General features: G+C 38.7%; 4 protein-coding genes across 4 annotated transcripts; 2 read left to right on the top strand and 2 right to left on the bottom strand.

The window, feature by feature from the left end:
* The first annotated feature begins 27453 nt into the window (after nt 1–27453).
* Nucleotides 27454–29375, top strand: LOC122661874 (putative pentatricopeptide repeat-containing protein At5g43820). The gene has a single exon (XM_043857381.1). The coding sequence runs from the start codon at nt 27513–27515 to the stop codon at nt 29205–29207; it is 1695 nt and encodes a 564-aa protein (XP_043713316.1). The 5' UTR covers nt 27454–27512; the 3' UTR covers nt 29208–29375.
* LOC122661876 lies at nt 27490–41553 on the top strand. Its single transcript, XM_043857384.1, has 6 exons — nt 27490–27568; nt 29989–30217; nt 30984–31068; nt 33909–33963; nt 40633–40771; nt 41231–41553. The coding sequence occupies exons 2-6, from the start codon at nt 30014–30016 to the stop codon at nt 41333–41335; spliced, it is 588 nt and encodes a 195-aa protein (XP_043713319.1). The 5' UTR covers nt 27490–27568; nt 29989–30013; the 3' UTR covers nt 41336–41553.
* LOC122661875 (protein EXORDIUM-like 5) lies at nt 39287–47245 on the bottom strand. Its single transcript, XM_043857383.1, has 2 exons — nt 46124–47245; nt 39287–39302 (listed from the first exon to the last, which is right to left on the bottom strand). Exon 1 carries the CDS (start codon nt 47230–47232, stop codon nt 46177–46179), a length of 1056 nt encoding a protein of 351 aa, XP_043713318.1. The 5' UTR covers nt 47233–47245; the 3' UTR covers nt 39287–39302; nt 46124–46176.
* Nucleotides 47246–52303: 5058 nt separating this feature from the next.
* On the bottom strand, nt 52304–53002 carry LOC122662851 (secreted RxLR effector protein 161-like). Its single transcript, XM_043858558.1, has one exon. The coding sequence runs from the start codon at nt 53000–53002 to the stop codon at nt 52304–52306; it is 699 nt and encodes a 232-aa protein (XP_043714493.1).
* Between the last annotated feature and the right edge of the window lie 19087 nt (nt 53003–72089).

The raw sequence follows: 72089 nt of genomic DNA, 5'->3' as shown, positions 1-72089 counted from the left end.
ACTCTCACATTACCAAATTCGTGGGAAAGAGGAGAAGAAGAGAAAGAAGGAAGGAGAAGGTAGAGGTGCAACTTGCAACCCCTCTAGTGACCTAGTTCACTAAGGTTTATCCATTTTCTCCCTTGTCTCTCAATTCTTTCATTAATTGATCTTAGATTGGGGATTTTCTTTGGGGTATTGATTGGGAAACCTAATCCACACTCGTGGATAATCTAATTGGCAATCTAAATAGAGTTCTAGACTCCATTTCAGACTCTCTACCTCAATGTGCGTAAAACCCCAACATCCATTTGGGGATTTTTTTTAATTATCAAAACTTGGGTTTTTAAGCTAGGAACCATGACTTGATCCCTCACCCATGTATTGGAGGTGTTAATTGGGTGCAATAGGGTCAAATGAGTGAGAATGGTGAGCGTCGAAGTATATTGGAGCTTGGGCAAGCCTGGACTCAAGCCCTTGCTGAAATACAACATTTATGGGCTTGAGCGGCTGATCCAAGCAACAGATCAACATCAGCGCTCTATCAGCAGGCTGAATCTGCTATGCTCGGCTGCAATAGCCGCTTGTCCACTAACCCCTCACTCCCCATCTACCGCTTGGTGCAAACCAACAGCTATGGGAAGGGTATTTTAGGGAGGTTATGTATGGGTTATGTACAACTAATTACACATCTATAGTTTGACATTTAGGTCAAATACAAACCTCCTATGAGGACATACATATACGCACGGGTCACGAAGTGCGAGATTAAATCGCCAAGTCTCAAAGACTAGGTGAGTGGGTTAGATTGACTTAATTTGAGAAGTGTTTCTATGCATGTGAAACCTTGTGTGATGCATCTCATGCATTTCTAGTTGATGTATGCCCAACCCTTACTATGTATGCTTAGTTAATGTCATTCACTATGGTTGCTTTAGTATAATACTGTCTTAACTCTCATTATGCTTTACCAAAAAAAAAAACTCTCATTATGCTTGTGTTAGATTAATGTTGTCATAACTCTCATTATGCTTGTTCAACATGTATGATTGTTTAGATTTTGATAAGTATACTTTGAATTGCTTATGCTATGATGGATGTGAATGATGTTTGGGAAATGGGATCTGGTAGTCGAGGGTAATGTCGGGCTCGTGATTGCCATACTTTAGCTAGTTACATTGCATTCTAGGCTAGGCTTGGAAACGGGTTGCGGTGTGACCAAGGGATAATTCCGATACCGTATTCACCGTACGAATTGTTTTAAATTGATAATTGCTGCGTTAGAAATACTTGCTTGCATTAGACTTGAAAACGGATTGCAGTGTGGCCGATGGAGGATTCCGGTGCCGTATTCGTCGTACTCTTAGTATGTATATGTATATGTTAGAGGAGACGAGAGGATGGTGTGGCTGATGGATGATTCTGGTACCATGATCTCGATCTCAATATATATGTACACATGTGACTCATGTCATATAGATTTATGCTGGTTAATTAGGATGCCAGTATTACGACCCTTTGCTAACAGGGGAATAAGTGTTGGACAACCCATAATGGTAGGCTTGATAAGATTTTCCAAGATACCATTTTCACGGTACGATGTGATTATTGCCGGAGGCAGACCGAGTTCGGGTGACCAATGGAAATTTCAGGACCGAACACCAGGATGGGATTGTTGGGACTTGCTGGGTGACCCATGACGCATTTGGGGACTGGCAGGCCCCATTCGCAACTAGGGTTTGATATCGCTATGTGACAGATGGTGATTTTGGCACCAGGGATACTACCTAATGTGCTGTAGTAGTACTTTACCCCCAGACTTAGAATTTGTTGCTTAGGTAGAAAATTGAAATGAACTCATTCATGCATTCATGCGTATTGCACTCATGGACTATATGTGTATGCTTGCATGTTCTAATTCTCTCACTGGGCTTAGTGAAGCTCATACCATGTGATGCCATTTTTTTTAGATTGTGATGCAGGTGGGCGTCGATGGACATCGATGATGTTTTCGATGCAGTTGAGTATGGTGATGACTGGTGGACTCCAAAGTCCGAGGGACATGGAGCTGACTGTGGCTGTGATGATTGTGGTTATGGAGCACAGTGATTGAGGACGGGGTCCACATGACACTTTTGATTTATATTTTAGTTTTGTTGTACTTGGTGAGTATGGCCTCAACTTTTACTTTAAAGTACTCTCTTTTGATGTAAATATTTGTAGATATTTAGTATATATGTCATGATGAGAATAATGGTTGTTTTTAACGGATAATCTACACATGATTACTTATATGAATTACAATTTAGCTTCCACTCTCTGATTTATACTGTTATATTCTATCTTCTGCTGCTCTAATTTATGATTAAGTGATTGTGGACTGTGAGGGCTAGCTATTGCTTCTGTGATCCTGGTGGTTGATAGGGTGTATGTGTACATCTTAGTCACACTACCTTAGTAATAGGGAGTGGGGTGTAACAAAAGTTGTTAAAAAAAAATCGCAAACCTTACTCTCTTTTTTCCCCTTTTAGGATGTAAGTGTACATCCTAGTCACATTTCTTTTTTCAATGAAGCTAAATCTTGTCATTTCACATAAACAATGACAACTCTCAACTTATTTAAAAAATCCATTTTTACCATTAACTTTAATGACTTTTGGGAATCAAACAAGGGGCAATCAAAAGAATGTTACAACTTCTCATTTCGCTACATTGGTGAAGATAAGATGCACCCATAAATAAATTGGTAAAATGTCCAAAGTTTTGGTCGTAAAGAAACGTAGAATGATCCTTAGAAATCATTGGAAAAGGTGAGCCCCTGGGCCTCTTATGACCAGGGTTTCTAGATGGGTATGTCTGAAGAGATTCTCCAGATGGGCACATAGTTTTATGTGGCATGTTGGTTGGAGCTAGAGATGTAAATAGATCGAATACAGATCGGATATTAATCGGATGTGATCGGATCCGGATATTTCATTACCGAATACAAATATCCCTAAACGGATATGGATGCGAACCGAATTCAGATTTTCGATAATCCGTTTACATCCTTGATTTGTGTAACCCATACCTTCCTCCCCCAGCAAATACGATTCACTCTAAATCCATGTCTGTTAGTTGTCATAGTCTCATGATTCTCATTTCCTCATTCTTTAGAATTTGTTGAATCGTCAAAAACCCTCAAGATCATTAATTATTTAATTTTTTTTACTTGGATATTTATTCGGATCGAACAATTTTTTTTCCAGATTATTCAAATTTTTTATGGATATCTCTAAACGGATACTGATGCCCCTAAACGAATACAAATGCGAACCGAATTCGGATTTACGAATATCCATTTACATCCCTAATTGGAGCTTGTACAAATGTATATTACAAGATTTCTTGTTCACATGTTGAGTTTGACCTCAATCATAGTTGTCTATATGTCAATTTTTAGGCAGAGCTGTCCAAGTGACAAAACAAAGTACTGAAAAACTCACATGTTACTTGGGATAGGAAAAAAAATAATGAAAATTACAAGATTAAATTTTGGGGTGAGTGGTCGCGGTACGTACGTGTGAAATAGGTTTGCGAGACGTTCTTCTCTAGTGATCATTGATTTCACAAAGTAAAATCTGAGTCGTTGAATATCTTCCCCCAGTTCAACCGAAAACCGGCTGTCATCTTGACAGCAGGTCATTATTTGAAATCCCTATCAACGGCTATCACGCTGAATCCCGCGGACGTCTCTGCTTTTCCGGAATCTTTAGGAGAGTGGGACGTCTCTTCTTTATCTCTCTATTTTTGCGATCTCCATTTCTCTTACTCACAAACCAACACTCGCCTCTATGACCTTGTTTACCTCCTCCGCCTTTGATTTCATCGATTATTTCTCTTTTTTCTCTTGCTCTTTAGTTCTGAATTTGTTTCCGGGTTCCTCTGTCTGTCATTTTCTCATGTTCTCTTATCAAAGAAGAAGAAATCCTTTCAGAGTTTGATAGAATTGAGGAACAAACACATTTTGATTCGACTCACTTCATTTTTTCTCAGTAGGGACTGGTTGGAGCGGTGCTTGGACACCCAACTCACGACTCTACTACCCAAATAAGTAAGTCTGTCTCCTTAATTCTTGATGCTCTGTATTCCTATATAACTCATGACTCTACTAACCAAATAAGTAAGTCTGTCTTATTTTTTTCATATGCCATGCTATTCTTTCTAGGTTTTTCATAGTGTATGGATGTTTGTTCTCATCCCATGTGCTTACTAATGTAATGAAATTCAGAGCCTATTGATATATGATCTTAGAGCTCTACATTGATTTCACTTTTTGGGTTTTTACCCTCTCATTACATAAGCAATTGAAGAAACTGGTATTTCCCTTTCCCCCCCCCCCCCCCCAAAAAAAAAAAAAAAAACTGAAATAAATCCTATTTATAAATGATCTTACTCTTCCCTAAATTGGGTTTGGTTGTAAAGAGAATCCGAGAGAACATGTAAAAGTAGAACTGTAGGCAAGGAGAATGTGTAACAGTAGAAATTCCGTGATATGTAAGAAAATAATATATTTACCTTGATGTTTAGTTGTGGTAAGAAAGTGCAAGAAAATGAGTGAAATTCCCATCTATTTTTATAAACAATCAACTGATTAGTCAGATTTGGCCACATCTTTGTTTGGGAGAATGAGAAGGTGGGTGGAAAAAGCATTACTATCACATTCTCACACAATCAAATAGCAAGAAAGTGTGGGAGAGTGATAAAAACTTAAAAGGTTAACTTTTCACACACTCTTCACACTATCTGGATAACCAAGCACAGCCAAGTTACCTTAGCAATGTGGGGGGATGGAGGGGGAAAGAGAATATTAAACTATTTCTTCTTAGCTCTTGCATTTTTTGCTACCTGGATTCTGTTACAAGACATACTATTTTAACCACCACTGCTGAAGGTCAATTCCTTTTCATGGGTTCTCTTGTTTTATGTCACCTTTGCTTTACACACCAACCGTCTATTGTCAATAATATTCTTTCCACCAAGCTGAACTCCTTATTAATGCTCTGGATACAATAATGTCTTTAAATCTCCTTGTTCACCCTCTCCACCCTATGGTTATGAACTGCTTTTCCAATAGAATTCTAGGTAAATACTAGCAACAAAAAAAAAAGCAGAATATACTTATGTGGTTAGGGATTGATTCATTGCTTACTTGCCGATAAAATGTGAAACAGTTGCTTCAGAAACCACATATAACCTATACCAGAAATTGTTTCAACACCTTAAAAGGAAAATGCTGATAATGTATTATGTTTATCAATTGAATGACTCACGTCACAACTATCTGGAAAGGAGAAACATTGTGCCAAGCATAACTCTCTGTATTAGATTCATGAAACCTCACAAAAATTACGAACTGTAAAGTAAATCCTACAATTAGAGATGGAGCATCTTGACAGAACAGAATTCAACCAAGTGGTGCAATATTGGAAAGCCAAACACTTTAGAAAATTAAGAGAAACCATCTATTCATAAAGATGGGTTAATTGCTATCTGATTTGAGATGATAATTTCTTCTTTCATTAAAAATTAGTCTTGTCCACTCCTTTTTAATTAGTTATTATTTAGAAAAAGATAAAATACCCAGAACCAGGGTTCATTGGTCATCCCATACTTATCTTGAAAAGAACAAGAAGGATAGAAGTAAAGTTGGAGATGAACCCATCTGATTCTGATGCTGATAAAAAAAGAGCATACCCAATGCACGTGGCTCCTGTCGCTGTGGGGTCTGGGGAGGGTCATAATGTACGCAGTATTACCTCAATTCACGGAGAGGCTGTTCCTTGACTCCAACCCGCAACCACTAGGTCGCAATGGAGTAACTTTACCATTGCGCTAATGAACCCATCTGATGCTGATGCTGATGCTGGTACTGATCATATGCAAAAACGTGTCAGTCCAATTGTTACATGAGAATTGTTAGCAATTAGAAACAAAAAAAGATTTCATATTTTATGGCCTTTTTCTTTCCTTTTTTTTTTTTTTTTTATCTCCCGTCATGAAAAAAGAATGATCTTGTGCTAGATCACTATGATCATTTACCCACACTCATGGTAGCATTATTCGTGAACCATAAAAATGGTTTCTGGTTTGGCAGCATAGAAATTACAATCTATGCTGCTAGGCATATGATGTGTATCTTATACATCTTTATTTAGATTAACTGATGATTGAAATCTGTTAACTGGGACCAGGAAAAAAGTCAATCTAAGCTTGGAAGACCCTTTCCATTCCGTAGGTTACCAATGATGTGTTTGATGTTTGAGGCTTATTCCTTATAAATAATGCCTCTGACAGTATTTGGTGTTGACTTCAAATGTTTAGTTTTTACCCTAATGTGATCACTCTTGCCTTGTAGGGAAGTTTATGATTTATTAATTGTTGGGGCTTTTCCTATTGTTGTAACCAATCTATTTGATCTAACAAGGTTGTAAGTGCGTTATATATGATTTTCCTTTACATTAGTGTGACTATATGTACTATTGAATCCTTGAGTCATCTTTAATTTGTAGGATAGTGTAATATAACTCCTTTTTTTTTTTTTTTTTGAGAAAATGGAAAATAATTGGTTAGATGACCAGTCACTCTTAACGGGTCAACTTCCCTTACAGGGTAGTAATATGCATGTTTCAGATGCATGTGCTGCATTTATTGGTTCCGAAAACAATGCAAGGGAGCATAATACAACTAAAGAGACTGATGCAATTAATGATGGGAGGGAGAATGATAGCACATCCAACGAAGAAGAAAATGATGTGCATGAGGATAGTAGCAGCCCTGAAGATGAAGAAAATAATTCTTATCAAAGTGATGAGAATGAGGATAGCAATACATCTTCTAGCTTTAATGTTGAGGAGGTTACCGAGAAGCAAGCCATCAATTTGTGCTTGGAAGGCGATGACAACATCTCATAATTTAGATTTTCCACTCGTGAATTGGAACCATCTGTTGGCATGGAATTCAAGACCGAGGATGATGCATATAACCATTATAACAACTATGCAAAGGAGATGGGTTTTTCAGTCCGAAAATATAGGGTAGAGCGCTCAAGAGTTGATAAATGTACCCTTGCTAGATCATTTGTTTGTGCAAACCAAGGTGAAAAATGGTGTAATGACAAACGGCGAAGGGGAATGAATTACATGCCTCGTGCATCAAAGAAAACCAATTGTGGAGCTGTAATGAGAATCAAGTCTAGGAACGGGAAATGGACGGTAGATCTTTGGGAAAAGGAGCATAACCATCCAATGGTAGATCCAAATGATTTTTTTAGACTTCAGTCAAACCAGAAAGCTAATAGTGGTACAATTCAACTGATGGAACGACTGCAAAAGTGTGGGATTAGGCAATCCCAAATAATGATAATTTTAAAAGATTTTATTGGTGGAGAACAACATGTTGGTTTAACTGAAGATAGTTACAGGAATTTGATTAGGTCTAAGCGTAGGAAGTCTATAGGGATTGACTGTCAACAAACAATCAATTATTTACACAATAAGTAAGCTTCAGAGGCAGGGTTCTTTTATGCAATCTATGTTAATGAGGAGCAATAATTCACTGGGATTTTTTGGATAGATAGTCGTGCACGAGAACAATATAAGAAGTTTGGTGATATAATTGTGTTTAACACAACTTACAAAAAAAAATAAGTACAAGTTTCCATTTGCCCCTTTTACTGGTGTTAATCATCATATGCATTGTATATTGTTTAGTTGTGGCTTGATAGGCGATAAAACGATGGAATCATTTATGTGGCTTTTTCAGACATAGCTTCAAGCAATACACAATATCCATCCAAAGACAATTTTGACCGATGAGGACCCAGGAATAATGAGAGCTATTCAGCATGTATTTCCATATACTGTACATCGATTTTGTGGATGGTATTTAGAGAAGCACAAGATCAATCACATAAGGCCATTATACAAAAGATATCCAGATTTGAAAACAATATATAAAAGTTGCATTAATGATTCAAAAATACCATCTAAGTTTGAGGAGAGATGGGCTAGTATGATACAGAGGTATAATTTGAGGAGCATAAATGGTTGAGTAGGCAATACAAAATACGAAAGCATTGGGTGCCATGCTACTATGCTGACACTTCTTTTGCCAGTATGAGCACTACACAAAGAGGGGAGTCAATGAACAAATACTTTAAAGGTTTCTTCACACCATCCACCCCAATTAATGAATTTGTAACATAATATGAAGAGGCTATTAAGAAAAGACGTGAAAAAAAAGCGAAGGCAGATGTTGATTGCATCACTTCAACACCTTCTTGTCGTATAACCCACAAAGTTGAGGAGCAAGCCACAAATGTTTATACAACAAACGTGTTCAAAGTTTTCACGGAAGAGTGGTATCCATGCTTTGAAGGTCAGGCAGTGTGATTGAAAATTCCCAGTTAAGAGGTACAAGGTGTTTTCGAGAGACGAGGATCGAGAGATTAACGTGACCTATGTGCTTGACAACTAAGAGGTTGAAATTACTACCTATAGTAGTAAGTTGTTCGAGCAGAAAGGTTTACTTTGCAGGCACATATTTAAAGTGTACGTGATAACAGATAGATCCCAAATTCCCCAACACTATGTTCTGCCTAGATGGTCTAAAGCTGCCCTATATGATAGCAGTGATAGTGGACATGCTGAGGGCTCATTTGAAGAACAACCCCAACAGCCTGTGTGGAAACTTCATGACATTGCTAACCGGATAGCCATTGAAGGATCTCTTTCCCAAGAGAGGTTTGATGTTGCACTTAAAGCTTTGAGTGGACTTCTAGAGGAGGTGTTGAAATTGGAATCAGTTCTTAGCACTTTTACTACCAATTTGGGATTACAAAGGGGCATTGGCATTCCTTTGAACCAAGACTGTCCTCGTGTCATGGCTCCAAAGTGCTCTTCAATGAAAGGGAGACCTAGTAAATCCCATATTACGTCAGCCATAGAGAATATCACCAACAGAAGGGCTTATTATTGCTCAGGTTGCAATGGTATAAGACACAACGTGGCGTCATATCCTATGGTGAGGGTCTTTATCTTTATTCTTTCCATGTTATTATTAATTAATTATAGTAGTTTTTCAATTTATTTTTTATCACTAACATTGAAAAAAATATTTCTCACAATCTGTTAGGTTAATGCACGTAAGGTAGATGCAAATATCCAGCTACTCGATCAATCGATGCAAATAGATTTGAACAGTAATACTTTATTTTCGTATAACAATTTTTTTATAATTGTATTAATACGTCATATCTTAATAGCCTAACAAGCCATTGATTTTTGTGCAGATTCTCCCAGTAATGAATGGTACCACTCGAGTCCACCTGCATCGATCACAAAGGTATTTTATGTATGCACCTCCACAGGTTGTTGATTCAGCTATATTTGCTGATATGTGTAGTTTTTAGATAAGTTTGGGAGGTACTTTCTCGACTTACTTTCTCCTACTTGTTCCTTAATGAAGAGGGATATTCTTCTCATACAGTGTTCCCAACATTCATTTGGTGCATCTCTGTTTCAATTTTGTTTCTAGCTTTCTGCATTACAAAAATTCCTTTTAGTGTCACATGGGTTTCAAGTATAAAAATTTTAGATGCTGCTTCCTTGTTTCCTCAACATTCATTACTGCCTTGTGGTCATGATATGAGGGTGCATGACTTGAGTGATATGCTATGCTGCATTAGATGTTAGAATTTGCATGTTTATGGTTTCAACTTTTGTTTCTTTACAGGCAGCATGTGATGATACAACTGAGAAAATGGAAAGGATTTTTGTTCTCCAGTTGTTAGGTTCTGCTATTGTCAATAATAGCAAGGAGGTTCAGATTATTTTCATTTGTAAGAATTTCAATTATTTTTTATTTGGTGGAACAGATTACTTACTTAAAAAAAATTTATTTGGTTACTGTAAAACTTCTGTTTTATTCTGATTTAGATACTTAGTGCTGCTTACTTATTTTAGCAGCTTAAAGATATGGTATGGTGGTGTAGATTCTTATGAAAAAACATGTTTTGCTTTTGTATGATGATATGTACATTGAATAGCTTGGTTTTTTAGCATCGTTTCTGACTCCTCTGGGAGGTAGGTGTGCATACCACCGACAACACTGTAAAAACTGAAACAAACAAAAAGAATGGACACAAAGAAGGTGGAATTGAATTCACTAGAAGATGGATTTAGTTTACCTTGTTAGACATCCACATACTCAACTTGTGGCTTGCTGAAATTGAAAACAAGATGGAGAAGAAAGGGGGAAGAGGGGACCACCCAGCCCTATGGGAGGCTTCACCACCATAGGGCTTGACTTCACCACCTAAGGTTGCTGTTGATTCACCACATTCTTAACCTTTGCTCCACAGGAGAGGTTGTTTCCAAGTTTTGAACCGGCAACCAAAAGGTTGTAGAAGCACAGTCTTCTCTTGTGTTTAAAAAATTACAAGCATGTAGTACAAAAATAGTAAGTTGCTGTAAACTAGCAACTCCCTATAAGTTCTAGTTGCTGTAACACAAACAAGAAAGAGACAAACACAAAAGAAAAACTACTAAGTTGCTAATGACTTAGCAACTATATATATTACATAAATAAAAACTATAACAAAGAAATGAAAGCAAAATGTACTTATCCCCCTTTACATTTTCCATTACTTTCACTTGATCACCTAGTGTTAATACTAAAAAAATCTTAACATTATCCAAAGCAGAGAGAGCTAATCTGTCACAGATAAAAAAGGAATATCTCCACTGGCATCAGCAACAACAACTCCAAATACTATAGCTAAGGCAAGCAAAACTAAAAAGAAAGGAAAGATATACCATTACAAGGTTAAATGAATATTCAGATTTATATTACATTTAGATAATTTTACATAACTTATATGAGGTTGAAGTTTGTTCAGTAGAGCCTGTCTACTGTCTACAGTAGGGGCATTCGATGGGGACTTTTGCCTTAAAAATTGGTACCAGTTGAAGAAGGTCAAGGGAGTTCTAATATAGGCATGGTGTGTGGTTGTCTAAAACCACTTGAGCTCAAACATGCCTTCACATTAGATTAGCCATGAACCTAGCCAAATCACTTATAGATTGAGTAACTGACTAGACTAAGCTGACCCATGTGCCTCACTGCCACCAAGCATGTTGGTGAATTGTGCTTGTTAGCTGGTCAAAAAGGGCTTTGGACTTCCTCGCTACAACCAAGCATGTTAGGGAATTGTGCTTGTTAATGTAGAGCTTTGTTTGCCTTTCTGTTTTGTCAAGTGCAACGGAAGCTTTGGGAGATTGACTTGTTTCCAATAGAAATCAGCTATCAAAGCTAACCATGTAGTGGACAAAACATTCCAAAACCAAGAAAAACAAAACAAAGGCACAAATCACCCTGCCAACCCTCTCCCCTCCCTCCAATCCAAAAAAAAAAAAATAATAATCTGTATATGTTCCCATCATTATTATAGATAACAACAGTAACAACAACTACAACAATAACAAAGATAACACAGTAAATAAATTAAACTAAATGGATCATTCAAACTTCAAATTCTTTGATCTTCCCAATTTACATCCGGACAACTTCAACATTAGGTCTAAATTAAGATTAAATCAAATACATGATAAATGTACTAAGGAAAAGCAAAATTAAAAACTCTAAATAAACTAAATAACTATCCCTATATTCATAGCCATTCACATGCTACATTTTTTCTATTTTGACTGCCCGTAGCCCATTGAATTCAACATTCTCCTCTTTCATCTTTATTTTTCGTTCACCCTCACTGTCGAAATTATCATTGTCATCAACTATTAAAATTGAATTTCTTTGAGAATCACCGACTCTACCCAAACTGTCATTGTCATCAACTAAGATTGGGTTTTGAGGAGAGTCACCGACTCTACTTAAAATAAAATCTGCTGCATTCGATGGAGCATTCGAAGGAGAAGCATCCTGCCACCTCTTGTAATCAGCCAAGAGTTGCTTGAGACTTTTTTTCTTCTTCTTCCCCCCTGTTGTTGGACAACGAATACCATTCACTCCTGCCATTCTTCGATCAATCAAATCTACAAATGCAATATATTTTACAAAATTAAATTCATTCTTGGAGTAAAATAAAAACTGAAATAACACAATTTACCTATCAAACGATCTAGTAATGATTTATAAAATGAAACAAAGATAAACTGTCAAATAAAAACTAAAATAACACAATTTACCTATCAAACGATCTAGTAACGATTTGTAAAACAAAACAAAGTAACAATTTATAAACTGAAACAAAGATAAACTATCAAATAAAAACTGAAATAACACAATTTACCTATCAAACGATCTAGTAACGATTTGTAAAATGAAACGAAGATAAGCTATCAAACAACCTAGTAAAGATTTATAAAATGGAACAAAGATTCTGTCCTATAATGAAAGAGATTTGTAGTGGTGGTGGGAACCATGATCCCCTCTCACTCGCTAGAATCCAGATAATGCCACGTTTTGTTGTACTTATGCTCTTTCTATGACTTCCTTTTTCCCACTCCTTATCTCCATCTCCTCATAGAGTCTCGATCCTCTCCAACCACATGTAACAAGATTTATTTCTGTGAATTTGATAGAAAACGTGGCATAAGAAGGTAGTTGGAGAGGATCTAAACTCCTCTTCTCTCTTCTCTCTCTTCTCTCTCTATACTCCCATGATAGAAAATGTGGTATAAGAAGAAGGTACTTGGAGAGAAATCCTCTTCAATGTCGTTGGATAAGATCCTCTCTCTCTATACTCCCATTCCAATTACAGAATACAAACAACAACCATAACCTTATCCCAACTAAATGGGGTCGGCTACATAGATCTGATAGATGTTATGACAGTAATGGAAGTAAGAGAAATAAAAGGAGTAAAAGGGAATTAGAAGAAAATAAGTAAGGATGTACGTCGAAGCAGTAGTCAAAGCAGCATACTGGGAACAATCCTCTATAAGGGGTCAGCTACACGGGTCTTTGTCCTCCAAACAACTCTATTTGCGGTCATAGTAGGATCGAGCCCTACCATAAGCATATCCTTTCTTACCACTTCTCCAATAGTCATTTTAGGTCTACCCCTACCTCTTTTAGCTCCGTCAAGCTAGATCTGGTCACTCTTCCTTACTGATGCATCCATAGGTCTCCGTTGGACATAGTCATACCACCACAATCGGCTCTCACAGAGCTTGTCCTGTATTGATGCAACTCCCAAATCGGTTCTAATACAATCATTCCTTATTCTATCTCTTCTGGTCTTGCCGCACATCCACCTCAACATCCTCATCTCCGCTACACTTATCTTGTCTATATTACTCTTCTTTACTGCCCAACATTTCGCCCCATAAATCATAGCTGGTCTTATTACTATCTTATAGAATTTCCCCTTAAGCTTAATGGGCATTCGTTTGTCACATAACACTCCCGATGCCCCTCTCCACTTCATCCACCCTACTTTAATTCTATGGGACACATCATCCTCTATATCCCCCCTCTTTGTTAATGATTGACCCCAGATATAAAAAGCATTCACTTTGTGATATCTCCTGCTCCTCAAGTTTCACCACTTCATCACCTCTCCTGTTTTGACTAAAGTTACACATCATATATTCTATCTTTGTTCTGCTTAACTTAAAACCTCTTGATTCCAAGCTTGATCTCCAAACCACCAGTTTTGCATTATTAATCCCTTCCACTGTCTCCTCGATTAAAACAATATCATCAGCAAATAGCATACACCAAGGAACCTCATCTTGGATGTGTCTGGTTAAATCATCAATGATGAGTACAAACAAATAAGGGCTTAGAGCTAATCCTTGGTGTAACCCAATTGTAATTGGGAATTCACTACTTTGATCCTCTGCAGTTCGGACACTCGTCACCACGCCCTCATACATGTCCTTAATTATACCCACATAATTACTTGAGCTCCTTCTTTTGCTTAGGACATGCCAAATGAGCTCTCTAGGGACTCTATCATAGGCCTTTTCTAGGTCGATAAAGATCATATGGAGGTTCCTTTTGTGAGCTCTAAAAATTTTCGTAAGTCTCCTAAGAAGGTAAATAGCTTCTGTCGTGGATCTCCCTGGCATAAAACCAAATTGGTTCTTTGATATATCAGTTTCTCTTCTTAAGTATGCTTCAATGATTTTTTCCCATAGCTTCATGGTATGACTCATTAGTTTTATGCCTCTATAGTTATTGCAGTTCTAGATATCACATTTATTCTTATAAATCGGAACTACAGTGCTTCTCCTCCAATCATTTGATATTTTCTTTGTACTCAAAATCTTGTTAAACAGCTTGGTTATCCAAGATACCCCCCGTACTCCTAAGCTCTTCCACAGCTCAATTGGAATCTCATCCGGTCTCGGGGTTTTACCTACCTTCATCTTTCGTAGGGCCTCTTTAACTTCTACTTCGTCAACTCGTTGTAGATGACCATAATGTGGGTTGGCTTCAAGACTATTCCTCTCCACATTCGAATCCATTCTATCTGTCAAGGTAGTTCCATTTAATAGGTTATAAAAATATTCACCCCATCTCTTAAAAATGTCTTCATCTTGTATTAGCACTCTACCATCCTCACTCTTAATACATCTAACATGGTCTAGATCTCTATTTTTCCTGTCTCTTATTTTAGCTATCTGATAAATTGCATTTTCCCCTTCTTTTGTATTAAGTTTTTCATAAAAGTCATCATATTTCTTCGCTCTTGCTTTTCCCACAATCTTTCGAGCTTCTTTTCTAGTCGCATAATATCTCACTTTATCCTTTGCTTTGTTAGTCTTTTGCCAGATCTTAAAATGATCTTTCTTATTCTTAATGGCTGCTTAGACCTCATCATCCCACCACCAAGTCTCTCTAGGGGCTAGGTGCATACCCTTTGAAATTCCTAGTACTTCTTTAGCTACATTCTTAATACAATTCATCATCTCAATCCACATCTCGTTGGTATCTCCCTCGAAGTCCCACTTTCCTTGTAGAGCTACTTTATTGGTAAAAGACTCTAAGAGAACTCCTTGTAGTCGCCCCCATCTTATCCTAGGGTAAACCTGTTTCACCTTCTTACGTTGCCTCGTACCAAAGTACATATCTAAGACCACCAGTCTATGTTGAGCAGTTAGGTTCTCTCCAGGTATAACCTTACAATCCTTACATAGAAGTCTGTCAGACCTTTTAATTAGGAAGAAATCTATTTTTGGCTTGAATGTTGTCCACTTTTGTAGGTAACTAAAATGTTCTTCTCTCTTTTTAAAAAAAGGTATTTGTAATGCACATATCAAATGCTATCGCAAAATCTAACACTGAGATCCCCTCTTCATTCCTCTCCCCAACTCCATAACCTCCATGAACTTCTTCATATCCTCTACGATCTTTGTCCACTTGTCCGTTAAGGTCACCTCCGATAATAATTCTCTCCCTAGCCAATACCTTGCACTAAGCCATCCATGTGTTCCCAGAATTGTATTTTAACACTCTCATTCAATCCTGCCTAGGGCGCGTCGGCACTAACTATGTTGATAACCTCGTTGTCTAGAACCAGTTTGATAGATAGGATCCTCTCTCCAAATCTTCTAACATCCACTACTTCGTTCTTAAGGTCTTTGTCCACAACTATGCCTACTCCACCTCTCCTTCTTTCGTTTCCCAAGTACCACAGTTTGAAGTCATCTAATGCCTTGGCTTTGTGGCCCTTCCATTTCGTTTCTTGAATGCATGCAACATTAATCCTTCTTCTTCGCATAACATCTATTAGCTCCATACTCTTACCTGTCAAAGATCCGATGTTCCAGGATGCAAATCTAATCCTATGCTTACGACCAAGATTTATTAAATGGCACGATGCAAGAAAAGATAATGGATACTCAAAAATAAATATTAGAAAAAAATATTTTAGGATCCATGCAAAAGTGATTGGTTGGATATAATATGGTCCTGACTGCCTACCTAACTCACCAATATAGGAGAAATACTATATAATAAACAGATGCAGTACAAAAGGTAAGGTTAATAGGGTAACGTACCAAGAAGTTACTTAAACATTATACAGGTAGTTTCGACAAGTACAACGTGAAAAATTAGAACAAAGTAAGCTAAACAAGTCTGTTAAACAAGATTCAAGTCAAGCCAGGATAGACCAGAACTACTACACAATATGTCACACTATACAAAGGGGTAAAAAAATGCAATAAAACAATAAGCAATAAGAGATAATGCAAAGTAATGGTACAGTAAATACTAAGACAATAGTAAGAATAACTCAACCCAAAGAGGTACAGTTGTGTAAACAAACAATATGCAAACAGAGATAATACAGCAAGTAGAGGCAACAATACAATACATCAAGAAGAGGTGCACAAAATACAGCACTATACAAGGCAATTTAGCTAGCCCTGAGACAATAACTACTAAGACAATGGTAAAAGCAATCCACTCCAAAGGGGTACAATAATGTAAAAGAACAATATGCGAACACAAGGGTTAATTTTCTTGCCTAGCACCAAATTTGCCAACAAAGTGTTGCAAGGCAAGAGGGTCCAGTGTACCATCGAGAGGTACCAAAGCAGTGCGCAGGGTCGGTGAGTTAACGGTCGTCATCTGGGATTAGGGAGACACAGGTGATGGTGGAGGGACCAATCACTCCTATTCAACCTAATTGAGGTTAGAGAGAGAATTGGGGGGGGGGGGGGGTTAGAGAGAGAGAGAGAGCCTATGAGTGAAAGAAGTTGATGGGACTGAGTTCAGGGGATATATTCTTTGCCGATGGTGAGGTGAGAGAAGGGCGATGGGGTGAAATCTGCTCACCCTTCTCACAGATTGGGATGGTCGGATGGTAAGTGCTAGGTTTGGGTTTGGGTTCTATAACAGGAGTTCAAGGGTTTGGGATCATGGAGCGAATAGCAGCAAGTGCAAGTGGGTTCGAGCTAAGTGCAGAGGTGTTGGTTTAGGTTCTGGCGGTTAGAGAGAGGGAGACGATGGGTATAGGAGAGAGAGAGAGAGAGAGAGAGAGAGAGAGATCGGTGAGGTCAGCGGGAGAGGCTATGGGTGGAAGCAGGTCGATGTGCGTGAGGTAATCCGGGAGGGAGACGATGGGTATAGAAAATTGATGGAATCAGTGTGTGTGTGCAGCAGTATTCCGGTGGTGGGTTTGGGGGGTAGTAGGATCGTATAAAAGGGATCCAGTAGAAGGTTTGGAGAGGAGAGATAGTGAGGGACCGAACAGCTTAGGCGGGCAAAACCTATGTACTTGTTTCCTTAGTTTAATATAAGTTTCTCTTTTCATTAAAAAAAAAATGGCATAAGATATTAGTATTATAATGTATTATTTACCAAAAAAAAAGTATTATAATGTATTGATATATTATAATATATTAGTATTATACTATATTAATGTGTTATAATATATTGATACCCAAATCCGGTTCAGTTTTGGATCTAACCGCTAGTTCCTATGTTGGATCAGGGAAGTACCCAAGTCCAACCTCGGTTCTATTCATTAGTTTCAAAGTATAAACAAACTCTATTAGGTTCGGTTTGTTCCGATTATTTGGTCCGGATCCTGTTTTGGTTTTCGATTCTGGTTCCATACCAATTGACACCCTTATGCACATCCACCTTGGGTTAGTGGTGACAATCAGTTGGTTCGGTCCAATTTCAATAACAATTGGGTGGACTGATTTCTCATTACTTAGGAGTGACAATCAGTTCATTATTTTGATTTCTTTCATATGATTACTAAAAAAAACACCCTCTATTACTGTTTTCTCATCACTTAGGGTTGTCAATTGATTAGTGTGGTCCAATTTTGGTCGTGTTTAACCAGTTTTGGTCTAATAATAGGCCAAACACAAACCAAATCTAAACCCAAAGTTTGGTTCAATTTTTTCTTTATGGGGTAATCTTACCATTCTCTAATCCATCCAATTATTTGTTTATTACATATGGGCTCGGCGAATAATTCTTAGATCTCAATTGCACTTGAACCTAAGGATGTAAATTGGTCTGGAACCAAGTAATTGGTTCAGTTCAGTTGGACTTATAATTAACGTGATCTGTAACCAAACCAAGAATCGAATCAGTTCAAAAAATCGATACTCAAACCGAACTTGTTTAGTTCAGTTATGATATTCGATTCTTACTCAGTTTTGGTTCATGTACACAATGCATTTGTTGTTGTTGTTAACACAATGCATCTTGGTGCAGTACAGTGATAGAGGCAGTGTATGTGAGAACAATTTAGACAGCATGCTGGTTGAGTTGGCAGGCCTATGGCAAGTGATTGGATAGTGTCCCAGCATCCCCAGTAGTTCTTACAGTGTTCACAGTGGCAGTGACATCATTATAGGGGTTTGGCAGTGTATACAAAGGTCCCATAGTGTTTAGGAGTCATCAGGGGCATTTTTGTTATTTTTAGGCATGGACAGTCATTATAGGGGCATTTCTGTTATTTTACAGAGTACTGATGGCCTAGACAGGTGACAGTCAGCATACATGAGTGTTTGGTGATCATGTCAGTCACAGAGGTCAGTGGAGTATTGATACAACTCATAAAGGCATTTTCATCATTTGATAGCGATGTGACATGTTGGCAGTGATGCAAGAGCATCTATGTTTACGTTGAAGCATATGACACTTTACCTCAGCCTTTAATAGTGCTTAGAAGCCTTAAATAGCCTTGGGTGAAGGCTAGATGCAGTAAGAATGTTGATTTCATAGATTTCTACACTGACAGTGTGTTCGTTGGTATTTTTGGAGGGTGTAATGGCAGAACTAGGCAGATCAATCTACATTAGTATTGTAGTTTATCGAGTCATTTTTCCAATGCAACTAGAGGTACCTCATTTCAATGCCGGATGAGGAAGATATTACATTTTTCGTTCAGCTACACAGTTTAGAAGCAAAATAAGGAGAGAGAAAGAGGAGAGAAGTATGGAGTGGGCCCCACACACTAGTGGCACATGCCACATAGGCGGCATGGCACACGCCACATGGGCGGCATGGCTGCTGGGCTAGGTTGAGGTGCAGCCACGCCCGCAGCAGATGCAGCCATGCACGCGCTCATGGCACGGCAGTGGCAGCAGGCAGTACAGACGTGGCTGCACATGTACCCCAGCCCGCGCACAGAGCACAAGCAAAGCAGCACTCAGGGTTCATTTTGTAATTACCAAAAAATTCTGGTTATTGTAGCAAGAGAAGTATGGGAGAATGAGCCTGTTGCAAATTCTAAAAGGGAAAGATGTACGGTCCGGATTTAAAGACCGTTGGAGTATTCTGAATGAGACTCGAAATAGTAGCTTCTGATTGGATATTGGATAAGGTGTAATGTGCATGGTCATACATGTCCGAGCTCAATATGGGAAGATGATTTAGTGCGGCGTGCATATATAGATGGGCTTCTTAAAATACCAAAATGTGGTTTGTGGTTAGTCTATTTAAAGTAGAGAAGTTCCAGATTCAAATCCAATGGACTATATGTGCTACAACTTTAACTAACAATCTGGACGGTTACCTAGGTTTTACGCTGTACGAAGTCTTTAGTTAGGTGCTACAACTTTAACTAACAATCTGGACGGTTAACAATCTGGATGATATCTCCCTCATCCGGTGGCCCAATGAGGTGTTTTATGTTGGGTTTTTCTCATCTCTCCGAGCTCTATCCTCTGAAATGAAGAGAACACATTGGTTGCAGCCTTTGTGAAACAAAAATCGTAGAAATCATTAGTTGCCACTGATTCACCCCCCTCTCAATGGCCATCAATGTTCTACAAGATGTAAATTGGTCTGGAACTAAGTAATCGGTTCAGTTCAGTTGCGCTTATAGTTGACGTGATCTGAAACCAAACCAAAAACTGCATTAGTTCAAAAATCGATAATCAAATCGAAATGGATCCTACGACACTCCCTCTTTTATTAAATAAATAAAACCACTCATGAATTATCAACATTTTTGTCCATATTTTCAGTACAATTATCATTTGCAGTTATGCCATTAGATTTTATAACATTAGTCATATAAAAATTCAATGAGTCTTGATGGATTCGAACCACCATCTCTTGGGGAATCCCCAAGTGTGCTACTAGTTTGAGCTAAAGACTCACAAATAAGAAAGCAAATGAGAACAACAATGATGATTGAATAAGAACAACAGACAGTTAAAAAAAAATTTTAAGAGCCAAACAAATCAAACTAGAAATGAGTAAACTCAATGTTTTTCCATAATAGAACAAGGCCTCAACCTAAATTTAAAACTAGCAAAAAACGAAAAAAAAAAAGCCACGGTCACAGAGCAAATTAGCCCATCCTGCTAATTTGTCAATGAGACATTTCATGCTTGGAGTGAAAGCCACACCATATGTACTATAGAACGAAACGGTAAAAGCAGGTATTTCATAATTTTGAACACCAAAATCAAGACGAATCCCATAGAACCCAACACAATTCATTACTTAAGATCAATGGTTTTTTATAATTACAAGTACGAAGATCAAAAGTTCTATGACTAATGCCTCAAATATAAGAACCGAACATGAAGATCCATTTAAATGAACTAGTAGGCAATAACAACTTCAAGCACAAACACGTCCAACAAATACTGCTCATATCTCAATCAGAACAATATCAAGAATCAAGATCACCAGCTGAGAAAATTTAGACTTTAGCCCCTTTTTAATTTAAACAAACTGATGCTTAGTCTGAGAGATAATCAACTTATATGGAAGCAGAAAAGTTCAATATTATCCTGTTCCATTTATCTTGAGGCCGATTAATTCAGTATGTTGAGGTCCTTTGTTCTTCAGCCAGCTTTCAATGCACCTGCATCAAAAACAAGAAGATATAATTAACCTCATAACTACAACAAAATACAAATACAAATTTAAGCTATTTCCTGTTTCTATTTCATTCTCCCCAATATACAGCTCCAAACAACAAACATACATAATAAAATTTATCCCAAACTCTAATTTAGACAAGACAAGGAATATGCTAAACCCATTAACTAGAGAAATATATATAGTGTGTATTTATTTTAGAATAACTGAAATTGCTAGATTTCCCAAGAACTCATTTGTTAAGTCAGCAAGAACAGATCAACTGCTCTCCCATCAGATCAGAACCAATAAAATTATGCTAGCTAAATTCAATACAAAGTTGCCCTTGATGGACGGTTGCATTAAGACCTCTATGTCATCTGTATGGAATTTCTCATAAGAAGAAAGGTCAGTCATTCTTTCGTGCTTAGAAGAAGCAGTTGATTCGTGCCTTAGAGAATTCTATTGTGAATACTCAAGAAGCAGGAACTTACAACAAAAATGTTGTTATTATGTGAATGCATTATACAAAAGAGAGAAGAAGAAGAAGAAGAATAAGCTAGCAGAAGAAGTGTAAGGGGTTTGACCCAAAGTAGACAGTGTAAACATCTTTGCAATTTTTATAAGTGTGAGATTTTGTAGCTTCATTTTTTTTGTTTTCTGTTTTTTTATCCCTAACTATTATAGTTTCCCTTTTCTTGGATTTTGTTTTGTGAGACAATAAGCTCATGGCAGGATGGGAATATTAAAATTTTCATATTTTCTTCTTTTTTGCATTCTCTGGTTCTGTTACATCTGTTTCTCACCTTGTACTTCTGATGGAACCTGGAACTCCAACATAGTTACATGTCTTCTAATAGTGCAATCTGAGTATAAATCCAAAAACCGAAGGATGGAGTGGGATGGCTGACAGAGCCAATGATTAGATATTCAACCCCCTCCCCCACCCCTCTTCCCTCTCAAGTCAGCATCTCCTATTGAAGTGAGATGGGGATTGGTCACTATTTGCAAACCTGATCTTCCTTGTCAAGATAATGCTGCATTGGATGACCTGAAGTGTGGTTAAGTGAACACAGTATGATCCTCAAAAATGTATCTGAGAGGCTGGCCAGGAGAGAAGTTGCACCATGAACTGACATGTAAATAGTGGTTTTAGACTTTTAGTCATATGTAAAGGCAACCTTTTTGGTTTCAAATGGCATTGGTATCCTTATAAAATGAAGATAGCAAACCATTAAAAGCAACCATAAACATTATTTTTCTAATGTTTCTGTACCCTATGCCCCTATTTCAAGCACACCATTCTCCATTGTGATCTCACAATCATTTCCGACATAAAAATATTATGATGTATGGCAATCATAGAAGTAGTTTCACTCTGAATACGCCTAGTCTGGAGTCTGGACCAAAAGTCCAAGGAACTTTCAGCAAAGTTTTGGTTTGTGACTTGTGAGGGCAGCAAGATAAAGTCTTGAAAGAAAAAATCTACTGAAAAGGACTGAAATAAAAGAAGTGAGAATCAAATCGACTTGATTTCTGAATAACAAAGAAGAGAAAAAAGAAAGAATCCAAGGGTATGTATGGCAATCATTCTGTTTCAAAAAATTGATTCTAAGTCAGAATCGATTTTTTTTGTTTCTGGATTTTTGGTGTAATTTTGTATCAACTAATGTTGTATGGTAAAAAATTGATTCTACCTCTGTACTAGCCCACTCCATCACAGAAGAACTGCAACCAGACGAAGCTGAAGACATTGACGTTGACGACGAGCTCCCCGTCTTCAACAGACTCTTCTTCATCTTCTTCCACTCGAACCCGTTCATCCCAAACCCACACAGCTGCATATTTTAGCGTGTCGCGTTGAGTCATGGATTTCAGCGGCGTATTTCCCCATGGCTAGCGTCTCACGCCTCTGGATTTGCATAAAGATGGCTTCCTCATTCCATAATAAGCACTCAGGCACCATCTCTGAGACCAGCATACATGTTATCTATATACACAAACTTCTGCCCTTGGTTTTACATTACTTTATATACCTGCAACAATTCTTATAGGCTAAATGGAAAAAATGGTTTTCTTTTCTTTAGGATCCGTCAGTTTCTAGATAGGAAGCATTTGAAAGGAAAATTATTAAGCAAAATCTTTTTCTTTTCCCTCAAATTCTACCTGAAAATTTTGCTTTTTAAAGTAAATTTTACCTGGAAATAAACAGAACCTCACAACAGAACCTTACTGTGCTCTGTATTTGCTATTTCTTTTCATGGGTTCCTCATGAAATAGTGCAACTATAAGTGGAAAAGGCTTACCAAGTGAATGCAGTTTGTCACTAGGCGGAGATTAGTGCTGCCGGAGGTAGGCGGCGCCGCATGTGACTCCTCTGCTGATGGGTCCAAGATCCATGGGTAGAGGGGTGGAGCAGAAGCAAGAAGTAAAGGAAGACGAGGAGGAAAGGTCAGCCAGAGAAGATTTAGGTAAAGGAAGAAGAAGAAGAAACAAAGGTTTAGGGTTTTTTTACAGAGAAGATTTGGGTAAAGGAAGAAGAAGAAGCAGCAAAGGTCAGACGTTCGTCTCCACAACAAGTCTTGTTATGTTTTGATGGTAAATTCCATCAATGCCCCTGATTCACTTAAGTCCACATGGTTTCCCCGATTTTTGGTAGAATCAATTTTAAAATGTGAGAAACACCAAAATGGTGTTTCTCAAAAGCTTGCCATAATCTATTTTATCACCCGGTCCGTTTCAAAAAATCACAGAAATGAACCGGACAATCCATACATATTCTATTTCAATTCTACCCCTAGAATAAAAAAAAACACCAGAATCCATTTTTTAGAAGGTTACCATACATACCCCAAGTTGTCAGAAAGAGTTATGATTCCAGTATTTGGTACAAGCACTCCACTTCATACTCATGGAAGTTAAAAGTGCAGTCTGTCCACTTCATACAAATCTGGATAGTCATCAAGTGTAGTGCTTCTTACATTTGCTTTAACAGTGAATCACCGCTCCATGGGGTAGCACTCCACCTTGTGAGGCAACTTCCAATCGAGGACCTGGCAGAATGAGAGAGAGAGAGAGAGAAAGAGGGTTACGGTAGAGGAGAGAAGAGAGAGAGGGATTGAAATGATATATCTCTGCAATGTCATCGCCGATCAGATAGAGAGAGAGAGAGAGAGAGAGAGAGGAGGGAAGGGGACTGTGGGGAGGGAAATTTCCACCGGCTGTCACGGTGACAGCAAGTCTAACACTAACTAAACAGACTCATACATTTTTACGGTTCAGATTTTTCTTGGTAAAATTGACGGAAATGAGAGAAGAAAGTTCCCCAAACTAATTCTTAAGGATGTACCGCGACCTTTTTGCCAAAAGAATAACCCTCAGCATTGACGACAAAAGCCCCATTACCTTTCCATTAAACAAAAAAAAATCAATACCTGCCAATTATGGAGAAGAAGAATCACAGAAACCTAACCAACAATTTTAAATTCTGCTAAAGACAGACAGGAAAATTAAGATTGAATAGGAAACAATAACAGAAACACATGTGAAGATTTAAAGGGTACTTACCAAAGCTTTTGGTTCTGTTTGGTGACATTTGGGGAAAGGGAATCATGAATACATTTCTGGGTTTTTATTGCTTTAGGTTTCTGAAACTTTAGTCTTATTAGAAAGGAGGTGATGAACCCAAATTCACACCAACCAATCAGAGGTCGCCACGTGTTGCGGCCCAAGGAAGAAAGCCAAGATAGGGCCAGTGGAGGACCAACCGCGGACAGCATCCACCAACACCCATGGGCGCGGCCACCCTTGGGCGCAGATCCCCTTAGGCGCCAACCCCTTGGATGAAGACCCCGAGCACGGCTTCCCCGAACATGGCATGCCCACACACGTCATCTCCAAGCACAAGCTCCCTCGGATCGCCATCGACAAGACAACATCGCCAAGGACTTTAGGCCACCGCCTATCGAGTCACGTGGAGTGAACGGACTCATACACCATGAACTTCATCTACTACGTAGATGAGTCTATCCAGACACTACGGCTCTAAGGAAGGCAACTTCCAAAGACACCACGTCTCTAAGGAAGGCAACTACCTAGTCTATCAAGGACTCTACATCTCCCGGGAAGATAACTACCTAGTCTACCTAGGACTCTACATCTCTCGGGAAGACATCCAATCAGGAACAAGCCCTGCTACCCAGGGACTCTATCACCTATGACAAACACTCTACATCAACTGGGACTCTCCACACCGCCATGCACGACTATAAAAGGCAAGGTACACAACCACAAGAGGGGATCGGAACTCACTTTGAATACTACTATTCATCTGTTGTCACCCCAGGGTCTTTTGCAGGTTACGGCACTCAAAGGACCGCTGAGCGATTTCTTGACGCAACAGGAGGTTAGTTGTACGGAATTCTTAACCCAAAGGTTTCCTTTTTCTGTTTAAGGTTTAGTTGTATAGAGTTTTGCACCAACCTTGAATTTTGCTTTTCTTTTATTGAGGCTTTAGGAAGATTTAAATCTCATAGGAAGGTTTCTATGAATCTGTTGTTCTCTCAGGTGGCTCCTCTTTTCTTCTTCTCTCAACTTAATTGAGTGATTTGTTCTTATTCAAGCACTAACAACACACTGTTCTATCTCAATAAGTTAGGAAAGAAATAATGGGGTGTTCTATTCAATTAGGAAATAAATAATTTTTGTATTTTGTTCTTAGTAAACACTGGCTACACACTATTCTATCGAATTAGTTAGGAAAGGAAGAGGGAAAAAAAAGGGAGGAAAATAAGTTCCAAGAACAGTTAAGAGCATCAGAAGTTGAAGTCTTTAAGTATGTTTGCTTTGCTGTTTAAGTGTTGTCACAACCAACACAGAGTCCCCCAACTGCATTGGGTTTCTGGGGTCAATAAAAGAGGGTGGCTGGTTTCATGATTCAAGGTCCATAACTACAGCTCTGTGTTCAACGGTTAATGCGAGAATAAAATTCAAGAAATCAAAATTGAATATTTGCTTGGGTGGATCAGGGAACTTCCCTGTTTTCTCAACCTTGATTGCAAACCCTGCTGATGAAATTGCAATATCATCAAGCTGTGTATTGCAATGTTTACATTACAGATGTTAGACACCGCATGAACATAAAGGGAAAAATTCATAACATTTGGGTTCTCAAGTATAAATTTCTTGAGATACCCATACTAAATAATTAGATCATCCAAGATAATTTGGGATGCTAAGGTGTTGTTAATATTGGACTTCAATCAATTCTCAGTTTTGATATTACGTACACAGCAACAGTGCCATTCTTACATGATGTGATTTTACTTTTTGACCGAGATACACGACAATATTAACATTAGGATAAGACAGAATTGAACAGCTGAAGAGCAAAGATGAGTGAGTTAAAATACCTGATGACACCACAAGTTGAGGGCCTGGCTGGTGGTTCTTCACCACCTCTTGCTTCGAAGAATGAACCAGATAAATCTAGGGTAAGGGCTTTGATGCACAAACTTATCAACAAAAAAAAAAAAAAAACTTTGACGGACAGGCCATGGCTGCTTCTCTGCTGCTGCTTGATTTTACTAGTGCAAGGTCTAAAAATTCATTCCTTCCATGTTCCATCCTTTCTTAATTGGCTAATGCAAAATCGAATGTCCAAAATATAATGAAATAAAGATTAAGAATAAGAATCCAAATGGTGCACTCCACCTTGTGGCGTTAACAGCGAATCACCGCTCCATGGGGTCGCACTCCACCTTGTGTGGCAAATTCTAATTGAGGACCTGGCAGACTGAGGGAGAGATTGAAAGGGTTACGGTAGAGGAGAGAGGACAGCATAAATCAGAAAGAGATTGAGAGGGTTAGGGAAGAGGAGAGAAGAGAGAGGAATTGAAATGATATATCTCTGCAATACCATCGCCGATCAGATGGAGAGAGAGAGAGAGAGAGCGCATAAAGGTAACTGCAGGGCAATCGTTGTCATCTACGGTTCCCTGACCGGTACGGTTCCCCAATGCCTCTCACAAGAGGGGGTGGAACCCACCCGAGGCACCTGAGCAAACACTCTACCCGGGTGGGATCCGCCCTCCTCTTATGAGAGGTACTAGGGAACCACATGGGTCAAGGAACGGCATATGATAAAATTAGGCTGCAGGGAGGGAGATTTCCACCGACTGTCAGGGTGACAGCAACTCTAACACTAACTAAATAGACTCATACATTTTTACGGTTCAGATTTTTTTGGTGAAATTGGAATCGCTCTCCTCTCAGGTTCTCTGTCCGGTCAAGTGCTCTGGTTCCTCTTATGGGGGGTAGAAAATGACGACCTCACCCCGACTCGAACACACTGCCTGGGTGGGGTTAAGTCGTCATTTTCACCTCTCTGTGAGAAGAACCTGAGCACCTGACCGGGCAGGGAACCTGAGAGGATAAAAATTCGTGGAGTCGACGATAATGAGAGGAACGTTTCCGAAACTAATTCTTATGGACGTTCCGCGACCTTTTTGCCTAAATTTTGTTTGGAAACATGAAATTTTTTGCCAAAAGCATTTTTCAAGATTAAATCGCTAATTTTCTCAGCCCACCCTTTTTACAGTTGGAGCTTACTCTTCTGGACCATCGGCAGTTGTTTCCCGCGAAAGACTTCGTCAGTATCCGCACCTCACAGCTCTCTAATGGCGTCTAAAAGAAGAGGATTTGTAGGGTTACTTGCGCAATTCAACAGAACCAGGTACCCTCAATTCCCTTCAAATTCATCTATTTCATTTTCCCTGTTTTCAACGTTAGATTTAACAAAAACCTCTTCGATTTGCGAACCATCGTACGACCAAATCAATCATGCATCTAATATGGACGAACTATCTGTGCTGAAAGAACTCTCTAATCTGTTGCCTATCCACCCAAAAACTTCAACTTATCGTCCCTTTACTGAAAGTTCATCCGAGAAACAAATCCAATGTAGGGAAGTGGATGGGTATTTAGCGCCTGCAGAGAAACTGCGGGGGGTTTTCCTTCAGAAACTCAGCGGAAAATCTGCAATTGAATCTTCCCTAACGGGCACCTCTGTGGATTTAACTTTAGATATTGTTGCGGAAGTAGTGAACAGAGGAAACTTAGGCGGAGAGGCTATGGTGACCTTTTTCAATTGGGCAGTCAAACATCCTTCAGTGCCGAATGACCTTCAGACTTACCATATAATTCTCAAGGCATTGGGTAGGAGAAAATTCTTCAAATTTATGGAAGAAATCTTGAATGAAATGAACAAACATGGTATACACCCCAATTCAGAGACTCTTTCGATTGCAATGGACAGCTATGTGAGAGCTCGCAAAGTGTCGAAAGCAGTTCAAATGTTTCAGAGGTTAGAAGAGTTTGGGTCTAAAAGTGATACAGAGTCTCTTAATGTGCTTTTACGCAGGCTATGCCAGAGATCTCATGTTGGTACTGCGAATTCGCTATTTCTTGCATTGAGTGGGAAGATGCCCTTTAATCGTACAACATACAATATTATCATCAGTGGTTGGTCAAAAATAGGCAAGGTTAGTGAAATAGAGAGGAGTTTGAAATCAATGATGGAAGATGAGTTAGATCCTGACTGCTTAACTTTTAGTTACATTCTCGAGAGTCTAGGCAGAGCTGGTCGTATTGATGATGCTGTTGGGGTGTTTGACCAGATGCAGCAGAAAGGTTGTCCACCCGATACTGTTGCTTACAATGTGATGATTTCTAATTTTTTGTCCGTTGGAGATTTGGATTCATCTGTGAAATATTACGAGAAGATGTTGGAGATGAATTGTGCTCCGGATTTAGATACTTATACCAAATTGATTAGTGCTTTTCTCAAGTCACGAAGAGTCGCTGATGCACTTGAAATGTTTGATGATATGTTATGCAGAGGGATTTTTCCTAATACAGGGGCAGTAACATCTATTATTGAACCTTTGTGTAACTTTGGTCCTCCACATGCTGCTATGGTTATTTACAAGAAAGCAAGAAAAGTAGGATGTAGAATATCGTTGAAAGCTTATAAACTTTTACTGATGAGACTCTCAAGGTTTGGTAAATGTGGAATGGTGTTGAAAGTCTGGGATGAGATGCAAGAAAGTGGTTATTCTTCTGATACAGATGTTTATGAGTACGTCATCAATGGGCTTTGCAATATAGGGCAGCTAGAAAATGCTGCACTTGTTATGGAAGAGTCATTGTGTAAAGGATTTTGCCCAAGCAAGTTCATCTATAGCAAATTGAATAACAAGCTAATGGATGCAAACAGAGTGGAAAGGGCTTACAAGCTTTTTTTGAAAGTTAAGAAAGCTCGTCGCGCTGAAAATTCAAGGAGGTTTTGGCGTGCTAATGGCTGGCACTTTTGAGTTTGTAATTTTATTTGATGAAGAATGCTGAGAATTTGTATTATCTGGGACACTTCTTTTCTCCAGGTGGGTCTTAATCCACCTTAGTAATCAGAAAGACTTCTATGCATTCCTGAAAACTATTTGCTATCTTGAATGATACATAGAGTTATGCTGTATATGTTGTCATATTACTATTTAGCGTAAATTATCTCAACTGAGGGTAGGCCTTGGTGCAACGGTAAAGGTTGCTCCATTGTGACCAATTGGTCACAGGTTCTAGTCTGGAAACAGCCTCTTTGTGAAAGCAGGGGAAAGGCTGCATACATTATGACCCTCCAGACTCCGCAGTGGCGGGAGCCTCGTGCACTAGGTACGCCCTTTTATCTCAACTAGATTGTTTAACAGCCTAACATTTTTGGAAAACCAAACATATCTTTCATGCACATTCCACACCTAATAGAGGAGTTGGACCGGTGTGATTTATCTATGTTATATTTAGAGGCAAAGTTATTATTTCTGTTACTATTTAATAACATCTTTGTTATGCTTTGATGAATAAATTCTTGGTGGCTATGGTACAGCTTAGGTTGTGCTATCTAGATGAACCATATGGCCATATGATAGTGCAAAATTTACTGCTTCATTTATGTAAGAAAGTGTTGTTGTTATGAAGAAATTTCTCCAAGTGTTATACGTATGTTCTATGTAACAATATTGCTTTCATATAGGCTTCAGATAAAAAAATTACATACAAAAGTGTGTCATGGATGAAAAATGGTTCCTACTATGTTTTATGCAGTTATAACCAAGGAATATTTACATGAATGTTCATCGGCTTCAGTTTAAGAATGACCATGGTCACCTTTGCCTATGGGAGATATGCCTACATCCATGATGACAATGATGGACCTTTCCAAGCAGTTCATACTCACCATATTGTTGTTCAGAGGAGTAGCACAAGGAGGTTTCTGGTATACTTTGCCACTCTCCTCTTGCTGGGTAATGCATGTAACATCTTAATGTCCAAGGTAGATTTCGGTCTCTCTTTGCTGCATTCTCTTTCTCCTTGCTTGTTACATTTCCCAGTCCTGGATATATATTTTTGGAGACCACTGCTTCACTTTCTTATACTGCTGGCATTGGGTGGAAATGAATTTTCTAATTGGTAGTGATTTTTGATTATATGGTTCAGATTCTCCCACAAACATCCTGTTTCTGAATATGCAGTCAATATGTTGATGCTTGATGCTTGTTGAAACTCAATTGCAAGTGCTCCTCGGCAAGGGAAATTCTTGAGAAATTGTCAACACTTTTTACTACCTCATGATCTTACATAAGAATATCAAAAAACTGGAAAGAAAAAGGAAACATATGCTTATTTGAAACAATACATGTAAAAATTTGGAAATATTGAGAAATCTCAAGATCTTCCATGCAAGATGGCTTGTAGGATATTTTATTATTATCATCATCATTTTATTGCTAAAATTACAAGGGGAAGAGCTTATTCTATGGTAGGCAATATGATTTAGATGGGTAACTAAATTTGGCATGCTGCCAATCTGGAGCCTGGAGGTTACCCCATTTATTCAGTAAGAAGGACCAGATTAGTCTTGCATGTGGCGGAACTGGCTGTCAGACAGGAAATATTTTTCCTCTGTTATTACTACTACTGTACTACTAGTATTATTATGATAATTGTGACAATCACTAACAATCACAAGAATGACTTCACATTTAAGATATCTGTGATATTGAATAGCTGACATGGTTGTGTTGCAAAATGAAAAACAGGAAAACTATTGTGCTGTTCTCCTTTGGAGCATTGTTTTGGGTTTGTTTCTTGCCAAATCATTGCATTGGAAGCTTGTGTTGAAAGGTGAGTTAAGCAGATATTCAGTTATTTATATGCACAGAGGAGCAAATCCAGCCACTGAAGCTCTTCTGTGATGGTTGGCATGGTAGCCATTTTCAACATCCTAATGCAACACTGATATTTACCTTTCTTGCTTTTGGTTTTTATTGCACATTGTCAACTCTTTGTTCTGTATATGGTTTGTCAATAGAGCAAGTTTAGTGAAGAGGAGTTAGATTAATCAATAACACTAGAATCCTGTTGTTCGTAACACAAACAATTTGATAGAAACTTCAAAAAAGTTTGAAGAACTTAATAATACAATACAAGAAAAAATAAGTTTTGTTGTTTTTCTTTATTAGTTCTATACAAGGAAAGCCATGGAGTACAAAATGAATTTATACATTTGAACCCTCAACTGAGTCTAATTACTGACTACTGTTACGACCCACTACTAGCTGATTACAAGAGTGTACCCTGGCAACAGACTTGAAGAGTTTAAAATGAAAATGTTTTGAAGTTTTGTTGTTCTTCTCTATTAGTTCTATACAAGAAAAGCCATGTAATATAAAAATGAATTTATAAATTTGAGCCCTCAGCTGAGTCTAATTACAGTTAAGACCCACTACTGGCTGATTACATGAATACCCTGCAACAGACTTGAAGAGTTTCAAACAAAAAACTACAACTCAATCTTATCTCAACTAAATGGGGTTGGCTACATGGATCCTTACCCTCCAAATAGCTCTATTTGAGGTCATACTTGTTACAAGTCCTAAATATGCATGTCTTTCCTCACCACTTCTTCAGAGTCATTTTAGGTCTGCCCCTTTCTCTTTTAGCTCCTTCAATCCCCCTGAGGCCCATGTTGAGCTCTAACTCCTGTATCTGTTTCATGGTCTGTTTTTCTTATTTCTTTCATGTAATGCTACTGCATCCCTCCAAAAAAAATGTAGGATTTGGTTAGGTGTATTGAAATATCACCCTGAGCTTAAATTGAGCCGATTTGAAATGATTTTCAGCTTTTTCTCTTTGTTATGAATCCATCCTTGATTATTTCTTGGGAAAATATCATCCCCCTCCCCTCTAAGTTTGCTTAATATCAATCAAGTACCCAAGTTTTCAAAAATGATTACTCCCTCCCCTACTTTATAAAGATTATATCAACTGTACTCTAACCGTTAAACACTGCCATTAATTGATGACGTGGACAGGTCTAATTTATCTAAAACCCCAAATTACCGTTAATAAACTCTATTCCAATTTTGCCCTCCCCTACTTTCCCTTTTACATCTTCTTCTCCTATTTCCTCTTCTTCCTCTGTGGTTCTTCTTCTTCTTCCTCTGCCAGCACCACCATCATCGCCACCGCTGCCACCTCCGATCCTCTTCCACCACCAGCACCACCACCACCGCCAGCACCGCCGAAACCCTACTTCCCAACTTCACAAGGAGAATCATCATCATCATTTGTGAGTTAGGGCATTTCAAAAAAAAAGAAGACATGTTGAATTGCAGCACTTTGATATCTTTCATTAAGGGAATTCCGATAAGAAGTGGAAGGGGAAATAGTTGATTGCAATAACGAATGTGATGAAGACCGAGGCTGTTGTGAAATTTCATTCAAAACTGAAACCCTTGCTCAGCGGAGGACCAGATCTCACCGGTTTTCTTGAATTGAAGATTATGAAGCTAAAAAAATAAAAAAGAGCATTGACTGAACCCCTTCCCCTTCGATATCTTTCTTTCTCTCAACCTTTCTTCTCCATCTTTTCTTTTCACTCTCTGATCTCTTTAAATCGATCCATAAAATTTCAATTGAAAGAGGAAGACAGAGAGGAGGTAAAGACTGTTTTCCACCGCCAACGAGCCGTCCCCCTATCCCCCTTTTCCAATTCCATCTCTTCTCCATTCTTCTTCTCTTTCTTCTTCAAAGTACTGTTCACGGGTACTGTTCACTCTACTTTGGTGGACTGCTCATTGTTAATTCTCTGCTGGTTCAACAACATCAACAACAGATCTGATAGAGGGTTACTCGATCACTGTTTGAAGAAGATTCAGATCACAGTTCTGTTGGGAATTTGGGGTTTTCTCCATTGAAGCTCGATCTGCCTGTTCTTCAAAGTACTGCTGCTGCAACTTCTGAGTTTTACTTCAATTTATTGAATCTGGTGAATCTGGTTTGGAGCACAGCCTGCAAGCATTATCTTCTCTTCTCATTGCAGAGAAAGAAAAAAATTAAACCCATTTATCCTAGAGAGATCTGGGTTTCTTAAAAACTAACCTGAGAAGGAAAGTTTGGTTCTTGATTAAAAACTAACCTGCAACACCAAATGATGATGATGATTCTCCCCTTGTGAAGTTGGGAAGTAGGGTTTCTTAAAACTAATTCCGGTTTCTTTGATGTTAATAGCCTCAGGTAACTAAAGTGGTTCTGAAGATCAGATTGCACTGCGAGGTCTGCATCCAGAAAATTCCACCGGCAGAAACAGCATGTGCCTGTCTCCTGCAACATTTTTGGGATTGGAGGGGTAAAAATGAAATTAAGGGTAATTTGGGGTTTTAGATAAATTGGACCTGTCCACGTCATTAATTAATGGCAGTTTTTAACGGTTAGGGTACAATTGATATAATCTTTATAAAGTAGGGGAGGGAGTAATCATTTTATAAAACTTGAGAACTTGATTGATATTAAGCAAACTTAGAGGGGAGGGGGATGATATTTTCCCTTATTTCTTTTATTCTCGTTTTTTCGGGCATTCATGTAATCACATGATATTGCATATGTAGTTTAAATATCATTTCTCTTTTCCAAGAAAATAACATCAGATCTATTTTACTATTTTTTATGCTTAAATAAAACAGAGTCGGTTATGATTATGCCAACACTTGGTGTGCAATTCGAGACACACTATGGGAGGTATTTCTTGTACCTCAGATGATGATTTTAATACTTCTAATTTGGATAGTTGTAGGACTGCAGGGAATACTTATTTGAATAAAAAGCTGGCTTCCATATGTCTCTTAATATGAAATTGATTTACATAAGTTGTCGTTGTTCTGTTTGATGGAACTGAAGAAGAAGAAGAAGCTGAACAGCCTTGAGAATGATGATTCATCTGTCAATAGAAATAGGGAAAACAAAAAGTAGATTAAAGAGGGAGAAGCTACTTGTCTGGCTGCATTAACGCCTATAAGAGGAAAATTTTGTGTTGAAAATGGGCTCAACAGGTGTTCTCTGCGGTAAGAAAACTGAGGCAGGATACATATATTGACCAATTAAATGTCTTATGCCTCGGGAAATTTATGATGACTCTGATGTTAGAAAATCACAGAAGTGGGCTTCTTTTAGTGGGAATACTTTGGGCTGGGTTCTCTTTTGTTGGGTCTTTGATCCAATGGGTTTTCCTTTATTGGGCCTATAATATGGGTAGAAGTTATGCAAAATGAGATTTACTTCATTAGTTAGATTTGAGACCTAGTTAGAGTAGGTGTTGTTTGAAGTCTTTTATTGGTCAATTAAGTAGTCCGTTTGATTAGTAAGTGTTTTAGGCTATTTCTAGTTGTGTTAGGATTGTGATTTAAGAGGTATATGGATACTTATGTTACCCACCTTTCATCATAGTAATGAAATTTCCAGTTTTCTAGCTGTTACAGAGGTTCAACTTCGGTTGATTTTCAAAGGGTTTTAGTGAATTCCAAAATTAGAGTCGGTGGATTCTTGCTCCCTTTATCTTCTTTATTCTTCTTCCCCTTCTTCCTTTTTATTTTATATATGCTAGTATATCTTTCAGATTGATCTGATAGTATGAAAGCTTATGGCTTTGTTTGCTACTGATCTTGTGTAATAATTCCTAGTATCAAGTCCAAATCAGTATATTCACAGACCCTGCCCTGTTTTCCCTGATACTATCACAACCTACCACCCTCATCCAGAATTTTTAGAATTTGGTGATTTTTGGCAGGCCAAAAAAGTGTGGTACAAGGGCCACTCAACACAAATTTCAGTATCGATCAACCAGTATTATCTAAGTTATCAATTTCCTCCCTTTGACTTTCAAGTCAGATTTCTGGTTAGGAATACGAATTGTTTTCTGAATTAATTACTCAGTTATCATATTCTGATCCTCAGTTAAATCCTTCATAAGTCCAAATTTCAAATCTGTTTCCTGGGTTTAAGTGCTAGTTTCTACAAGTTTTCTCTCTTCTTCTTCTCTTACCTGCAGAATTATGACTTTCTGGCCCTTGTATCTGCATTAGACTATTTTCTCTTAATTATGCAGGACCCAATGTATAAATTTAGCAACAATTAGTTGCCGTGGTGCCAAGGTGAGCCACTGTGGCTACATGTGGGGAACAGTCCAAGTCAAGCACACCATATGTTACGTCTCAGGCCATATTTTCCAGTTATTTGGCATCTTATAAGCCTAAGTTATGTATAATGTAAGGTTACAAAGGTTAAAATATAGAACACTAGGGGGTTTAAAGGAGATTATAGAAACATTCAGGGTAGAAACAAGAAATCATTGAAATTTATAACATATAAGGGGGTAAAAGGAGATTGCAAAAAATTACAGGGTAGGAACAAGAAATCATTAAATGTATATCATGTGGAGGACAAGCATAGTTCGAGAACTCCTGCGAGTCTCAAAAGTGCAATATCTCGCCGAGATCTCGGCAAGATCTTGGATTTCGGTTCGGATCTCGGTTTCGGCCCATTTTTTAACCCACCTACCACTTAAAGACCTCACCTAACTCGACAGAACTCGACATATCTCGGTGAGATCTCAGCGAGATCTCATATCTCGGGTCCAGATCTCGGGTTGACCCATGGAAATGACCCATCTACTATGTATTTATCTAACTCGACGAAAAAAAAAAATGCACCAACTCGGCGAGATCTCGACTCGACTCAGTTTTTCCAAGAGCCGAGTTGGTACCGAGACCCGAGTTTTAGTACATTGAGGTCAAGATCATTAGTTTTGGGTTTGGGTGATTTAGTAAATTAGACGACTGATCGCTTTGGACCTCAAGGTATGTTTTGTTTCTGTTGAGAAGTGTACCACGATAGGGGGAGTGCCCTATTGTGGTTGAGTCCATTATGGGTTTCCTTTATTGTTTTATGTCTTTAATTGTTAGGAGTTAGGAGTCAGTTTCCTAGTCTAAGTTAGTTACCTATTTTAGATTAGATTTAGTTTCCTTTTCCTTTTATTATTGCAATGGTTTTATTATAAATAAGATACTTGAGGGAGGAAGCAAACTAACAAATACGGCTCCTCCCCTTGCAGCTACTCTTCTCCTATTCTTTCTTCTCTCTTTTCTCCTCTCTAAGGTTACTGGTTACAAGTCCTAGGTTTTCTACATGGTATCTGAGCTAGGCAACCAGTGACTGATTCTCTTCAAGATTGCAGTTTTGAGAGTCGTTTCAAGGTTCTCTGATTTATGGAGAAACCCTAGTTCATAGAAGAAGAGGAATTAGGGTTTCGTACAGTTTCGATGAAGGTTTAAGTATTTGTATCTACTACTTATGAAGATTGATGAATCATAACTGAATCGATTCATCTTTTTCGTATCTTGACTATGGTTTATCTACTTCGGCCATGTCTTTGATGCGCCATTGTGTTCTCTCCTGCGGACTGCTCTACTTGAGTGATTAAGTTGGGTTTCTGACATGTGCTGAAGATTTATTTGACTCGACATGGCTGTCTCTTGGGTTTTGAAGATCTGTTCTGCCTACGGTAACTTCTGTTCGATCTGTTTCTGGGTTATAAAACCCTATTCACTTGTTCTTGGTTCTTCGATTGGACACCTGGTTGCTATCCTGTTGTTATCGGAGGGGATTGGAAGGCCTTCTTTACTGAAGTTCACGGTTACTTGGATCTCTGCTGCAAGTTCCGTCAGGCACTCTCTTATCATCTTCTCTCATGGGTTTTCCGCTGGTTTCGTGAGGAAGAAAGAAAATTCTTCCCTGTTCTTGTAAGGAATTCTACTGGTTATGTGACTCTCAAGAGGAAGATGGTCACATTTTTCGCCGGTTGCACTTTTTGAGGGATAAAGACGTGTGGGTGTCTCTTAACTTTCTGTTTTTATTATTATTATTTTTCTTAACTCTCTGTTTTGAACGACATTACTTTCTTCTTTTACATTGGATTCCCATAATGCCCCTCTTTTATCTATTCTTCCTTCATTTCATCTTATTTCCAGATTTACCCTCACTTTTGACCCTTATTTACTTCAACCCTTTTACTAATGTCTATTCCCTGTTTGCCCTTATTACATAATCCTAATTCCTCTCTTGGTCATTTTCTTATTTAACTCCCAAATTGCCCCTTAAAAATTCTGGTTTATTACCAGATTGTCACTCCTCCATTAAATTTGGCCTTGCTTATGCATATACATGGATTTCACTTAAATTTCCACGGTCCTGCCATTACCTCATGCTATTGCCTATTGTATACTTGGATGGGTCCATCCCGAACGAAATTGGGTATTTTGACCTGGGTTCCGCATCAATTGGAGATTGCATGATGTAATTACAGAATTGCCATTGGGTATGCATATGTGCCATATTATTGCTTTTGTGGGCCCCAGATCATATCAATTTGTTTTTTCACAAATTGGTACTTACATGACATTGAGGTTGGAGTTTATTTTGAGGGGGAGATTGGAAATTATTGAGATGTTGGTCATTTACCAAACTGCCATTGCCCTTTTAATTCCGACATTTCTTCAAAATTCTTGAAGTATAGTTGCCCAGGTGGGCCCCGAACACATGTGGGATTTGTACTTCTTTGAAGGTTGGACCTTGCATGGTGGTTGTTGGCTCCAGTGAGGGGAGATTAGAAACTGATATTGGGATTCTTTTATCTACGGTTGTTATTTGTAGTTCTCTTGTTTATGGGATTTATTGTGATGCCCGTGCTTTGCGATGTTGATTATTGGCCGTTATTTGTTCACGTGTAATGCCATACGTGAGGGGGAGTTTGGAATTGGATATTACTATTTGCGTATCTGCTCTGCATAAGTTATCAATTGGAGAGTCTTACTTTTCTCAAGAATATTTCGGTGAAGATTTCTCAAGATTTATTTCAGTGAAGATTTTTACTTTTGAAGGGAAACTCCGAAGTTGTTGCCCTCCATCTTTAAGCATGATATGGTGTTTTTTGAAGATCGACAGAAAAATTCCACTTTGTGCGATTGAATTGATTCTTACTTTGAAGATCAAGTTCTTTCCTTATATTGAAGATCGAGTCTTCTCTTATCAAAAATCAAGTTCCGCAATTATTGGAGAACATCTGTCATCATTACCTATCTGCTGTTTTTGGATTGCGGTTGATGTTATCTATAGTCCAGTGCTTGGACTGATATTTCTACTGGTTTTATGATGGTTGATTGGAATTTCCTCTGTACTCACTGAAGTCTACAACTACTATTCAAGACTGGTGTTGAGTTTGATTTTCTATTATTTTTAGTCCAAGTTGGAGCCTTTCTTTTGATATCTGTATACTCCAGCTTGAGGGGGAGTGTTGAGAAGTGTACCGCGATAGGGGGAGTGTACCTATTGTGGTTGAGTCCATTATGGGTTTCCTTTATTGTTTTATGTCTTTAATTGTTAGGAGTTAGGAGTCAGTTTCCTAGTCTAAGTTAGTTTTACCTATTTTAGATTAGATTTAGTTTCCTTTTCCTTTTATGATTGTAATGGTTTTATTATAAATAAGATACTTGAAGGAGGAAGCAAACTAACAAATACGGCTCCTCCCCTTGCAGCTACTCTTCTCCTATTCTTTCTTCTCTCTTTTCTCCTCTCTAAAGTTACTGGTTACAGGTCCTAGGTTTTCTACAGTTTCCTAGGTGAGACCTTGACAACTATGAACACGGATATATCCATAAACCTCAAAGCATGTGACTCTTAAACCTTAACGGCTGCTAGCAAGTCTTATGTTTGTGCAGCCTAAAGCTGCCATAACCACTTGGCACAATCAATACTGGAGGACCATTGAAATCTTGAAATTAAGGGAAATGCTAATGAGTTAGGTCTAAGGGTTAAGGATCACAGTGCACATTGCTTTACAGCATTAGACCTCATCTTTGATATATTAGGTTGGCGTTTACAGTTATGCTTAGTATTTGGTTAGGTTTGGAATCTTATCGTATGGTTGACCTAAAAAGAGCCTAAATATAGTTATTCCTGATACTTGCAGGACGCTGATCAAGGTTAAAGGTCGACTTACTGAAAAGGGTGAGAGAATTGGGGTTCAATTGGTATGAGAGCTAGACGGCTGTAAATTGGGTTTCATGGTGTAGTTAGAGATTTAGGGGGTTGCAGAAATGTTGCTAGGATTTGGATTCATGGGGTTGGAATAGGTTGTGGATCTAAGATGTTACATATGTTGAAGATGTTATATAAAGAAGAGAGATGATAGAGGAACAAATGTAAGACAAGTCAAAATAATCACTCTTTTTTAAATGAGAGGAATATCGCAATTGAGCTAGCCCATTTAAGAGTCAATAATCAATAAGTCATTTCACAGCTCTAAAGAACATGTGGTGATGGACAAGCTGCAAGTTGTCAACGTTAACACCTTGGTGGGGGGGGAGGACTACAGGTTCTTGAAGCATTTGCTGGTTTCTTGCACCTGTCCAGACCAACTAAACTGATCTTGCTGGCCCCAAGACACCAACAGTTGGAGAGTATAAATTATCCTCTCCTTACATCTCTACAAAACTCCCAACACAAATAAGATCCTAACCATGTATAAATTCCTCCCATTTTTTCCGTATACAAAAATATCAAGCCTTCTAAACTGAAGCACCACCAAACACCATGTACAGACCAGCCACATAGCCCTTCGTGATTCTTTGGGGTCCTTTGGAAATTTTGAATTGAAAGATGCATGTTCTAATAAAGTCTTGTTAAATACTCACCAACTTGCTTTTCTTGCAACTCGGTAAGTTAATATGTCCAAATTGAGCACAATGGCATTTTATGTTTGAGACCTATCTCATCTTGCATTTATGCTCATTGCTACCATCTTTATTTGATGGTAGTTGGAAAGCTCACAACTTAAGCTCTTTGCGAGTTCAATCTTTTTGTTTTTGTATATATTTCTGTATCATCATGATATCATAATTATTGTTACTGGCAAGTAGTAGTTAAGAATTACTTATCCTTTTTATGAATATTAAATAGTTAATTAGAAAAAAGAGAAGAGAAAATAACTAGAAAAATATCAAAGACCCAACCAAAAAAATTGAGTAAACCATCAGATGCATTTTTGCTTACATAGATTCCCTCTTAACCCCTAGGTTTGGTAACTCATCCCATAGTTATCAAGGCGGCAAGGGGTTAGAGAGGGTCCAAAATCAAGGCGACCAAGGAGCCTGGACGCCTAGGCGTCACCATGATAATTATGACTCATCCTCTTTAGAAATACAATGTTTTATGAGAAACCGGTTCTTGTCATGAATCCCATAGATACCAACTTAACAACCTGTCATCTTGATAAAAAAAAAAGAATAACTGAGCTCATTGCTTGTTTTATTTACCTTACTTGATGTGTTCTCAATATAGTTTCTTTTCCTCATCCAGTGGGAGAATTATCCGCCGCTTTGTTCCCATTGGTAAAATTTTGAGACCTGTACTGAATGAATGTGTGACACCTGTTACTTGTTATTGGAGCCTGGCTTTCATTCTGCATGGCGAATCAGAACTGATGTTAGTTTTTAAGGTAATAGTACTCTTCATTCATGGCCCTCTGCACTGTTTATGGTTATTGTCCTTTGTTTTGCAGTTGAATCTGGCTCTACAATAATGAGACATAATATTTCTACTGCTCATTGGAGAAGAAAAAAAAAGGGGGGGGGGAGAGGGGGCGGGGGGGATAAGCAAAATAGAAAAAGAAAATGACACCTTCCCTAACTGTACTTAAAACTTTATGAGCCATGCAGAAGCTGTGGAAGTAGTTGGTGATAGGGGGTGGGGGTGGGGGTGGGGGACTGTTTTGAAACTAGGTATTGGCAGCAACCAATGTGTTTGATATTCTTTCTTCAAAATTTGGTCCAAGTCAGACTGTATTGGCTGAGTCAACTCGAGCTTGGAACTGACCAATTCCAATTTTTAAAACCTTGAAGGAGACGGTCCTACTTCAAATCTCCTTTCTGGCTAATGGGTGGAGTGCTTCGTGCAGGAACTAAGACCACCAGTGAAAATGTTGGTTCCGGTCTGGAAGGCTTTGTGTGCTGCTGCCTCGGAGACTAAAGACAGCTCACATACAACAGAAGATGATCATTAATGTTCAACTGTGGATGCTGCATCTCAAACTGAACAGCAGTGTTTGTATCTTGAGTGCAATCAAATTCTTCTACTTATCCATGAAGCTTTCGGTTGCAAATGGATTGTCCCTGAAATTTTCATTCTTTGATGGAAACATTTTGCAATTACTGTATTAGCTGAAAATCAAGTTACTGTACATTATATTTTCTTGGGGAATGTGCACAAATTTTCTGATCTTTCAGTTGCAAAGCAGAGTCTCTTCAACTTAAAGTAATAAAAGATTTCATTATTTCATCAGTCTAAATGTAGAGCACTCTTTAAAACATTTCATCCACTAAATAAAATTCTGGGGATTTTAAATCCCCACTGTAAGTGCCCCTTCAACCATTCAACTGAAAAATCGGATAACCATCAACTTGCAATCTTGCTGAACCATGAATCTTTGACTCTCAATTCTCAAAGCAAACAGATATGGCCACTTAATGGTGGAAACAATCTTCTGTTGTTGTCTTTGAAGGAGATGAGCATGTATTAAATTGTATTTCGTTACCTTGGCTGCATTTTCATCCAGACTGTTAAAAACCAGTTCTTTCACAACCCTTGCTAAGTCAAACAGAATAACACCAGAACGTAATGAACAGTGAACAGCACTGCCCAAGTGCTAAATGCTGCTCATCTGCACCATAGCTGAAAGAGTGTCGACCATCTGACTAAATACAACAAACAAGAAGAAAGTTGGAACGTTTCATGTTACTTAAAAACCACAAAAGTAGGTCTGAAACAAAAAAAAAAAAAAAAGGTAGTCATTACAAACATATTCATGAGTTGACAAACATCTTAAGGATACTTAAGAATAAAACAGTCAACAGTCTTATACCCCTATGAGTTTCTCCTTCCAAAGATGGAGGTAAGGAGAAAGGAAGAAAGCTTACGCAGGTTTGCTCACCTGATGAGAGTGAAGATTGAAGAAACCAAAATGGCGGGAATATTTGTCCAGAGATTGAAGTTTTACATATTGTTCTGAAATCTAGACTCAACTAAATGCTCCAATGGTGTAAACATCTGTACCATATTGGTCGATATCGATACAGATCAGCCAATACGGTCTATCCGATACTGATTCCTTAAACCCTGTTAACCTATTGTTAACTTTCTCAAGGGCCGGGATGGACCAACAATTAAGAAGGCCTGAGATTTTCCAATGAAAGATATTGGGTGTAGCCTCAATGGTACGTGGACTGCTCATAAGAAATGAATGAAAGTGAGGTAAAGTTGACGCATTTGTTTTTTTAGAGATATTCACTGAAATAAACAAGAACCCTATCTAGTCAAACAGAATCCCCTGAAAAAAAGGAAGGAAGAACATATATGAGCAATTAAAAAAAAAATCCGAAAACAAAAAACCAATATAATATAAGATCAACCAAAAAATTTTCAAGTAATTTGGGAGTTATTTTATCTTGGAGGTATAAGCGCATCGTAAACCCGAATTGCACAGTATTTGGGGCGTTTAAAAATCTTAAGGAAAGTATCATCGATACGACTCAACTCTATATTTCTACTGTTCACTTTACTTCTGCGCAACCGAGTTCAGAGTGGTCTCTGTGAGATAAGTCTAGCTTATACATAAGTCATTTTCACTTTCGAGAGTGATATCTCCCAATCCGATTGTCAGAATTTGACGACCTAGATATTGTCAGAAAGGTTTTCGTGCATACTGTCTGTTGGTATCAACATTGGGGGTAAATTATGTTGGAAATCAGGTCGAAAATATCCAGAAAAGTAGGAGACCTGTATTTGATTGTTGGAAAGGTTGTTATTTGGTCGTACCTCCTTTAGTGGATACGTCCGATCTTTGTTTGCAGGGTTTGTTTGAAAAGGGCAAAATTCAGTGTATATAGAATGGTCCCTCAGTGCATAGTAAATCCTAAAGGTTGATAGTTCATTATTCACTTATTTGGAGAATCATTCGGAATCTAAGCTGAGTGATGCCATTAATAAATCTCAGGAGTATTGACACTGAGACCTCAATGATTGATATCTTGGATCAACCGATTGATATTATGTCTCAGGTTGCAAATGTGGATGTCAACCCCATTTTGTATGTAGCCAGTTTGGAGTTTGATGAAAGAAAATCATTCTTTCATATTTTGGATTGACATGCAATCTCTTAGCTTGTCTCTTTCAAGTGGAATATCTAGAGTTGAAGCATAGTGAGTAGGAGATCCATCAAGTTGAAAATCTAGAGGAAGCACTGGAGTCGACATAAAAAGTAGAGAAGCTTCATGGGAAGACACTCAAGTCTTTGTTTAGCGTAAGAGGAAGAGTCACTGTATTAAGTTTGTCCTTAATTTTTTTTGCTCAGGCAGTTGGAAAATCTGATGCCTCTTAAAAGAACATAGTGTGAGCTTGTTATTACTCCTTTTGGGATAATACAGTTTTCATTCTCCCAACAGTTCTAAGGTTACTTCAGACTTCAGTGGAGATTACTGAAGTTGGGCCTACACTGGGGTCCACACGGAATTGTTATCACTTTAAGGGAATATCATTAATACTCAATAGGGTTATCAAATTGTTACCTTACCAATCGATTACAGCACAGCACAGCACATTGGATTAGACTTTGGTCACCAATCCCAAGATGTGACGGTCGGGTTGTGGTAACGTAACGATCAAAACAGGAAAATAAAGGTTAGCTGAGTTGAGTTCACGGGCGCTATCTTATCTTCTCTCTTCGCGTCTATGTTGTCATATCTCGACAACTGTCTGTCCACTGTATAATGTGTATATGCTCTCTAGAGTTCTTCTTTCTCATCAGCCACACTCCAATTTAGGTTTCCTCCATTATGGCATTATGGCCACCCACCACTCTGAGTGACTGATGAGTCTCTGTCTGTCTCCCTGACCCACCACCACCACCACCACCATCACCACCACCACCACCACCACCCTCCCCTCATAAGGTAAAGGCGCCATGTAAACATAAACTCTATAAATAAGGCCATGAAACTCATATAAGAATCTAACCGGCTGCATCAAGTTCCTTTTCAGGAAGCCCAGCGACCAGGGAGTGCCCAGGGAGGCATTCAATGGTTGAACACATCCCGACAGTTTATTGGCACGCAGTAAGATATGTGTGGAAAAACCCAGCCATTGGAAGTCCCCTGGGCATTCTTTGGGTGTTGGGTTCCTTGGAGAGGAGCCAGATCCTCAATGCCTAGGCTACTGGGTGCACACTGGGATGTGACTGTATCAAAGATGTAAATGGATAGCTGAAAATCCATGTTCAAATCTGTTTAAGGGTTTACGAATCCAAAAATTCAATTTTCAAAAATATATCTAAATCCGTTTGAAAGATAATTTGGATTTGGATTCGGATAGTTCCATTTCGGATTGGATAATATCCAGATAATTTATTATGTAATTAGTTTAATATTTTTGTAAAATCATATGATATATTACTATATTTTTTTTATTATAAATATTTTTATAAGAATATTTTGATAATCAGAGTCGATAATCGACGTAAGAATTTGTTAATTAAAAAATCTGTAATCATTATAGATCAGATTTATTTACTAATTGGATAGTTTATCGTATACGATAATATTTGGATATACAATAAAATCCCGAATTCAGATATGATATTAATTTTTAAAATTCCGATAGATATTAGATTGGACATGGATATGACATTCAATAACAAAATTTGAAATTCGAATAGTAATAAATCCAAACTGAATCGGATCCGTTTATCTTCCTAATCTTTATGGAGCCACATCCGATCAATCTAACCGTTGAATGCCTCACTAGACAATCCATGGGTGATGGGCTAATTGGAGAAGATTCCGATCCAAGGACCATAGCAGAGCATCGCTTGATTGAATATTGTTGAGATTCTATTTTTAGCAGTTGCAGCCAGCTGCCTCTTAATTATTCTGACCCTTCAATAGCTTTACCCCACCAAACCTTTTCACATCACATCTATCTATCCATCTAGCTATCAGAGAGGGAACAGCTGTTGTAGAATTTCACGCAGAAGAGTGTTACCCTCTACTCCGATCGACCTTCTAACAAATAAAAAAGCTAACTCCCAGCGGAAATCGGAATGCACACAACCAAGTTTGAAACAACTACAACACGCATAGATAGGGTTGCCCCAGCGCAGCCCAACTTCTGGGCATACCCATAACCAACCCACCCACCCACCAAACGAAAAGCTGATAATATCAAGATTTAAGAACTGAGAAGTCACCATCCCCCTCCTACACCTTCTCTTACTTACCCTATTCATCAATTTCATATTTCATTATCAATTTGGTTTTAAGGTCATCATGTATATACAGTTATAGACATGGAAAGACATATTAAATCCTAGGCTGGACTCTGGAGTGTATAACCCCACCATTCCCTCTAATTCCAAATTTGTGGACCTCATCATCATCATTTATCATTGAAGAGAGAGAAAAAGAGAGAGCATCTTCACCTTTTAAAACCATCCTAATTTTAATTAATTTTAATAAAAATAAATTTCAAAGACAAACAAAAAATCTACCACAATTTCCCACCACCATCATCTTCTTCCATTTCACTCTTATTTACATCTGATTAAATAATAATTCATCAAAAAAATATATATAATTCTCACTCTAAACCATAACCATCCTCCCCACCCCCCTCCTCCCTCAGGCGACTGTAACGTCACACGACAAAGGAGACAGACATGCCAAAGAAAAAATAATTTATAATTCCCTCAAGCAGAGGAAACCACTCTGAAAGCACAGAAGAGAGAGAGAGAGAAATGCGGGAATTACAAAAATTTAAAGCATTTGCGTTTGTTTCTGTGTCTGTGTATCAACTTCAGTCCAAAGCATTAGGCCCAGCACATGCTTGCTTAACTGGACTCCAAACCCACTGCACCAAAAACTTTCTCCCTCTCCTTCCATTCAGATTATAAGTCCTTCCACCTCCATCTCTCATCACCTGACCAATATACCCACCACCCCCACCTGTCCCATACAATCCCTCACACAAATCACCGATCTCAGTCGGTGCAGTTGGGTCCTCCCCAGCATACCATGCATTCACAAGCGGATTTGAAGCCAACTCTGCTAACTCATGCCCTATTACACTGATCATCCCATCTACCCCAACATCCCCATTTGGCGGCGACAACGCCCCAGGACCACTACCACCCATGTACCCAGGCACCGCAAATGGGTAAGCGCACACCTCAGGGCACTGCTTTCCCGAGTTCCCAACCCACGCGTATGGCAGTGTGTGACCAACCATGGAAGGGAAAGTGAAGTAGTGAAACCCACAAACTGCTCGACAAAAGTCCTGAACGGTGACATCGTTTGAGGTTAAGACTAAGTAAATGCCGTTCTTGTGATCCACCTGGAAGGGGGCGGATCTAACTGCATTATCGATGACTTGCTGGATGGAGAGACGGGTGAGGTGGGTTCCCTGGGAGTAGCGGTGATCGATGTACTCCCGGGCAACGACGACGGAGCGTGAGATATTGGCGCCGGTCTGGTCGGTGTAGAGGGAAACGGTGCGCCACCATTCGGAGACGGAGGGGGAAGAAGCGGCACGGTGGTTGGCGGAGATGGAGAGGAGGAAGTCCTTGATGAGGAGCTTCTGGGTAGGAGTCCATTGTCCGTACCAGATGAGGTAGATGTTGATTGGGGAGGAGAGGACTGGACCCATGTGGTACCGGAGGTGAACGAGGTTTGAGGAACCCTCAAACTTCTTGGAGGTAGAGAGGGTTGATGGTGGGAGCTTTGGGTTGATGTACTCCGGTCGATGCAGGTCAAGTGTCTGAGGTTTTGAGGAAGAAGTTGCACTGACTAAGAGGAAACTTGAGTGAAAGGAAAGAAAAACAAGAAAAGGAAGAAGAAGACGAATTGGTGACATTTTGGAAATTCAGTTCAGATCCCAAGCAAGAGTTAATGAGCAATGGTATTGGGAGTTTGAGAACAGGGTTGAGGGAGGGGGAGGTTTATAAAGAAGAGAAACTGAGGCTTGCAGAGTAAGAAGGGGAGGAGGGAAATGGGCTGGTGACAGCTGCACTGTGGGCACCTCTGCATTTTCTCTTTCTCTCTGTTTGTCTTTCACTCTTTCTCCCACTATTTACGGGAAACTGGGATTCACTTTATAGAGAAGATGAAATGACGGGAATGCCTTTGAACTGAAAATGATCATTTTTGGGGTTAACATTAGTATAAGTTGGATCGATTCTCTCTGATCTAGCTTGGGTTAACCCTGGATGCTTGAGATATATCGATTTTAAGATCGATTTGGTCCAACTTATAATCAATCTAAATTCAAATTCCGGTTTCTAAACCATGGCTTGGGGGGGAAGGAAAACTTACATGTTCTCAAAATACCTGGGTTAAGTGTGGAAGCCTTAAGGGGGGTAAAATCTTTTTTTAAGGGCGTGGGTTTGATTTGTTATGATTTTTATTTCAATTTCATGGGATTGAATTTTATTTTAGAAGTTGTTTGGTTTGATTTTTGTACTTTATTTTAGTAAAATAAAAATCAATTTTTTCTGAAATTGTAGAATAGATAAGAAACTCTTTCAATTTCAAATTTGAAAATACATTTACTTTTATGTTTTAATGAGTACATGATTAATTTGACGAATAGAACAATAATTTTATGTTTTAAATATAACACCACCCTTCTTCTTCTAATATTCTTACTTCTTACCATCACTACCGTCACCATCAGCACGGTTGATCAAGAAGTGAGACTTGATCCAACCGTGCTGATCTGCTAGAAATCAATTATATTTTGAAATCTCAACCTCATAAAATTTACCTTTGAGTCTTTAAGAAAAAAAAATCCGTCCTCTGAGGAAATGGTATATTCTATTTTGAGTGGGTTGGTGGAAGTTAGAACTAAATCAACTAATTGCTGCTGTCGTGCAAACCTCACAGTACTTGTCTTTTCGATATATGGAATCTTAGATGAAAGTTTTGTGCCACTCTTGTAGTAGGGTTCATCTAAAGGTGTGAAAAATCAAATCAAAATCGTTTGTTTTTTTTTTTTTTTTTTTTTGAAAGAAAGGGAGCTGTGGATTAAATAAAAGAATAAGAAATAGAGTTACAATCTAAAATAGGTCTTCCCCGAGGTGTCATTCCTTATATGATTGGAGAGACCTTCAAGGAGACTGTCAACACAAAGATCTACTTCCTAGCAAGGTGAGGCGAAGCTAGCAAGGAAGTCAGCACAGGCATTGACGTCATGAAACTGGTGCATAAAATGCAACTACGAAAAGGTCGCCCGAAGCCTGTGAATCTCAGTGACCACACCCAGTGCAAACCAGGGGGTTTGAAAGGCCCCCCTGATGAATTGGATCGCCACCAGTGAATCAAACCGAATCTGAATGTGCTCCAACCCAAGTGCCCTAGCTTTCCCAAGTCCACACTTGATTGCCATTAATTCCAACAAAACAATGTTGGTTTCCCTTGTTCCACCCGCAATCGCAAAGAGAACGTTTCCGTTTATCGAAATTGAATCGAGTTGTTAAATTGTTAGATTGTTTATTGATGGTTTGATTTTGATTTTAAAATTCGAAACATTTAGTTATATGGTTTAAATTGAATCGAATCATTTATACCGTTGAATAGGAAACCTTTTAAACCAAAACAAATATTAGTAATATATAATGACGATAATTAACCATTAGTGCCTTCCAACAATAGATTCAGCAAAAATATGACAACAATGAAAGTCAAACATTGATTGGTAAAAGTGTATATGTGAAATTTGTAATAAAATAACTAGATTGGATTCATTTAAATACATTAATATAATAGTCTTCAATGTTTCGATGAATATTTTGGCTTCTCTATGAATTAGAATCATTTCATTTTTAATGTAGTTTGTTGAATACATTCAACAAACATTAAAATCGGTGTAAAATACGCAAATCATTTAGGAATCAAATATCTAAAACTGTGATCGAAAATATTTAGGGCTGATAAATCAAAACCGTTTAAAAATCGAAAAAGCGAAACCGTTTACTAAATGGTTTTGGTTGCAATAGCTGAAACCACTTAATAAACAGTTCAGTTCTGATTTCACCTAAAAATCTTTGCACCTTATCGAATCATTTAACACCCTTAGGTTATCCTTCTTCCTAAGGTCTTAATTACTCTCTTAACTATGGATCAAAAATACTTCTCCCACTATTCCCGATGTCCATCCCAAGGTGCTAACATCTATTGTGGAAGAAATTCCTCCTCCGTCGTAGGTAAAGGAAAATTGAAGACTTTTTTTTTTGTTTTTTTTGTAATTTTTTAAAATCTTGTTTTTTCGAGCACATTGCACTCACAAGATATACTTCTTTTTCCATTTTATACCAAGCCAATTGTTTAGAGAGAAACAATTCACACGTCTGAATTAATTTTCTATGGATGAAAAAGTAACAAATTTTCACATACAATTTTGTTACAGTATGTGTTCTTTTTCTTCTACAAATATCTTTTATACACTCCCACTTCTTTTTTTTGATAAGATGGACTTTTACTAAGAGCATAAATGAATATAGGTAAAAGTTGTGCATAGCGTTAGCTCAAAAATTGAATACGCATCTCCTCACATACTACTTAGACATGTGAAAGGGTGATATATCATAAATACCTCTTTTCCTTTATAGAGATTCCAAAGAAGGTTCATTATTGGTCTAAAACTACACTCGAGCACTATAAGGAACCCTCTCCCAAAGAATAATTGCTTACGAAAGCCAAAAAACAAAAAAACAAAAACATGATCAAGATCGGACCAGCATTGAGTCGAGAATCGGGACCGAGGACCCCATTCTTTGTTTGGCTTTTCAAGGGACACCATCATCTCGCAATGTGTTGTTGGGACTCTTTTGTTTTATCCTCCCAAAGAACAGAAGAACAGGTACTATGGTGGACCCTTAACCCCATCATGATTGCCAGATATTTTTTTTCTCCTTTCAACTTTTTCCCAGCGATCCGGGTCATGAATACACATATCTAGAGTCGCTACTCTCATGTGGAGATGGACCCTATCTTAAGCTCTCCTCCCTTTATTGTAAATCCATCACTCGTCAGTCCGGAATCCTTCTATCAAAAAAAAAAAAAAAAGAAGAGAATACGGACTCACATCAATTAAAAGAATAAAACTGGATAAGAATCCTCTCATATAATATTTGATAGAAATATTAATGTAGAAATTCATGGAGATCAATAAGCATACAAACATAATTATAGAGGTATGATATCAAGGGTAATTTACACATACCACCCTTGAAGTTTGACGAAAGGATAATTTTATCCTCCAGTTTTGGAAAATTCTGCGTACCCCCTTGAGGTTTGCAAACGGTAACAAATAAGTCCATTCCGTCAGTTTATGACTAACACCGTTAAAAATACGATGTGAATTATCAAAATTGCCCTTACAAGAAACAAAAAAAATCCTGCAACTCATCTTCCTCAAATCGATTGGGGAAGATGAGTTGCAAGTATCCAAATATTCACAATTAGATAATAAGAAAGTCTATCCATAATCATCACCATGGCTATACATACATTCAGGGTGAAACACATTAAAATTGGGAGCTTCCAGAACTAAATAAACGAACTGAATCCCATTCCAGCGATGTCAAATCCATCTTCCCCAAATCTTTTAGGGTTTGAAAAAGGAGAAGATGAGTTGGGCTTTCTTCTTGGGAATCATGAGGAAAATAATAGTTGCTCAAACTCGAGTTTGGTGCTACCGTTCCAAGATGGGAGTTTGTGAAATTGGCGGCATTTTCCTGGAGCTTCTTTGATTAATTCCATTGTAATTAGTGATATTTGTCTCTATGAAATCTATTTTATGGACATCTAGATTTTTGGTACAGGTGTAGTAGCACTGTCAGAAGTCATTGATGCTTTATGCTCTTGTTCTGCTACGGCATTTGCTGTCCACTCCATAGCATTTGGTTTGTTCACATTTTCCCCTTCCTGTACCAGAATCTTAGCCATTTCTGTTACAAAGTTTGATTATAAACAGATTCCCACATAGATTTATGGAAATCAATTAACAAGAAAAATAAATGACATACCTGTCAATGACGGCTGTAGTCGATCCACATAGCTTTCTCCTTCCCAAAAGCCTTCCACAGCCTTTCACTTTTGCTCTCCCGTGAGTAGGAATAATAGAATAATCAAGTGACGGCTGTGGGGACCTTAGGGTTGAATATATAATATTCTCCCTGACCCTAATCACAATCCCACAATATGTAAGGTCAGTTATACCCCTCACTTAACCTGGAGTGAAATAAAACACCTTATGGGCCCAATAAAGCAAACCCACATTAATTAAGCCCAATAAACTCAACAATCTCCTACTTGGGCAAAATTAATACAGGTGTCTTTATTGGAATTGGCCAAAATCCCACTTTCACTCAAAATTACTTTGGTCCTATTAATGCCCACTTGTGTCGAACGACACCAGAAGATATGCCTCAACATACGGCATACAACTTTCTGTCATCACGGCCACAAATGATCCATTAACTCGAACCACCTTGGGTATATGTAACAACAAGGAAATCAAGAGCAATTGATCAACAAGTAAATACTCGTTTCCTCGTAGGTCGTCTACCTTGAAAATCCTCACAGGTAGTACACTTTGATATTAACTCATACTTGGGCTAAACTGCCATGAACTGGAGTTAACACCATACTTTGGCTTACCGCCCATGGCTTATCCGCCGATCTCAAAGCTTTGGCTAAATACCGCCTATGGCTAATTGCCATTTTGAAAACTTTGGCTAAATATCGCCTATGACTAACCACCATTTTGTAAGACATATCATATAAGAATAAGTAATCAACCATAACCAGTGGATGTATTAAGATGGCAAAAGAATACAAAAATCACTGGTTAAATAAAAGAGCTCAAATAATAACCAGGGAAAACAGGCTCCCACTGAACAAGCATAAGAAAAACCAGACTCTTACTAAACAAGCATATCAAAAGACTCTACTAGTCCCATACGAGTAACATGACCCCTGAACACTCCCACTGAAAGAGCCTTGGTGAGAGGATCAGCCACCATCTTCTCAATAGGAATGTGTGCAACATCAACTTCTCCCTCAATCACTTTCTCCCTGACCAGAAGATACTTTATTTCAATGTGCTTTGAGCTGTTGGACTTCTTGTTGTTCTTTGAGAAAATGACTGCAGAGTTGTTGTCACACCAGAGCTGCAAAGGTTTGGAGATGGTGTCAACAACCCTCAATTCTGCAATGAAATTTCTCAACCATACTGCCTGCGTAGTCGCCTCAAACAATGCCACAAACTCTGCCTGAATGGTGAATGAAGCAATAATAGTCTGTTTGACACTTTTCCATGAAATTGCACCTCCACCCATCAAGAAGACATATCCAGAGGTTGACTTCATATCATCAGTACAACCACTGAAATCTGAATCTGAGTAGCCGACCACCTCAAGTCTCTCATCTCTTCTGTAGACAAGCTTGAAATCTCTGGTCCTCAGTAAGTACCGCATCACCTTCTTAGCAGCAGTCCAATGAGCCAAACCAGCATCAGACTGGAACCTACCAAGCACGCTAACTGCAAAGGCGATGTCAGGTCGAGTACACACCTGTGCATATATCAAGCTTCCAACGGCTAAAGCATAAGGCTTGTCCTTCATAGAATCTCTCTCAAGGTTATTCTTCGGGCACTGCTACTTGTTCAACTTATCCCCTTTGCTGATGGGTGCATCATTCCCTGAACATTGGGACATGTTGAATCTCTTCAAAATTCTATCAATGTAAGCCCTTTGTGACAAACCAAGAAGACCTCGCTTTCTATCCCGACTTATCTTGATGCCAAGTACATAGGTGCTCTCACCCATGTCCTTCATCTCAAAGTTACTGGACAGAAACAGCTTGGTTTCCTGAATTAAACCAAGATCACTACTGGCAAGTAGGATGTCATCAACATAAAGTGCCAAGAAAATGAACTTGCCCCTGGTAGCCTTCATGTAAATGCAATTGTCAATTGCATTCTCAACAAAATCGAAAGAGGTCACTATCTGATCGAACTTCAAGTACCATTATCTCGAAGCCTGTTTCAGTCCATACAGTGATTTCTTCAGTTTGCAAACTTGATGCTCCTTCCCTTTCTCTTCGAACCCTTCAGGTTGACACATATAAACCTGCTCAGCCAGATCCCCATTCAGAAAAGCCGTCTTCACATCCATTTGATGTAGCTCAAGGTCAAAGTGGGCTACTATGGCCATGATGATTCTGAATGAGTCTTTCAAAGATACAGGGGAAAAGGTCTCCTTAAAGTCAATCCCCTCTCTCTGGGTGAAGCCCTTTGCCACAAGTCTGGCCTTATAGCGCTCTATGTTTCCTTGAGAATCAATCTTGGTCTTAAAGACCCATTTTGATGCAATGGCTTTGTAGCCCTGTGGAATCTCCACCAATTCCCAAACACCATTATTGTGCATAGATTTTAACTCTTCCTTCATAGCTTCCACCCATTTATCAAACTCCCTGCTATTCATTGCCTGCAGAAAAGTAACAGGATCCTCCTCCTTACTGATATCGAACTCACACTCATTCAGATATGTGACATAATCTGAGTGAATGGTAGACTTACGAGTCCTGGTGGATCTCCTCAAAGGCTCAGAGTCCGCAGCAATAACCGTGTCAGCTAGTATCGGATCATCAATCTCAGGGAGTGGCACATCCACTACTACAGTGGCAGGGACTACGGGATCTATAGGCACATCCACATCAACATCCATGTGAGAATCATCATCTTCAATCAATAACGGCCTGCTCGACTTCGGTGCCACACTGGATGTTCCAATCTGTCTTTCATCAAACCTTAAGTTTTGGGGTACAGAAAGATCTCCTTCTGACTTAAGAAACTTGGCATGGGTGGTTTTCACTATTCTATTCCCTGCACCTGGGCAATAGAATCTGTAGCCCTGAGACCTTTCTGGGTACCCAACAAAATAACAGCTCACAGTTTTTGGGTCTTAGACTTTTTGCTGCGAATTGAAGAGTCTGGTTTCGGCAGGGCAACCCCAGACTCGAAGAGGTCTAAGGCTAGGCTTCTTACCTATCCAGAGTTCATAGGGAGTCTTGCTTACTGACTTAGTCGGCACTTTGTTGAGAATGTAGGCAATAGTTTTAAGTGCTTCTCCCCATAAAAACTCTGAAAGACTGGTGTTACTGATCATGGTTCGCACCATGTCTTTCAGAGTACGATTCCTCCTCTCTGCTACACTATTTTGTTGTGGTGTGCCAGGCATGGAGTACTGTGGAGTTATCCCCTGTTCCTGTAGATACTTGGCGAAAGGTCAAAGTAACTGTCCTATATCACTGGCTCTTCCATAATATTCACCACCCCTATCAGACCTGACTGATTTTCTCATTCTACTATGGAAGAGTTCCACTTCAGCCTTGAAGATCATAAAGGCGTTCAACGCATTTGCTTTCTCAGCTAGCAAGAAAATATAACCGTATCGAGACTAGTCATCTATGAAAGTAATGAAGTAACGTTGGCCTCCAAGTGCTGGAGTGGGAAAAGACCCTCATATATCTGTGTGGATGAGATCTAGGGCCTCACTATGACGAAATGCATCCTTCTTGGAAGAAGAAGTCATCTTCCCCTTTATACAGTCAACACATATTTCCATGTCCTGGAAATCCATCTCATCTAGTACCTTCTCCTTGATTAACCTATCCATTCTCTTTCTATAGATATGGCCTAACCTTCTGTGCCAGAGTACATGAGATTTCTCATCCACCAGTTGGCGTTTAGTGCTAATGTTCATAACCCAAGAGGAGATATAATTCAGTCTATACAAACCATCAGAACAATAGCCAGAACCAACAACCACAGAATTCAAAAGTAGAGTGAAGCCAACTTTATTGAAAATAACAGAATATCCATCTAAAACTAGTCTGGAAACAGAAATCAAATTCTTCCTCATGGAGGGAATAAAAACTATATCCTTCAAATCAATAAAATGGTCTGTACTGTCTGGATTTAAACATAATCTAACAGTCCCTATGGCTTTCACTTCCACTTCCGCTCCATTCTCGACGAACACCGTCACCTCACTCTTGCTTGGTACCCTCCTGCTTGTGAACCCCTACAAGGAATGAGTGACATGAATGGAGGATCCAGAATCTACCGGTGCATCTATGAGGGAAGATTCATAACAGACTAAGGATGTATCCTTACTAGTGTTCTTTTTCTTTTCAAAATAGGCCTTCCTCTTGAAGCAGTCCTTCTTCATGTGCCCCTTCTTTTTGCACCAAAAACACTCAACACTATTTGAATCTTTCTGCCCTGTGTTGTCTCTGTTGGCCTGTTGCCCTTTATAACCCTGTCAAGTCCGGTAGGGTGCAAATCTACCTCTCTTGGAGAATCTCCTGTGATTCCTGTGAGGTCCCCCAGATGAGGACCCCTTGCCCTGTGTCAGATTGGCACTTTCAATCTTGTCCCTTTTCATTCTAGCCTCTTCCTGCCCAACTATGGTGATCAGCTCATCCATACCCCATTTATCCTTCAAGGCATTGTAGGTGCCATGAAGGTCCTTGTACTGCTCTGGGAGTGAATTGAGTGCAATGGTGACAAGGAAGTCATCATCAAAGTTTATTTTCAACTCCCTAATCTTGTTTCCTAAAGCAACAAGTCCTAAAAGATGTTCCCTGGTACTGCCATTTCCATAAAATTTGGCAGTGGTCAGCTTGCTTATCAAGTCGCCTGATTGAGGGGATGATTCAAATTTGACCCTAATAGCCTCCAAGTACTCAGTAGCAATTGCCTTCATAGTGATGCTATCTTTCATTATTTCTGGGATAGCATGCTTTATAACTTTTAGGCACTTCCTATTTGCAGTTTCCCACTTCTCAAGTTCAGTCTTCTCAGTCTGAGTACTGGCTGGGGTGAGATCTGCAGGCTTAGGCTCTCTCAGACAAAGATCTAGGTCCCTAAGGCAAAGATAGACCTCCAAATCTTCATTCCAACTCCTATAATTTTCACCAGAAAGCTTGGGAATGTCCAATAAACCTTGACCTAGAGACATCTGCTATAGGGATATCATACAATCACTTATCTATCATAGAAGAATAGAATATAAAATATCGGGTATTTAAATACTACTAACTCATGCTGGTTATATTAATTAATGTACCAGCACATAACTGAGAGTGTCAACCGAATCTACAATTTCAAACCTTTGGGTTTTGAAATGTATTGGTCCACTCGATACTTTGCATTACCGCGGGACAACACCAACCTATGAAAGAACTGTCACCTTTGGGTAAACAATTATTCCTAGGCTAGTCTCTCCCTATGTGTGTGTGTCTATTATTTTGGTCTTGGATGATGCTACCTTTGGGTGAGCGTCATCATTCTTTGCTGCTGTTAGAAAAACTTTAAGTTATCGATCATTCTAATAAAATCAGGTTTTCCCACTTTGGTGGATTCCACCTGACCTTATTAGAGTATCCAACAACTCATGATGCAGCGATGGGATCTTGTTTATCAATTAAGACAATTCAATATATAAACTTTATGACACACATCAATTCTATAAAATTATAGTTGTTTATGCATCGCATCATGACATAACATTGCATATGTTCATTTATGATCGACAGAGAATCAGGAATGCAGGAACACATGCTTTCAAGAATTGCATAACACATTAAAAGCTCACTGTGGGTCCCAGAAGTTATAGTTGAAGCAAGTGGGGCATACCAATGTGTAGCGCTCGAAAAACAGATGTAGCGGAAAAAACCTCGACGTCAAAAGCCCTCCCACCCGCCCTCACGCGCGGTTTAAATCTAGCGCGTGATATCACACGTGGCCGGTCAAACCCAGTAAACCCAACGGGTTATACCGGTCTAACTCGGGTCGAACCAGACCGGTCTAACCCGGTTCAAACCGTTCCGATCCAACCAATCGGTTCTCTTTTCTGGTCTGAAATTCAGGTTGAATGACCTGACTAAAATGGGTATGGATCCGGATTCGGGTCAATCCGTTTTACCGGGTCGGGCTTGCCCCATTCGGGTTGGATTCGGGTTTGCTCCACTTGGATTGGGTCTGACCTGACCCATCTAGGTCGATTCGGTCTGGACCAATTGGGTCGGGTTCGGTCTGCCCCATTTGGATCGGGCCTGGTCTGACGCACTTGGGTCGGGCTTGGCCCAACCGAGTTCGGGCCTGGATGGGTTTGACCCGCCTCCTCACCGGGTTGACTCAGAAACCCTATCAAGTCTACTCGGAGATGAATCGTCGCCGCCGTCTCTTCAAAGAAAAAAAAATGGTTTTTTTTTTTTTGAACGGTTTTCGGCACTTGAGATGCACGCGCTTTTACCGGCGGCACGTGCCAGCGCATCGAGATGATTTTGGCAAAACGGTTTACAAATCCAGAATCGCCTCGACCTCCTCTTCCATTCCATGCAAAAAAATTTTGATTTCGGTGGCCGGACACCACCGGCAGTGGCCGTACATGAACAATCCAAAACCCAAAATTTTTTAAAAAAAACTTGTTTCAATCATAACCTGAATTCCAGATCTATGTAGGTTGGCTCTGATGCCACTTATTACAAAGTTTGATCATAAATAGATCCCCACATAGATTCATGGAAATCAATTAACAAGAAAAATAAATGACATACCTTTCAATGACGGTTGCAGTCGATCCACGTAGCTTTCTCCTTCCCAAAAGCCTTCCACAGCCTTTCACTTTTGCTCTCCAATGAGTAGGAATAATAGAATAATCAAGTGACGGCTGTGGGGACCTTAGGGTTGAATATATAATATTCTCCCTGACCCTAATCACACTCCCACAATGTGTAAGGTCAGTTATACCCCTCACTTAACCTGGAGTGAAATAAAACACCTTATGGGCCCAATAAAGCAAACCCACATTAATTAAGCTCAATAAACCCAACAATTTCTGGATGGCCCCCGCAGACAACAACATGAAGAGATGTTTGGCCATCTTTATCTGTTGAGTTTACATCGACTCCATGTCTAGTGAGATCGTGAACTGTATCTATTTCTCCATTCTCTGTACCTTCCAAGATTCTGTTTCCCCTTATTGAATGGATTAATCTTCATGTGGATAATCTTCTTGATATTCAACTTGAGAACTGACTCCTTGATGTCCTGTGTGGCTGTGTCCAGCCATTCTTTGAGGATCATCCCTAGATCCATATATGGGTCTACAAACTCTAGCCTTTCTAGCCCTTGAGTTTCTGGAAGAAAATGGGGTGTAAAACACATTAGCTTTATAGCTATCCAAGAAGAAAACCCAACTCATCTTCCCCTTTTTCAAACCCTAAAAGATTTGGGGAAGATGGATTTGACATCACTTTATTATCTAATTGTGAGTATTTGGATACGTGCAACTCATCTTCCCCCAATCGATTGGGGGAAGATGAGTTGCAAGGTTGTTTTTTTTTTTTTTTGGTTTCTTGCAAAGGGCAATTTCGACAATTCACATCGTATTTTTAATGGTGTTAGTCATAAACTGACGGATTGGGCTTATTTGTTACTGTTTGCAAACCTTAGGGGGGTACGCAGAATTTTCCAAAACTGGGGGGTAAAATTATCCTTTCCTCAAACCTCAGGGGTGGTATGTGTAAATTACCCTGATATCAATAAGCATACAAACATAATTATGGATGTATGATTGGTGTACCTGAATCTATGCTTGTGGAAGTCAAATCATTTCTTAACGCTCTCCGTTGTACACAAACTGCGTTGTTCTGGTCTACCCTCTTTGATAACACTTTGGGTTTTCTTAGGTTGTTCCGGAGGTAATCATCATAGATCCGTGAAAGCATGGTAGGATTGATTCTATCATGGAGAATGCTATTAAATTATCTAGAACAACAGTGGAATCGATCGTTACCTAGAGTCTCACAGATGCAAGACCTCCAACTGATGATAGCCCTTTCTCAATCGTTCCACGCACTACGCAAAGCTTGGCATTCCAACACGATCAAGCCAACTCCTCCACACATAAGGGTTCTTAAAACCAAAGCTTTCTCCAAGATCAAACACCAAGAGAGGGAGAGGAAGAGAGAACGGCTCTAGGGAGGGGAGTGCTCCACCAATTTTCCAAGAATGAGAGAGTGCCTATTGAATTTTGGCAATCTCATGAATATATGTGATTTATCCTCTCACTCACAAATTGGTAACACACATGGGTAAGGAATATTGAGTTTCCTATTGGGACTCAATCACCAACCCATCCAATCTTTCTTACCAAAGAAAGATCCCTATTATTAGAGGAATCCAATATTGGGTCCAATATCCAATATTGACCCAACATCTTTCTTTTTCTAATAATCTCCTCCATCCTACTGTAAGATCCAATCTTACAAGAGGATCATGAAAAAGAAATCATGATCAACCGTGCTGGGTAAATGAATGGAACCGAAAGAAAAGGGGTAGGATCGCAATGGGATTCTACTCAGCTTCTAAAGTGTCCAATCACCAAAGATGCCAAGAAGAGTGTAACAATCAACGCCCAAGGTAAGTAGTTAAGACACCCATTAGTCGCCCATAAAACAATGTTGCATGGTTCAATATAAGGCATGTGTTCGAGACTGTCAATCCTCAATGAACCGATATGTCGATTGAGAGATTCAATTACCTTGATTGGACCGAGGAAAAACATTTCAAACAAAATGTTCAAGGAAATAGATAATGGTTTGTAAATATATATTTAAAAACATTTCAAAAATATTTTGAAAATGCTACAGGATCCAGATTTGTGTCTAATATTGTATAGAATACTCTCCTCAACATAATCCCAATGTATGGGATGTGGATTCCATATTAGGCATCTCTTTCGAATACAGTCAAACACTTTGAATCCAGTGCACCGATATATAGTCAGAGAGACATCAACCATTGGTGCACCAAAACACACATCTGAATGCAACGATAACGACCTCTCAGGGTCAAGGGACCAATTGAGAACTACTTAAAAGAATCTCATTTTTTTTATAAACTGACAATACATTACATGTGAAATTCTCAAGTGATCCAGTCCAATGTACACACCGTATGTACACTCACACTTGTGTCTTGGAAAAGTAATCTTTCTAAGCACATACAGTGTGACCACCATGCCGGACAGGATGTCCAGTCCCGTCCCTAGTGGTGAACAGTTTTAGGTATGAATATCTATGAACAACAACTGATCATGCAAATCAAAAAATAAATTCGTTAATTCAAAAAGAGTTTGTACATCAGTGCCAATTGTTAGAACAGAAGTTGGCTTGAATCTTCAAGGCACGTCATAGAGTCGCTTTCCTTAAGACGAAATTCGTCCCTACTTCTAAATGCAAATAGGTTGCAAACGAATTGTCTCATAGGATACAATGAAGCCCAAACTTGTTGATTACCTTGGTTGCGTATTGCACAAACGAAGCCGAGATTGATGCCTGAAAGCCTTTGGAGAAAATAGAAAAGCCAGTAACAGAGAGATCTATTTCCTGCAGTAAAATAGATTCTCTGCAAGATCACCTTTAAGAATGAGGAGAAGAACGTTTTGGATATCTATTCAAATTTGAAATACCATTGGGTATTAATAAGCCACTTGGCATCTGTTCCCAATAGATGGATCCTTCCATCTTTGAATCTGGTTCTTTAGATCGTAACTGTACGATCTAAACCATCCAAAAATATAACAATCATAATTGTTTATCAACTGTATACATTGATCTTATCCAGATTCAAATTGGACCACTGGATCAAAAGGAACGGTCCAAATCAGATCTTACTCAAAGCGATGCAAGAGTGCTAAGTGCAAATTGCGTGCGCCACTAACGCCTCTACTGCCCATGCATGCGCGTGCGCGCACGGACGAAAGTCCTCACACATACACCATAGCATTCATAGTATTTGTTAATTTAAACAATAAATAGTGCTTTAAATACACCGATGTGGGACTATTCCCAATGCCATTATGTTGAAAAACCTCCAACACCAATTACCCATAAACTTTATCTCCATATTTCCAACATGTTTCTCAAAAATAATAAGAGATAATGCTTTAGTCATAGGGTCAGATAAATTATCTGTCGTGTCAACCTTAGCTATGGTTATGTCACCACGCTGAATGATCTCATGAATTAAGTGATACTTCCGCTCCACATGCTTATTCCTTTGATGAGCTCTTAGTTCCTTTGCTTGTGCTATAGCTCTCCTTTTGTCACATAACAATGGTGTGGGTTGCTCCACTAGCTCAGGCACCACCCCTAAGTCAGTCAAGAATTTCTTGAGCCAGACACCTTCCTTGGCTACTTCACTAGCTGCCAATTATTCAGTTTCTGTTGTGGAATTGGTTGTTGACTTTTGTTTGACACCCCTCCAAATCACTGCACCACCACCAATCATAAAGACCATCCCAGAGGTGGACTTTTTGCCATCCTTGTCAGTTTGGAAGTCTGAATCGGTATATCCAATTATTGACAACTGATCACAACCATAAACAAGGAAGTAATCCTTGGTCCTCCTTAGATACTTGAGGATCCCCTTGACAGCTGTCCAATGTTCTTATCCCGGATTGGATTGATATCGGCTCATAATCCCCACATCATGACAAATGTCAGGTCTGGTACACAACATGATATACATTAGACTTCCTATTGTCGAAGCATAGGGAACTTTTTTCATAGCCTCAACATCCTCAAAAGTTTGAGGGCATTGTGACTTGGAAAGACCGATTCAATGTCTGAGAGGCACATTACCTCTCTTAGAATCCTGCATGTTGAACCTGTTAAGCACTTTATCAATGTAGGTGGATTGTGACAATCCCAACATCCTCTTCTTGCGATCTCTCACAAGCTTAATTTTTAGGATGTAATTGGCTTCACCCAGATCTTTCATTGAGAACGTTTTGGATAACCACATCTTTACAGATGAAAGTAACTCCACATCATTTCCAATGAGAAGTATATTATCCACATATAAGATAAGGAAACAGACGGGACCCCCACAAGTTTGGTTATACACACATGATTCATCAATGTTCTGCTCAAACTCAAATTCGTTGATAGTTTGATCAAAATGGATGTTCTAGCTTCTGGAAGCCTGTTTCAGTCCATAAATGGACCTCAACAACCTATATACCTTGTTTTCCTCCCCTAGGGAGGCATAACCCTTCAGTTGATCCATGTATATGACCTCATTAAGATATCCATTAAGGAAAGCGGTCTGTACATCCATCTGCCAGATCTCATAATCATGGTATGCAACAATTGATAATAGAATTCGAATGGATTTAATCATCGCTACTAGTGAGAAGGTCTCATCATAGTCGATACCCTCTTTTTGAGTGTATCCTTTCGTAACCAGTCTCGCTTTGAAACATTCCACGTTTCCATCCATACCTCTCTTCCTCTTGAAGATCCATTTATAGCCAATGATTTTCATCCCTTGTGGCAGATCCTCAAGAATCCAAATATGGTTAGAATGCATGGAGTCTATTTCAGAGCGCATTGCTTCCTTCCATTTATCTGAGTCAATATTCTTTAGAGCCTCAACATAAGTATAAGGATCCATGTCTGAACAATCAGACACCATGTGGAATTCTTTCACATGTGAGAAGATTCAAACGAGTCGGTGGTCGTATAGACCTCCCACTCCGTCTAGGCTCTTGAGGTTGTTGCTCCTTAGTGAGTACGTCGGCTAAAACTTCTGTGGGTGCAGAGGGTAGCTGGTCATTAAATATTTTCTCTATGACCACTGGATCCGATCTCGGTGAGACCATGTCATCCTCTAAAAATGTCGCATGCTTACTATCTATGACCTTCTGATTCACCGGGTCATAGAAATAGTAGCCTATTGTAATCTTAGGGTATCCAATAGCATCTATCTGTATGAGATTCCAACTTATCCATTTGTTGTTTCCGCACATGTGCTATGCAACCCCACACCCTGATATGTTGGAGACTAGGCTTGCGCCTATACCATAATTCAAAAGGTGTTTTGGGTACAGATTTTGTGGGTACCCTGTTCAGTATATAGATGGCAATTTCTAGTGTAAAACCCTAAAAACTTAACGGTAATTCTGAATAACTCAACATGGATCGAACCATGTCCAACAAGGTTCGATTCTGCCTTTTTGAGACTCCGTTATATTGAGGTATCCTTGGGGTCATCAACTGAGATACTATCCCAGCTTCTTTCAGATAGTCTCTGAACTCATCTGATTAATACTCTCCTCCTCGATCAGATCGAAGGAACTTGATGCAACTATCCAACTGTTTTTCAACTTTCGCTCGAAAATCTATGAATTTATTAAAAGTTTTCGACTTGCGGTGCATCAAGTATATACAACCATAATGAGAGTAATCATCAGTAAAGGTTACGAAGTATTCGTAACTATACCTCGCTTGAACATTAATGGGTCCACACACATCCGAGTGTACCAATTCTAACACAGCTTGGGCTCTTCTTCCCTTATTTGAGAAGGGTTTCTTGGTCATCTTTCTTTGTAGACATGACTCAAAGGTTGGATAAGGTTCTACCTTCAGAGAATTTAAAGGTCCATCCTTTACCAGCCTGCTTATCCTTTCTACTCTAATATGACCTAACCTTAAGTGCTAAAGATATGTTGAATTATCTTGGGCTGATTTTCTTTTTATAGATGTATTGGAGATTTCATTCACATCAAACACTGGTTTTAAGAGATATAACCCGTTATCTAGTAAGTCAGTAGTAACAAAAGAATTTTTAAACCGAATAGTCAACTTATCACCAAATAAAAAAGTATAACCATCCATTACCAGCTTACTAACAGAAACAATGTTCCTCCTAAACAAGGGGCATAAAAACAACCTCTCAAAATCAAAGTAAATCTTGTTAAAATATAAAGTAAAATCTCCAACGGCCTCAGCTCCAGTACCCATTCCAGCGATGTTCCTTTGACAAATTAGACTCATAAAGGACTAAGGTTTCAGAAATACCTTCTTCCGGCTTCTTTTTCTGAGCAGCCAGGAGAGCTCGACATTCCTTTTTCTAATGCCCGTCCTTCTTGCAATAGAAACAAGTTCCCTTTTTCTTGTTCTTCTAAGTTCCCTTTGACTCAACCTTAGGGGCTTTCCCCTTGTCAGTCTTCTTCTTCTTCTTCTTACCCTTAGGCTTAGGAGATCTACTTTTTGGATGTAACCTCTACCTTTTGCAACATGTTGCCCAGTTTAAGAAGTTTGACGAAGAGTTTATTCATGTTATAATTAATAATAAACGATCTGTAGATATCCTGAGACAAAGAGTAAAAGATAACATCCGTCTTATAATTCAGCTTAAAAGACGTCCCAAGGTTCTCCAGATCTTGGAACAAGTTTCGCATTTTCATCACATGATCTATAACTGGAGTTCCTTGGGCCATCTTTGTGCCATGGAGAAGTGTCACTAGTTAATGATGGGTATGTCTTTCTTCTCTCCCATACATCTCCTTCAACTCCTCCATCATATCCTTTGTCAAGTACAAATCCTTGACAGAATCAGCGATGGTCTTTTCTACAGAGTTCAATACGAGGAGTTTGGCCTTACAATTGTTCTGATGAAACAACTCATAGGCCGCTTTAGCAACAAGGTCCTCATTTTGCGGGAATTCAGTTCATCCTGCTCAATGATTGACATCAAACCTTCTGTAGTCAGGAGTAACTTGATGTTCCTCCTCCAGTCAACGTAGTTTGGGTTGGTCAAAATATGGTCTTTTATGAGGGTAGCATAGTTGATTTAGGTCGTCATAGTATAAAATCTATACGATGTACAAAAATAACGATTAGCATGATCGACAACCATTGAAAAACGGGATAAAACAATCAATGGTTAATCACACCCTCAGCTTCCTTCTAGCTTATAAGGTATGAATTGGAACTTATCAACCCTTATGCTCCTGACTTAGCCTATCATCGTTCATCATTTGCATGTTAGTTGAGTAAACTATTTTGTCCATCACTTAGACTTCCAATATGATTTAGCTACCTGAGTGTCATGCCCATTCCTATCGGTTGACATACATTCAAGTCAAGTGCATACCCTTAGTTTTGGAGGGAATTATGGTGTTTATGGGTTCATGCTTACTATCACAGTAAACATACCACTGACCATATTCTCTACGTATCATATGTGAGATGGGTGTAGAAAATTTCATCAACCTATCTAAGTATTATCCTATCGGCATCTACAAGATCGATAAAATTTTTACACTCACCAACTAAGGGAGGCCATAGGAATCCCACCAACCAGGATTGCCCATATCACACTTGTTTTAAAATTGAGGGATTACGAGAATGCATAAAATCACAATCATATATCCAATGTATAAGCACATAAATGCATCCATCCAAGGAAAATTAAATACCAATGATTATGGGATAACATCTTTAATCAACATGAGTTCACATCCAATGTAAATTCATTTTGATTACAAGATAGATGAGAGTAATCACAGCCTCATATGTCACTCCCACACATAGAAATAATCATGTGATAATGCGGATGTAACTAACTATTACAGAGAAATAAATCCAAAACCGTAAACAACTTGGACACTCCAAGTGAGCAAGTCCCTCCTCTAATCTTCTTACCAACGAATCGTCAAGATCCTTGATCCACAATCAAAATCATGATCTTGTTCTTATCATGATCATCAAGTGGTTACAACAAATAATATAAATTAATTTAAAATTATTAAAATCTTTTAAATGTAAATAAAACTCAGGAAACCAGTCCACCAATTTGAATTGCTTGAGGGGGAATTACATAACCTTTACATGAGAGATGGGAAGAAGAATGGAAAAAAAATAATTTGCATCCAAAATTACATCCATGCTATGCCTAGCACACACATCCATCTAATGTATGTAAATTATTAAATCTCATAACCATGATCCTCATTATATACATGATGCTCAAAGATTATAGATTTCATATTTTATGTGAAAAAATACCAAAAACACATAAAAACACCATTACCATGACTAAACATGTTACAATGGCCATGAGTATCTAATGTCCATCATGATTTAATCAATACCACATACATGCTTATAAAAAAAATAATAAAATAAACCATTATGTAAAATGGTGAAGATGGGTGAAGAGAAAAATCCTTTCTCCCATCTTCCCCAATGAGTCTCCTTTCAAAAAACCCCCGAAACTACCCCATCAAGGTCAGCCCATGGGAAAAAGAAAAGGGGACCATCCTCTTTTAAAAAAAAAAAACTTGAAACTGTTTTGTTTTTTATAAGCTTGCTGTCTCATCAAGGCCTATGGGAAAAAGAGAAAAGGAATAGCCTGTTGCGTGAGAGGATTCTTTCAAAAAAACTTGAAACCATTTTTTTTTAATAAATCTAAATTAAGAGCATCACATGTAATAATGGATACAAAAAATTAAAAATAAAACATTCCCATTTGATAACCTGACTCTGATACCACTGAAGGCGATCATCATAGATCCGCAGAAGCGTGATAGGATAGATTCTATCAATGGAGAATGCTATTAAATTATCTAGAACAACAAGGGAATCGATCATTACCTAGAGTCTCACAGATGCAAGACCTTCAACCGAAGATAACTCTTTCTCAGTCGTTCCACGCACTATGCAAAGCTTGACGTTTTCACATGATCAAGCCAACTCCTCCACACACAAGAGTTTTCAAAACCCCAGCTTTCTCCAAGACCAAACACCAAGAGAGGGAGAGGAAGAGAGAACGATTGTAGGGAGGGGAGTACTCCACCGATTTTCCAAGAATGAGAGAGTGCCTATTGAATTTTGGCAATTTCATTAATATATGTGATTTGTCTTCTCACTCCTAAATTGGTAGCACACATGGGCAAAGAATATTGAGCTTCCTATTGCGATTCAATTACTAACTCATCCAATCTTTTCCACCAAGGAAAGATCCATATTGCTAGAGGAATCCAATATTGGGTCCAATATTCAATATTGATCCAAAATCTTTCCATTTCTAACAGTTCACTTAATAGACCAATGACAACTATTTATAGTGGTAAGGGTAGGGACCAAACCTGCAAAAAAATTAGGGTTTCCTTCCCATTAAAGAAACAATACTTTAGGTCAACACATGACAATTTGACTCATACCCTTAAGGTAGCCCCTGTCAACACTACTAAATCAGTTTTTTTTAAATAAAATTGGGACTATGCAAGCCCACCTTATGAAAATCATAGGAGGTGTTTGGTTGCGTAAATCTATAGATATATGTAACGATTTTGGTGGTGCTTCCACAGAGAGACTATGAGTGGATTTGTTATTATGTCAAATTAACTGTTTGGTTACCCTGATTTTATGACCTGAATCATCTTGAATAACTGTTTGCTTAACCTGATTCTAGGACATGAATTTTCTTGAAAAACTGTTTGGTTACCCTGAGTCTGTTAATTGGATTCATCTGGAATCTGATTAGAAAAAAAAATTGTTTGGTTGCCATGTTTCTATCATTTATTACAGAAACACCAGTCAACATATGCAAGAAAAAGAGTTTTTACAGATTTAGTCTCTCATCCTAATAGACTAATTGTCATTACCTTGCTACTAACACTACCCCATTATTTTTGTAATAGACATTACCTTGCAATCTAACACAAATAAAAAATGTGAACGTTCCATCAAATTAACTAAATTCTTGAATCTAATAATGATAATATTTGGTCCCAAAAACACAACTAAAAAAAAAAGAAATTGTAAGGTACAAAATGCGTAGTTATTACAATCCAACTTGCAAGTTGTAAAATTAAGTCTAAAAAAAGAAAATCAAACACATTAGAAAGCCCACAAATGATTTTAATTGCCTCCTTCGTTTAAGTCAAGCTTTGAACAGCATCAAGGACATCATTTAACATTCTGGTCTTTTCCTCAGAGCATTGAATTGGTGCTTTTAAAAATCTCTTGATATAATCAGATGACGATGAAGGAGCTTCAGACATGTAGGTTTTCATACAATCAGTTGAAGGTGTGGCAAGTTTAGTATAAGAGCATTTTTTCCCCATCTACCCATTTGAAAAATGTACAACCTTTAGCATTAACCTGTAGTCCAAATAAAAAAGGTTACAAAAATTGGTCTAGTAGTTGATTGTGGGCAGCACCAGAATCTCTGGCCATTGTTCGCATCGGTTTGGATTGTTCATACCTTACACTGCCATTATCCACATTCACATAATCTCAACTCGTCGACCCACATGAAAAAGAATTATGGTGTGCATATTTGAAATACTCTCTACCCTTATTGAGACCTTTCATTGTTGGCAATCTATCACAGAAGTTATTGCAGAATTCACATCTAGCAACAGTAATTACAATGTCACTGGAAGCCATCTGGTCAAACATAAAATAAGAACCTATTATGGAACAATCATAACCAGTTTTTTTGGAACTAAATTTCAAAACAATCTGATATCATCTGCGTCTGTGGACCACTTTAGAAAGAGAGAGAGATGGAATTTAAAGTGGTTGGGGAAGATGATCCAGAATCTCTTTCAACATATAGAAGTATTTCACCTCGGTTATATTTGGTACCTATTGATTTGGATGTTACACCCTCAATTTATCATTCACATTAATTAAAATTGAGAATATAAGTTGCAAAACCCCACAAATCTCTCGCCCATTCCAATAAGAACATGGAGAGAGAGAGAGAGAGAGAGAGAGAGAGACTTGGAGTCTTTGAGACCTCTCATTAGTCCCACAACCTCGTCCACACCATCTTCAACAAATCCAGATATTGGAAAACCCACAAAAATCAGATTTAAAAGAGATGAAATCAAGGTTCAGTGAATCAAGCCCATCCATCAATTCACTAAAAATAATAAATACTCCTCACATTCTGTTCTCATTCATTTATAGAGAGTACTGGATATGATCAATAGAATTAGTTTTTTGGTCCATACAAATATAGCGAAAAGGTTTAGTGATATTTGTCTTGGTCAGCATACGCAAGGAGCTCTACCCGCATGCATGGTATGGGCACCTGGGCTGTGAGCAATAAAGCCTTGCGGCCAATTACGTTGTGCACCCCTGCTGCTCAGTTAAGCTTGATGGCTAACCAAGTGTCTCATGACCTTGCTGATTCACCATTGTGGACATGCCACATCTTGATCTATTGTCATGTCAACTTCTTTTAAAACTTGCATGCTGTTAGAAAAACAACGCTCAGAAATGAGGATTTTTGCAAAAGAAAACGAAATAGAAGAGAAAACCAAACGCACAAACATACAACACAGGGTTTTTATGTGGTTCACCCCCAATAAGGTACGCTACATCCACGGTCGGTGATAGAAATTGGTTTCACTACTTCTCTAAAGAACAATTACAAACCTTCTAATCTCAACTTACCCTCTCAACGAGATAAGAATACTTTATAAGAAAGTCCTAACCCAGAAAAATATAGAAATGCCCCCAGAAACCCAAAAGACCCACCCGGTCTGGTTTGGACTAGAACTGAATATATGTCAAAATACATATCGATTCGAAGGTCTCGACAAGCTCTACAAGGGTCTGTGCTTTTGGCGCTAATATATGCACATTTAGGCTTTTCTGGCACGTTTTAAAGCCGAAACGGTTCTCTGAAGATCCCCACTACTTTCTAGATTGAGATCAGGCTTTAATTACACATTCGACTATCATGTTAAATAACTCTCATCACATCATGCTTTGATGTATCATGCATGGCATCTTCGTTAGGATGTGCACAGCATAATCACATCACATGTGATCATACCAAACAAATCCGCATACCTTAATGTCATTTCTCTCATAGTAACAATCACCATGCATTAACTCATGTATCTCATGCATCATTATTTATGCACATTCATCCCCATTATACATGGTATATCATTACCAACCTTCAAACTGATCAATTTGACCTTCTTAATAAGATTTATCTCAGTTTTATTTTCAATAACGGTAGGAAAATAGAAACTGAGGAATGATTCGGCGTCATTGGGGTCACATCTATGGTGGTAAGATCGCCTAACACACAATAGAATCTTTCATATGCAGGCCGAAATGCCTGAAACAACACCACTCCGAAGATTCTATCACCTGTGGTGGCAAGATAAGAACCTCTAAAGCTGTGAAGCCCAAAACATCACCCTTACACCGTCAAGAGAAACCGACCAAACGAAAACTAAACTGTGGTGGCAAGAGCACATCGTTTGTCATATGGTTTCCTTGACTGCAATCCATCTAGATGGTCGATAGCGTTTCCGCAACCTTAATAATCAGCCCATTGAGTGGAAGGATAATTATTAATACAGACCTGGATTGCTACTGTATGCCCTCTTTATTTTAACAATTTCTATCAAATATTTATATTGTTATGGAACACAAAAGCATGAAACAATTTCTAAATATAGATATCCAAAGTATTCCTATCGTGCCATTACTGAACATCACAAGATATAGCAAGCAACAATAACATAATATCACAATGTTATGACAATCACGAGGTTCCATTATGCAAAATTGGAAACACATAAAAAAATTCTAAGTGTCAGAAGTTATTATGTTCCCTATCATGATAGATTAGAACAACACAAGGTACAAACAGAAATAGAAATTAAACCAAACAAGTTTATTTCATATTTCTATTTTGTTTTTTTTTTTAATAAAGATTCTGTTTGGGTGAACCAACCATAACCGAGTCAAGACTGAACCGGTCAAAGTTGAATCGGTAAATATCAACAGTTGACCGCCCAATGGTCAACTGGGTTGGATCACGGGTTAACAATCTGGGTCGATGGGTCGAGTTGGTGTGTCGACCTGACCCACGGTGCAGGTTAAAACCATTGGCCAACGCACATTAGCGCAACTCTTTTGTTTAGTTAATTAAAGTTTTTTTTAAAGGGAGGAATCAGAGAGGGAATATTCCCTCTCCATCTACCCCAAATCGAAAACCAGAAGCCTTAATAGGGTTTTGGGAAAATCGGCTACTAACTCTAGTGGCGGCCAAAATAGTGGCAGAGGGCATCGAAAAAAGGCAATGAACAACTGCCAGGTACTAGGGACCAATTATCCAACCTTATTTGCTAGTAAAACCAAATGGCGCTAGTGAATTAGGCAAAAATCCTTTTAAGGTTTCAAAAAGAAACGAAAAAAAGTTGCAGGTTCAAACTGTTACTAATTCCGGTTAACTAGAGGGGCCCCTTGCTACACAACTCCCGACGAACCTCCATTAAGCACAAATGATCAACTTAAAGGGGTTGATTGATCGAAAAATCATATGACCTCCACGTTTAAAATTTACGATTTCGACTGTTGTAACTCCTTTTACTTCGCAGCGGCCAAAACAGTCTGGCACCTTCTTCCAAACCCCCAGTGACACTGGAGCAATACTTAGAGAGGAAAAATCAAGTATTGGTTGATCAAAAAATCAACCCCTTTACAGGAAATGTTTGTGTGGCCACGGTTGATCGCGGGAAAATAAAATTTTTTTAATCGATTCCATGAAGCATATAAAAAAATGCAGCCCATCATCTTCATGATTGTCTCTGATACCATTGATAAAAATACTAATGCAGAAACATTCATGGAGATCAATGATTATACAAACATAATTACGGAGGTGTGATTTGCGTACCTGAATCCATGGTTGTGGAAGTTAAATCCTTTTCTTGGCGATCTCCGTTGTACATGAACTGCGTTGGTCTGGACTACCCTCTTCACAACACTTTAGGTTTTCTCAGGTTTTTCACTTAATTGGCCAAT

This window comes from Telopea speciosissima, chromosome 5, assembly GCF_018873765.1.
Source record: "Telopea speciosissima isolate NSW1024214 ecotype Mountain lineage chromosome 5, Tspe_v1, whole genome shotgun sequence".
Taxonomy (NCBI): Eukaryota; Viridiplantae; Streptophyta; class Magnoliopsida; order Proteales; family Proteaceae; genus Telopea; species Telopea speciosissima.
This window is presented reverse-complemented; position numbering and strand designations above follow the sequence as displayed.

Bases quoted from the DNA above. Each gene is read 5' to 3' on its own strand.
- LOC122661874 (XM_043857381.1), top strand. From the start codon at position 27,513: ATGGCGTCTAAAAGAAGAGGATTTGTAGGGTTACTTGCGCAATTCAAC.
- LOC122661876 (XM_043857384.1), top strand. From the start codon at position 30,014: ATGTTCATCGGCTTCAGTTTAAGAATGACCATGGTCACCTTTGCCTAT. The intron at 30,218-30,983 runs GTAGATTTCGGT...AATGAAAAACAG, and splicing joins GTAACATCTTAATGTCCAAG to GAAAACTATTGTGCTGTTCT. The intron at 33,964-40,632 runs GTATTTCTTGTA...TTCCTCATCCAG, and splicing joins TTCGAGACACACTATGGGAG to TGGGAGAATTATCCGCCGCT.
- LOC122661875 (XM_043857383.1), bottom strand. From the start codon at position 47,232: ATGTCACCAATTCGTCTTCTTCTTCCTTTTCTTGTTTTTCTTTCCTTT.
- LOC122662851 (XM_043858558.1), bottom strand. From the start codon at position 53,002: ATGAAGGACAAGCCTTATGCTTTAGCCGTTGGAAGCTTGATATATGCA.